General features: G+C 42.7%; 1 protein-coding gene and 1 long non-coding RNA gene across 3 annotated transcripts; one reads left to right on the forward strand and one right to left on the reverse strand.

Annotated features, from left to right (window-relative positions):
* The first annotated feature begins 26,190 nt into the window (after window positions 1-26,190).
* Window positions 26,191-41,132, forward strand: LOC139035650 (uncharacterized). The gene is made up of 3 exons (XR_011488313.1): window positions 26,191-26,423; window positions 39,823-40,011; window positions 40,944-41,132. It is a non-coding gene; the product is annotated as an uncharacterized lncRNA (long non-coding RNA).
* Window positions 37,632-44,686, reverse strand: BMP4 (bone morphogenetic protein 4). Of its 2 annotated transcripts, none has more exons than XM_020888160.2 (4): window positions 44,594-44,686; window positions 41,160-41,284; window positions 39,721-40,047; window positions 37,632-38,761 (listed from the first exon to the last, which is right to left on the reverse strand). In XM_020888160.2, the coding sequence occupies exons 1-4, from the start codon at window positions 44,653-44,655 to the stop codon at window positions 37,905-37,907; spliced, it is 1,371 nt and encodes a 456-aa protein (XP_020743819.1). In that variant the 5' UTR covers window positions 44,656-44,686; the 3' UTR covers window positions 37,632-37,904. The 2 variants fall into 2 exon arrangements, with proteins under 2 accessions (XP_020743819.1, XP_020743815.1); XM_020888156.2 differs by lacking the exon at window positions 44,594-44,686 and adding an exon at window positions 44,384-44,581 and having other exon boundaries at window positions 39,721-40,100.
* Window positions 44,687-72,089: the final 27,403 nt, after the last annotated feature.

The raw sequence follows: 72,089 nt of genomic DNA on the forward strand, positions 1-72,089 counted from the left end.
CCTCGGCATATCAGTTAGTATTTTAACTTTTTTCTCCAAAGAAGCCTAAATCATTAAAGTAAACAATTGCACTTAAGTCATCAACACCTAATGTGGGCTTCTCTGATGGCTTAATAGTCAAAGAATCGGCCTGCCAATGCAGGAGACACAGGAGACAAAAGTTCGATCCCTGGCCTGGGAAGATTCCCGGGAAGAAAAGTGGCAACGTACTCCAGTATTCTTCCCTGAAGAATCCCATGGACAGAGGAGACTGGCGGGCTACAGTCCACAGGGTCACAAAGAATCAGACATCACAGAGCAGGCACGAAAGCTTTACCATCCCATGTATATAAAATACTTCCTCTTCAAGATCATTTTGCCTATTCAACAACCTTTGTTTTCTTTATATAAATGTTAGAGTGTTCTTGCCTGGAGAGTCCCAGGGATGGGGTCGCACAGAGTCGGACACGACTGAAGTGACTTAGCAGACTTACCTTGTCTATTTTTAACCCCCCAAAATCCAGTTGGAATTTTTATTGTTCCTTGAGTTTCATTGACTTTGTAGACCAGTTTGGGGAGAATTGACAGCTGAACATTGGACTTCTGACCCATGAACATATATATTTTCTCCGGTCATCTTTAATTTCTTTCAGCAGTGGTTTGTAGTTTTCAGGTAGGAGACTTCCATGCCTTTTGAGAAATTCATCCCTACTTTATGCTTTTTAAGGTTATTGTCAATTGAACTTTTTAAACATCACTTTTCAAAATTTTGCCTAAAAATAATCAACACTCTGAACCCTCTTGCAACCAAGGAGCTAGAATCCCTTTCCACAGTGACCTTCATGCCCTAAGTAGGTCCAGGGCCACTCTCTGTCTAGCCCCTCTGGCCTTATTTCTCTTTTATCTGTAGCTAAATCCCCCCGGGCACAATATTTTGCTGATTCAACCTCATTCCTCCAGTTTGCTGCCAGCTGTTTGAGTTTTTGTTTTGTTTTTTGTTTGGAGGGCATGCACAGGAATCCTCAGGTCAGAGGGAAAATATTCAAAAGGCACTGCTGTAGGAAAATGGTGCTCATGTAAACATACTCCACTGTCTTTAATGGGTTCATGCTGGAAATGCATAATCAAATTAGAAAATGTTCTCTACCACACAGTTGTGCGTTTATGGAAAGAGCTCATTCCCCGTGATGTGTGTACACTTGAATTTCCCTTTGTTGCCCCTGTTCTCTGCGGAAATGATGTGATAATGCATTTGTGTGCGAGTCACTGGCCAGGTAGGACAGAGCAAAACTGGAAAGGTAAACAGGATTCTCAGGATCTAGAGTTTACATTGCAAAAAACCAAAATGAGGTTTGTTAACTTTTTCCCAGCAGATGAGTTTTCCCCAGGTCAAGGTCAGAATCAGACAGTAACTAAGGCAGGCCCCCTAGTTAGCAGAAGCATCATTGTAAATGACAGTGATTGATAGAACCTCTGCTTAGCTCATGGAGCATTGGCGAAGGAAGACCCTCTGCCCCCATCCCCTCTGTGCACACCACAAATGCGTAACACATCCTCATACTCACACGTGAAACTGTACAGGACAAGCAGTTTCCTGGCCTCTGATCCTTCCTGTGCTCACAGAGGTCAAAGCTGTCCAAGAAACAGCTCTGTCTGGGGCAGCTGCCTGAAGCGTCTCATCTTTTGAGAAAATTACCAGTACCCTCTCAGGATGCTGGGTCCCCTGCTCGGACTGCTAGTCTCTATTCAGATCACAGAGAATGCTCTTTTTCTGAAAGCTGTCATTCCCCAACTGTTTGCCCAGATGTTTGACATTTATAGTCAATGCTTATTTCTGTCACCATCTTCATGGCCTCCAGAAGTGAAATTATCCCACAACGATAAGAGCACTTAGCATTTATGTAGCACTCATGGTGTGCCAGGCAGTCCCCCAAATGATGCTTTTTTATTGGAGTATAATCACTTTACAGTGTAGTGTTAGTTCCTGCATACAACAAAGTGAGTCAGCTATATAAATGACTTTATACAACCAATTTAAGCCTCATGGCAACACCATGAGAAAGATACCATCAAAATCCCTATTTTGTAGACATGAAAACCAAAGCATAGAGAAGGTAAATAACTCATACAAGGTCCTATAGCTGAAAAGTGACCCAGCAGGGATTCAAATCCAAGTTATCCGGCCCCAGAGTGTTCACTTCCAACCACTGTACTACATGGCCTCTTCCTATGTATAAAAATGATATGGCAAAGTCATTCCAAATAGCATTTTCTTTTATAATCCTCACACTTGACTGTTTATATTCATAAGCAATGTTTGCATAGATATTTGGTTCCAGGTATAGAATCACTACAAATATTTTGGCCTCAAGGGGTTTGAGGGAGAATTGACCCCCAGACCTCTCTGTATGACACCTAGAGTCCAAATGGGAGGGCAAAAAAAACTCAATGAGGGGAGCAGGGGGCCAGAGAGAGACTGAAAGACGGGCAGAGGGAGACGCAGGAATCTCCAGTAATGGCCTAGAGACACAGAACTGTGAGAATTAAATCAGCCTGAGGCCAGAGAGATCAGCAGCTAGAATAATTAAGGAGATGCCCAGGATACAAACCTCGGAAAGAGTCTAGTGTACATGCAAGCATAGTCAAGCAGGGAGAAGTAAATGTGTGCACTACTTGGGCTCAAGGTAAAAGAAGGAACCACAAAGAAACTCGAAACATGAGAGGGATCCAAGAAGGAAACTAGATTGGAGGACAAATATAAACACCCTAGTTATTAGAGGGCTGCCTGTGTGACATTCCTCCTGTTTGGAAATAAAGCTTCTGAAGATGCATCTGCCCATGTGCATCCATTTACCTGAATGCCCTGGAACATGCCCCCCATGTGGCAGCAAGCTATGTCCCTGAAGCATCAGCCAGGCGGCAGCTCACATGCTTCCTAAAGAAAAGAAGCTCCCCAGGACCGACCAAGGGCTGAAGGCCTTGGGTGTGGCAAAAATAGTGCATGTGCCCTAAGCCGATTCAGTCCAGTCGTGTCCGACTCCTTGTGACCCTACGGACTGTAGCTCACCAGGCTTCTCTGTCCATGGCATTCTCCATGGAACAAACCAATCGTTTTTATTAGCAACAGCAATATATTTCTTAGGATAACTATGTATACATTGAATCTATAGATCAACTTGGAAACAGTTGACATCTTCAGAGTACTATTTTTCAATTCACAAACATGGTAGATCTGTCTCCATTTGTTTCGGTCATCTTTCTTTCATGGTGTTTTTGGAGCTTCCAACATACATTCAGATCCTGCACATATTTTGTTGGATTTATACGTAAGTATTTCATGTTTCCAGTGCTATTTTAAATGACACTCATTTTTAAAAATTTTATTTCCAATTGCATTTCTATATAGTCAGTCAGTCAGTCAGTCAGTTCAGTTGCTCAGTCATGTCTGACTCTTTGCGACCCCATGGATTGCAGCACTCCAGGCCTCCCTATCCATCACCAACTCCCAGAGTTTACCCAGACTCATGTCCATTGAGTTGGTGATACCATTCAACCATCTCATCCTCTGTTGTCCCTTCTCCTCCTGCCTTTAATCTTTCCCAGCATCAGGGTCTTTTCAAATGAGTCAGCTCTTCACATCAGGTGGCCAAAGTATTGGCCAACATCAGTCCTGTATAGTAGCAAGGAACAATTAACTTTTGTATATTAACCTTAGTCTATCTTGCCATACTCACTTTAAGAGTTCTAGTAGAATTTGTTTTTGTGGATTCCTTTGGATTGTCAGCAGAGACAATCAGGTCGTCTGCCAAACAAAGAGTTGTTTCCAATTTTGCCTGTTATAAAAGTTGAATAATAATTGAATCCAATGAATGCACGTATACATTTTTTTTTTTTTTTTTTTTTTTGCTTACTGAACTGATTATATACTCAAGAGATATGTGCATTTTAAATCTTGACGCAATTACCTCCAATGCCAATATAGCCCCCGAAGTTCTGTCTGTTCTCAGGGCCAGAATCTGGGCAGGTAGCTCTTTATTTTACAAGGAGCTTCTCTCCTCAACTGCAAGGTGGAATTTGGATATCTGCCTATTTGAAGATATAACTTTTAAAATCTAGATAGAATCAACTTGAATCTTTCATCCTGGTTTTTTAGAACATTCCTTGTTCCTCCTTCCTACCCTTATCCAAAGATTCTTATAACTCCCAGACTGTTGTACAAAATGGAGTGATGAGAGACGACTGGTCAGAGAGGCTTAGCAGTTCCATTTTCAAGGTAGTCTTTGACTTCTAGCTCCTGCTGGTAAAGAATCTGCCTGCAATCCCTGGGTTGGGAACATCCCCTGGAGAAGGGACCAGCTACTCACTCCAGTATTCTGGCCTGGAAAATTTCATGGACTGTATAGTCCATGGGGTCGCAAAGAATCGGACACAACTGAGGGACTTTCACTTCCAATTATTAATTCAGTCTTTGAACCATTTACATAGATATGTATGCTCTCTCCTCTATAACCCATCAACACAGTCAAATCAGACCCTTTCTTTACTTTCCAACAGAAGAATAACTTAGATATTCACACAACACTGTGTATGTATAGGCAGATTTAAGTTTTGATGAAATGAAGATGATTTGAATTGCAAATATGTAATAATTAAAAATTAGCTATCCTTTCTCCTGAAAGTCTTCTTGGCTGGCACCATTTGTATGGCTGAATCATTCCCACATAGCATTCCAGATTTTGCCCATCTCACTGGCCCTCTGTCCTTTTCCATTGTCCTACATCTATCTTTGTCATCTGGAGCCTTTTCTTTTTTTTTTTTAAGTACTAAATATTCTCATTCATCCACTCCAGTGTTCTTGCCTGGAGAATCCCAGGGAGGGGCGAGCCTGGTGGGCTGCTGTATATGGGTCGCACAGAGTCGGACACGACTGAAGTGACTTAGCAGCAACAAATATTCTCATTCTGATTAGGAAGGTGAACTTTAACTCTTTCTTCAAAACAGAATTTGAGATACTAGAGTACTGTGAAATCTGAGTTAAAAGAAATACACTACCTGTGATTCCTTGGCAACAATGTCTTTTCCTTCCAGAAAACATAAACTCTATCCGTGTTGGTATTTCCCTGGTGGTTCAGATGGTAAAGAATCCACCGGCAATGTAGGAGATCCAGGTTTCATCCCTAGGTCAGGAAGATCCCCTGGAGAATGGAATGGCAACACACTCCAGTATTCTTTCCTGAAAAATCCCATGAACAGAGGAGCCTGGCGGGCTACAGTCCATGGGGTCACAAAGAGTTAGGCATGATGACTAACAACACTATCACAGAGTTTTCCAAATAGTAGTTCATGTTTGAGACACTACCATGCAGTTTCTCTGTCCATGGGATTCTCCAGGCAAGAACACTGGAGTGGGTACCATTTCCTCCTCCAGGGGATCTTCAAGACCCAAGGACTGAACCTGCATCTCCTGTATCTCCTGCATTGGCAGGCAGGTTCTTTACCAATATGCCACTTGGGAAGCCTGCAGTCCTAAGGAGTTAACGGGGGGAAAAAAAGTTAAAAGTTTAAAACCTTACAGTTGTTTTTGTCCTCCTGTAGGTTAAAAAGTGGTTGCTTTTCTGTTCTGGTCTTTTTTCTCTCTCTTCTCATTTTTTATTAGGATAAGATAAGGTAAGACCTCAAAATTGCTTCTTACAAAGGTAAGGAAAAAGCAGAATCCTGATGGGGAGAGAGAGGGGGAGAGGGGATGGGAGAGGAAAGAGGAGACAGAGGGAGAGAATTACAGTGAAAGCCTTAAAGATAGGCTTACTATCAGGCTTAATATTGGCATGGAGATGATTCTTTTTTTAATAGTAGCACATTTAAATGGTCATCTTCTTCAAAATGTTGCTGTTGCTATTGTTGTTGTTCGTTCACTAGATCATCCTGGACTCTTTGTGACCCTATGGACTGCAGCACACCAGATTCCTCTGTCCTCCACTATCTCCTGGAGTTTGCTCAAATTCATGTCCATTGAGTTGGTGATGCTATCTAACCATCTCATCCTCTGCCACTCCCTTCTCCTTTTGCCTTCAATCTTTCCCAGCATCAGGGTCTTTTCCAATAAGCTGGCTCTTTGCATCAGACGGCCAAAGTATTGGAGCTCCAGCTTCAGCATCAGTCCTTCATGAATTACAGTGAATAAGCCTATAACTACTACCAAGTATAACAATCAAATTGTTGTAGCAGCGATTCCCCAGCTGAAAGTCAGCGCTCAGGGCTATAAAGTTATTTTCCCTAATCATTCCTCCCCTAAAATCTTAGTCTCATTTTCCTTGAAATTAAGTTTTCTTAAGCTTTGTTTAAAAGCGTTTCCATCAATTCCAGTTCCCAGAACCAAAAATGCACGATTAATATCAAGACACTTAATAAAGTTGGAGATAATACAGGAATGGCTTACACTTGTTCACTTTTTTCTCCAATATGTTGGATAAGTCCGATTACCCTGCAAGTTAGTGTCTCCATTATAATAAGGAATATCAAGGAAGTTCTTAGTCCCAGAGTTGGATTAAGTTGCATGTCTTCTTATGAATAAATTCCTTTCCAATCATCCAGAAACAAAATTGTTGGCCTAACACACATGTAAAATCTGCTTATTCAGCTCACTTACAATTTAAAAAAAGAAAAAAAAAACACTGAGATACTTTTTCCATCCGACAAACTAGATAAATAAGACTATATGGCAACATCCAGTAGAGGCGATGGTGTCAAGGTATGAACACTTTGACACAGCAGTCACTCAAATACAAAGTGCTGCAACTTTCTAGAGAACAATTTCAGGATCCACAAGATTTAAAATACAAACCCCTAGTCATCCCCCTTTCAGAATCTGACCTACATACATAAGGCTGTTGTTCAGTTGTTCAGTCACATCCAACTCTTTGAGACCCCGTGGGATGCAGCATGCCAGGCTTCTCTGTCCTTGACCATCTCCCGGATTTTACTCAAATCCATGTCCATTGATTCAGTGAGGCCATCCAACCATCTTGTCCTCTGTCGTCTCCTTCCCCTCCTGCCTTCAGTCTTTCCCAGCATCAAGGTCTTTTCTAATGAGTTGGCTCTTCGCATCAAGTGGTCAAAGTGATAAAAATACATAAACACATATTGTGAAGATTTTTTGTTACTTTTGTAATGTATCTGATACTAGAAGAATGATTATATAAACTATGGTAAACCTCTACAGTGGAATATCATGCAAATATTAAAAGAATGAAAGAGATGTATATAATAAACTGCCTCAGAACTGTCCATGCTTCTTGGTTAAATTAAAATTCTCAATATAAAGTGATTTTAGTCTATGTAAAACTAACCTTGCTTGTGGTCACTCAGTATTAATTGACAGTATTTATATCGCAATTCAGAGACAACTGCCTCAAAAGGTCATGTCCTTCCACGGGCCCTGGAAGGGCCTGCTACCTTCCACTTGTAGCAGTATCACTGCTGCATTTTGTGACAAGTTCACAAAAAGGCTCTGCTTTTAAAAATTCACTCATTTGAAAAGCCAAATCTGCACAATAGATTAATTCAGCAGCAATCGTCTCTAGCACAATAGTTTAGTTCACTTTCAAATGGACTCAAAACAAGGATCCTTTAAAAGGCAAGATTTCCTGGCGCTATAAAAATAGGACTCCATTTACACAAACTTCAGGGGAATATATCTGTTATGTAAATTGAGGAATGCAGGCAACCTAAGACCTCTGACAGTCCCTTTTCAAAGAGCACTTGGAACAACCTGTCTAGCCTGTCACGCTCAGTTTGCAGGTACAAGGGCATGATACCATCATCTACTGTCCTCTAGAAGCTGACGATTCACCAGCTTACACTAGGACAAGTGCACTCACAATTAAGATGTAACACTGAACGCTTAGACGTCCTCACTGGAGGCCACAGCGGCCAGCAGTTACAGCTCACTCACCCGCTGGAGCAGAAGCACTTCCTGGTATATCACGTTTTTGCTTATTCTGTCAGGCCTCCTTTGTTCTCTCTCAAAATCATCTTTCAAAAACTAAGCTTCCAGGAACTGAGTTTTGGGTTGGGGCGGGGGGCTAGTGCGGGGAACCCATGACGTCTACATGAATCACAAAACACATTAGTTTCAACTTTAAAGCCATTGAAGGTCAAATGTCAAAGATCCGTTCAATCAACCCTCAAGGCCATGGTGGAGACAAGCGGGGAACTACTCAGAGGCGAGTGTGGTGCTGCTGAATTTGCAGAAGTGATTGCCCAGGTTCCAGCCTGGGCACAAAACATCCCCCTCTTCTGTGGCCTTGAGCAAGGCTTTTAACAACTAACTTCAGCTTCTCTCCACCTGGAAAACAGATAAGCGTCACCGTCACCTTCCTTTAAGATGTACTTAAATTAGTTGAGGTTTGGAAAGAGCTGTGAAAGCAAAATGATACTCATAGATGCTAACGCTTAGCTGATTTTCTGAATTTCATGGTCTTATTTAGGCATCGCATGTCACATGACATACACTGAGAAGCAGGAAATATCACCACCTTGTATCTGATTATTCTTGCTTAAGTTACAGAAAGACTGACCTCAGGTATTAAAAACAACTCCAAAAGACTCATAAGTCTTCATGCATTATTAAGGAAGAAGATTATTATTTGCCAGGCATCTTAATATCCTATAACATAGCCTGTCATTTTTATTAGTTATGCTTTACAAACACCCATGAACGTGATGTGGTAGTTTTGTCACCATCTTACAGCTTCAGAAATAGTCAAAGATCGCACACATGCCTTGCTCAGGCAACTTCCTAACATTAGAACTCATGGTTTTTAAATTACCAATCTCTCCTATGAATCGAACCTTCTGTACAAAAGAAATTGTCCAAAACCTGCATCATAAGCATCTGAAAGAAAAAGGTACACGGTTTTCAGAAATTCTGTACATATCAGAAACAATCTTCTTTATAGGGGTTGCCTATAAAGAAAATACTAAGTTCTATAACTTAGTTATAGAACTAAGTTATAAGCTTATAAGCTTATAAGTTCTATAAGCTCCAACCTTTGAAAGAAAGGCCATGTGTATACTGGAAATTGTCTATTTAAAAAACGTTTTAACATAGGAGACTTCATGTCATTATTTAACTTGCTGAGGAATGATTTATCTCCTTTCAGAGCTAAGCAAAAAATAGAGCCCTGAATGCCATGCTGAAGAGTATGAACCTTTCATTAATGACAAAAGGGGTTATGTGAAATACTCAGGTTTCCATTTTGAAAAACTCACTCAGGCTTCACGGAAGGATGGTCTGGAAAAGGCAATACTGTGTGCAGAGAGGGAAGCTGAGAGATTATACAATTGTAGTAGCTGAAGCTGAAGCTCCAATACTTTGGCCACCTGATGCGAAAAGCTGACTCATTGGAAAAGAGTCTGATGCTGGGAAAGATTGAAGGCAAAAAGAGAAGGGTGCAGCAGAGGATGAGATGGTTGGATGGCATCACCAACTCAATGGACATGAGTTTGCACAAACTCCAGGGGATGGCGAAGGACAGGGAAGCCTGGCGTGCTGCAGTCCATGGGGTCACAAAGAGTCAGACTCGACTGAGTGACTGAACAACAAGTAGCTTAAATTCCAACAGAGGCAGTGAAGTTGGAGATACAAAAAAAAAAAAAAAAAAAAAATCCAAGAGGTGTTAAGTAGATAAAATCAGAGGGTCAAAAGAGGCCAGAGGTAGGGAACTGTGAGTTCATCATAAGTAGAGACTGACCTTGGGTGGAAAGGGGAACATCTTCATCATGATAAGGGAGAAGAACAAACGTGTGTTGGAAAAATGAAGAAGGATCATGCCCCAAGCCATCAGGGAATGTCAGTGGAAAGTGAGGGGAAAGTGGTCAGGAGATAGAAGGTGAGTGGAAAGTGGTCAGGAGATGGAAGTTGGTAGGAGACAGATTTTGATCCAGATGGCTACAGAGGACCAGGCTTTCCATGAGTGTGGAAGAAGTAGGGCTTGAGGTGGGACCTGGACAAGCAGCCAGGGCCAGAAACCCCCAGCAGGAGGAGTACTGGGGACCAAGTGGGGATGGGTTAAAGCAGGAGATAGGAGGATGCTCTGTGAACCAGGGAAGGTGTTTGTCATAGAACAAAGCTCTGCTCTGCTAATTCCTCAGTTCCTATCAAACTTATTCTGAAGTCTAATTCCTATCTCAAATGTGCACTTTGAGTTGTTCCTTCCAAGAAAGTGTCATCTATAAATTAGAAGGGTGATGTTTTCTAGACCTACTCACCAAAGGAAATATTAAAATACCTGGCCATGGGGAGTGCTCAGGCTGCTATTAAACCAAGGCTGGCAACCTCCACTTCAAGACCCATGTGCTCTGGGACACACGGTCCCTGTGCGCTGATCATGAGGCGTGACGAATAGCCTCCAAAGTCTGCTAAAGTCAAACAAAAGAAGACAAATTTAAGAGGTCAAAGTACATGCATGTGTGTACACACACACACACAGACACACACACAGAATGGTTTTATTTAGGGCAAAAATGAATCAAAAACACATTTAAAAAGACTAAATAAATGTCCCTGCAACTACATCAACTGCTTTCTATTTCAAGTTTAACTCAAGAGAAAAAATAATATATCAGTTTCCTAGGAAAGTTTTGTAATGTGGCATATAGAAAATTTAAAGTCCTGAAGTTGTTCCTAAAAACCATGCCTGTCCAAGGATCTCCCTAAGTTCACTAATAAAGGCTGTGAGACAACAGAATTCGAAAGACTTTTTAGAGGAATGTATAGCACTCCATTCAGAAAAAAAAAAAAATTAATTATATGTTTTTTTCCATGCCACAAAAGCCACAAAAGGTCATCAATTTAACCAAAATATTCAAGTAGACATTCTGCCAGGCCGCTGGGTCCATTATGCCAAGCTGGGCAGGTGTCTTCTGCAAATCCCTTCCATCTGAAGATTCTCCCTTCATGTTTATCTCGTTTCACTTAATTTCACTAATCCCATTTTCTCTAAGCCCAAACCTGCACAGCCAAAAGATGCCGTATATGGAAAATTTTTTAAGTTCAATTTTAAAGTATAATATCCAAGCTGAAATAGTAATAGTATAAATGTTTTTACAATTAAAAAAAAATTACCTCTCTTTCCTACTTTTCATGTCCACGTTTGTCTATTTCTGGAAGACTTTCTATCCCAGGACGCATAGTTTATACACCTAGGCCAGATACAGAAACTCAGCCATTGTGCGGGAGAAGCCATGTAGCGCCTGCTGCCTTGTTTGTTTTTTCTGGCAGGTTTCCCCTGGAGTACCGGTCTAGAGGGAAAATGCATACCTCTACGTACAAAGCAAAATAACAACCCCTAGAATTTCACTTTCTCCTTCAGTCATTTTTTAACCTTGAAAAGGAAACTCCAGATAAAGATGAAAATGGTGTCCCTCCTCAAAATCAGCTCATTGGCATGATTAAGCTTTTTCTGAGATCTGAAAGAAAAATCTAGAGCTTCTTCATTTAAAAATGAAGAATTCCATGTGGCCATGTAACTGTAAAAAGGAGGTTTTACTCATGTCTTTCTCTATGTAGATTTACGAGGGTTTCTGGTGACATGAAGTATGTTCTTTACTGAATTCCTCAAGTGAAGCAAAACCACACATATCTGGTTCTAAAGCAACATTACAGAGTCACTAGTTTACATAGTAGATGTGAAATAGTTATCTGCAAGCTTCCCGCATACCTGTGAAGTAGGACTGAAACATAACAACTGTCTGGGAAGAGGAAAAAAAAAATTTAATGCAAAAAAATACACATTTCTAAATTTCCAGTCTAAAAATAGGCTTACAAACCACCTCAACAACTACTCACATGAAGAAACATTCTGGCAGAGTGGACACTGGATAGAAAGCAGGGAATCTTGTAACTGAATGTGTCTAAAGAATGAGCTCATAGCTTTTGCAGAATAGACACTTCATGCAGTCATGAGTTCCCCCCTCATAATCAACCTAATGGCTACTCTGAAATTGCTGACCAATTTTTAACTTTACTAACCATTCTTCCAGCATTCTGATCAGAGGCTTATTTTGGTCTGGTCTCTTTCTGCTGCCATTGGGTGGAACCAGTCATCACACTCCTAGCGAGGCTACTTGTCATCTTAGCCTCAAGTCAATCTTTCCTTTCCTTCCTACTGTGAAGCCTGAATTTTGGCTCTCATTATTGCTCTCCAGTTCACTGTGATTTTCTGAACCGGCGTTGGGTGACCAAAGTTCCCACTGGGTATAAAACTAAATCTGCTTCTCAGAACACTGCTGGGACCAAGGCTAAAAGTTAAAAGTGTAAACTCCTTGGTCCTTCCACTTGCCCCCTCACATATCAACTTCTCAACTTTCACACCTACTGCCTGCTGGCACATACCTTACCCTCAAGTCATTTGCATCATTTGTTATTCTTCAAGTTTACTCTCTCTTTTCCCACACTTAAGCCTTTGTTTCTGTTTTTCCCTCTGACCATAATTCCATTCCTTTTTCCTGAAAAACCTTACCACCTATATGATATTTTCCATAAAAATCCAAGATAATCTCTCTCTCCCCTCCACCCCAACACCCACTGTGCTTTGTTCATGCCTCTACTGTGACACTTCTAAAATACTTTCTGGTATCCATTTTTTACATGTGTATCCTAACTCCCATTTTATTCATGCATTTGATGCATATACATTGTTGTTTTTGTTGTTTTTATTCAGTCACTCAGTCGTGTCCAACTCTTTGTGACCCCATGGACTAGAGCATGCCAGGCTTCCCTGTCCTTTGCTGTCTCCTGGAGTTGCTCAAACTCATGTCCATTGAGTTGGTGATGCTATCTAACCATCTCATCCTCTGTTGCCCTCCCCTTCTCCTCCCGCCCTCAATCTTGCCCAGCATCAGGGTCTTTTCCAATGAGTTGGCTGTTCGCATCAGGTGACCAAAGTACTGGAGCTTCAACTTCAGCATCAGTCTTTCCAGTGAATATTCAGGGCTAATTTCCTTCAGGACTGACTGCTTTGATCTCCTTACAGTCCAAGGGACTCTCAAGAGCCTTCTCCAACACCACAGTTCAAAAGCATCAATTCTTTGGCACTCAGCCTTCTTTATGGTCCAACTCTCACATCTGTATATGACTACTGGAAAAACCATAGCTTTGATTATGTGGACCTTTATTGGCAAAGCGATGCCTCTGCTTTTGAATACACTTTCTAAGTTTGTAATAACTTTTCTTCCAAGGAGCAAGTGTCTTAATTTCATGGCTGCAGTCACCATCTGCAGTGATTTTGGAGCCCAAGAAAGTAAAATCTGCCACAGTACATTGAGATGTAACCAAATTTCAGGCACCATATTCAAAGTTGAGGGTAACTACAGAAACAGATAAACATAGTCCCTGCTTTCTCAGAGCTTTAGCAGATAGACAGTTTTGGACAAATAGTGGCACAGCAAGTTCCAGAATGAATAGCAATGGTGATCAGTACTGTAATTGAGAGTTTCAGGCTACATAACACGGCTCTTAACCTGGTGGGGCACACCAGGCACAGCTTCTCATCAAAAGCGACGTTTAGGCTGAGATAGGTGGAGTTTGCAGGAGCTACCCAAACACATAACAGGCCAAGGAAATTACTTGCTCAAGGTCCCTAAACCAGAAGGTACCTGATGAAGTCCACTGAGATTTGACCATAGGGAAAAAAGCAGAAGGAAAAAGTTGCTTAGAATGAGGTGTGGAAGAAAAAAAGGAAGCTAAGCCATTTCACAATTTTAACCATTTACTCCAAGTGCACTCAGAACTTACTGAGGACAGCAAGTGAAGGTATGATGTAATTAGGCCTGGTTTTTGTTTTTGTTTTTGTTTTTTTTTTCAAAAAACACTTTGAAGACAGTGTGAATCACAGAAAAGAGGGCATGTGAACAGATACAGAGAGAACAGTAAGAAAGGTATTTGAGCCACTGAAAGACCAGCATTTGGACCAATACACTATCACTGAAAGAGGAAAAAGTGAACACTAAGTATTGGGTTAAATCATTTGAAACTGCCTCTCTGGTCATAAATATTTGCTCATTAGCGAGTGCATGAGAGGCAGGCTTGACAAGTCTGGTGCTTCCTTGGGTTTTGGGGAGGGGGGCTTAAAGGGAAGGGGCCAAGGAGAATGTCCAGTTTTCCGGATTGTACAGATGACAGTGCCACTTGCTGAAATGGAATAGACAGGAGGAAGAGCAGAATAGACAGGAGGCGGAGCAAATCATGATTTCCATGAAGGACAAGTTTTATGAGAAGTCTCTGAGCAACGCAAGAAAGTATGGACTTGTCCATACAGTGATCTGGACTCTAAGGCAAGCTCCAGGATGGAGATTGTGATCTGAAAGCCATCAGCATATGGAAGCCACAGGAGAAGATGAAATCACCTAGAGAGAGGGCAAAAGAGAAATACACAGAGAAACAGAGCTGTGGTTCTTAACAAGGAGTGCTATTAGGAACCCCTGTGGAATTTTCTTTTCTCAAAATACACATACCAGAGACCTAATAATTTGGAATATCTGAGGTTTGGTTAGGTATAGCTGGGGAAAAAAAGAAAAAAAACCTCCCCAAATGTTTCTGCAATGTACATCCAGGATTAAAATAGCCAGAAAAGTGATATAAGAAAAGAGATTCAAAGATATAGAGGTCTAAGAAAAGCCCAACATTTAGATCTGAGAGGAGATGGGAGAACTGGCAAAGAGATTGAGAAAAGAACTGTCAGAAAGTAAAAGAGGGATTTCCCTGGTGGGCCAGTGGTTAAGACTTTACCTTCCAAAGCAGGGGTGAAGGTTTGATCCCAGGTCGAGGAGCTAAGATCTCTCCGGCCTCAGGGCCTAAAAATCTAAACGTGAAGCAGTATTGTAACAAATTCAATGAAGACTTTAAAAATTTCCCACATAAAAACAAAATTTATGTGGACAAAAAAAAAAAATCTTGTATGTCTTTTCTAATTAAAAAAGAAGAAGAAGAAGGGAAAAGAAAAAGTGGAAATGAGGAAGTGGTCACATGGGTGGAAAAGCTTTTAGAGGTGAGATTAAGGCCGGGAGGACTGAAAAGTGACTACTGAGTTCAAGACACAGTAACCTCAGCATAAGGGCTGCCGGGATCTCACAGAGTGATTCATGATGGAGTCGGAGGTGAGGAAAGGGAGGTGAGGAAAGGGTGCTAAGAAGCTGGAGAGATAGGAGAAATCTAGAGCAAGGGTTGGAGGTGGATATGGGCTCATCTGGGCCATGTGGTTTCCTCTTGATTACAGGCTCTTTGTTGGGAATGGAAATTTCTCTGAGATGCCTCTGCTCCCCATGGTGCCCCACAAACTGCAGCAAGAAGCATCTGAACTTAGAAAGTCTCCTCAGGAACATATATACCTTACATCAACCTGACTCAGTTACTTTCTCTTATTCCAGAGGCTGAGTGTGCCCGGCACCCTGCTCATCACTGAGAGCCCAGAGGAGATGGGATCCATGTTAACACAGGTGTTTTAAGTGGACCTCTGCCAGTAGGAAGGGGATTCTTCAGGGTCTCCACTGTAGACGCAGTTGGGAGGTCGTTTGATTTTCCTTAGGCAAGTGCCCGAGTCTTGTGAGTGTAACTATACAGACTATATTTTTGTGCTACCTAAACGTTCCTGTGAGAACATCTAGGGGAAATCTGGACTCCATTGCACCCTTCTGAAGTTATGCAGGCAGGATAAGACATCTAAAGCCAGGAAGCTACCTTAGGGAACCCCAGCTCACAGCTCTCAGCTATTTAATGAGTTTTTCAGTCTGCACTGACAGTAGCAATATCCCTTACCACTTTAAAGAGCTGGTTAAAGGCCCTCTTCGCAGCTGGAGAACTTGCTGGCCTCTCCTTTCTCTGAGAAGCCTGCAGGGGTAAAGGCCAGGGCTCCCTAAGAAGCTCTGAATGGGGGGACTGGGCTGTGATGGGGACCCAGCTGTCTTTTCTCAAAATTCAGAGAGATCTGGAAAGAGGAGGAGCTAGGATCACAGGATCCTCTCCCTAGAAGAGGGGGCACACAGCACCTGGTTGGGGTTACCTGGCCACTAGGGGGCTTTAGTTACACACTGGAAGACAGACAGAGGCAGATGAACGACACTTTACCTGTTCCTGAGAGTACATTCCAGTTTTCTCCACCTAATCAGATCCCCACCCCCTTTCAACTCTTAAAGGTCTCATCATGTCACTAAAAATGCCAGTCAAACCCCAGTGTCAAAATGAGCACAGAGCTCTAAAACAGTACTGTGATTGATGATTTATGATTAGCAAATTCTCCAAGGAACTATGAAAGTAAACTCACAGACGATCCATGAATAAAGTTAGAAGATGTGAAGGAACAGCCAGGAGCTGCATCCATTCACTGCATTTCAAGAAAGAAAACACACGGGTACAACAGACTTAGGAAGTCTGAATGATGCTAAAGAGCAGTTGAATGGAAGATGCTTTGGTCATCTCTGGGGAATTCACTACTCCAGGGCATAGTTTGATTTTAGAGACATTTGGAGCTAAGACCCTTACTTTATAAATGAGATCCAGGCAAAACTAAGTGCTTACTTTAAAAACATCCTTTCCTAGTTGTTCAAAAGAGAACAAACTTAGGCCCTGTCATAAAATGTGCCTGGAAACTATTAATGTATCAATGGTCTTAAATGGAAACATTTCCTGTAAATACACAAGATCCAACACGTGTTAACTAAAAGTAACTTTTTTCCAAGGGATTTTCATACTTTTTGAGCAAGTAGCTACCATACCTTTGGTAAAATTAAACCCTTCCTTTAAAAATATCCCTTTACATTCCAAACATCTAAAAATTTTATCTAGAATCTTTAGATACTGCTAAATAAAAGTTACTCTATGGACTTCATTTGTCACTGCAAGTCTTAGAAACCCACTAATTTAACAATATTTTAAGTGAAATCAGTCACCTACTTCTCATCTTTTAAAACTCTCTGGATTGCAAGTTTTTCTTCTTCCCCTTGTGAAAAGTCTATGAAAAGCCATATACACAAAAACAATTAATGGGACAAAAGAGCGGAATCTTCAATTTGATAAGATTATAGCCCTGATTGAAATCATATTTCTAGTCCAAATACTTTTTATCTAATTGAAATCGCAGAACAACTCCACATCTGTTTATATAAATGTCTTTGCCAGATCCAGCCTAATCTGAGTTGGTATAATTTCTTTGGTGTTTAGGTTTCTACCTGTAGATGATTTTTTTCAGGTGTAAGATTTTTGAAGTTGGTCTCTACTTTGTATGTCTTCTTTACTAATTTTGGGTAACCTAATAAAATATATTTAAGACCATTCATGTATAATGTTTAAATGACTTGAAAATACTACAGAACAAAGATATGACTTTAAAGAGGGATTTACACATGAGGTAGGTTTATTTATTGTATGGTAGCTTGAACATTTTTTGACATTGCCTTTCTCTGGGATTGGAATGAAAACTGATCTTTTCCAGTCCTGTGCCACTGTTGAGCTTTCCAAATTTTCAGGAAAATTGAGTGTAGCACTTTCACAGCATCATCTTTTAAGATTTGAAATAGCTCAGCTGTAATTCCACCACCTCTACTAGCTTTGTTCATAGTAATGCTTCTTAAGGCCCACTTAACTTCACACTCCGGATGTCTGGCTCTAGGTAAGTGATCACAACTTCGTGGTTATCCAGGTCATTAAGACATTTGTTGTTAGTTGCTCTGTGTATTCTGCCCACAGAAGATCTTAATCTCTTCTGCTTCCCAGAGGCTTCCTTATACCTGTATGTCCGAACATTGTCATAGCATCTCTCCATGTACACACACACACACACACACACAAAGATACACACAATTTAATATTAATGGAATTGTCTTACATAGTTTTCAAAACTGCTTTTTTTAAACTATTAAACAGTATTGTTTGTAATGTCTTTCCATGACAGTGACTATAGCAATGACTCATCCTTTTTAGTCCAACTCTTTGCGACCCCATGGACTATAACCTATCAGGCTTCTCTAACCATAGGATTTTTCCAGGCAAGAATACTGGAGTGGGTTGCCATTTCCTTCTCCAGGGGACCTTCCCAGCCCAGGGATCGAACTCAGGTCTCCTGCATTGCAAGCAGATGCTTTACCATCTGAGCCCCCAGGGAAGCCCTTTAAACTGTAAAACACTATTGTTTGTAATGTCTTTCCATGACAGTGACTATAGCAATGAGTTCTCCTTTTTAGTAGCAATACAGATTGCCATTATATGTATGCCCAGTAATGATTTTGATCCATCCTTTACTGATAGATATTTAGGTCTCCCACTATTCTCCAATTATTGGCTTATGATGGTTTATATGACTATATCTGTACCTGAGAAATTCCTAGAAGTGAAATTTTAAATTTTGGTAATCCAAGATCAAGCTGTGTCTAGAAATTGTACCATTATGCACCTCATTTATAATGTATAATTAAATGCCCATCTTTCCACATTCTTGCAAATACAGGAAATCACAACCTGTACATCATTACCAAACTGAGAAGTCCATTTGTGATAACTCAGTTACTTTATTTGCATTTATTTGATTACTACTGAAACTCTTCACCTCTTTTTATTTTTTTCATTTTACATAGAATGTTTTTATTTTCATTGCTTTGGCTTGAAAAAAATGTTACTTCTAAATCATCCTAGAAATATTAATAGGCAAAATCAAGATAATAAAGGTATATAAGATATTATTTTCTCCTACTTACCCTTCCTTTATACAAAAACTCACCAACTTCTTCCATACCATAAACCTGCCAACTGATACTAGAAATGAATTAGCCAATCACATTCTATCTCCCTGCTACTGTAACCAGGATATCAAGAAAGGTTGCCTGTTGGCAGTGGACCTGAATGCTAAAAGATCACGTAAAGTAGGTCTTGGTTAGAGTCAATTCGCAACCATGTGTAATTTTAAATTAACTGAGAATAGGGATTATGCAGTTTTGTGATAATAGGAAAGTCTTTTAAAGAAATAAGTTCTAGGGGAAGAATTAAGTGAAGAGGGGGAGAAAAGGAGGAGTAAATAAAATAAATAATTGTTTGGATTATAATAATACAGTTTACTGACTCTATGTGGGCTGAAGGTCCTGGAAATTATGAGATAGTAAGGAAATTATGGAGCTAAGAAAATATTTCTCTTCTTCCTTATGAATTTAGCCAGGGATTGCAAACTTGAATACCTCGAGGGACAAAGCAGGTACAGGACTGTAAATGTGGAGGAAAGGCAATGTTGGTCCCACCTTAAAGACATTCAGATTTAGAACTTTTTAAACATGATGCTTATCAAATGATCATGACCAGAGACCTAATTTCACCTATGAATTGTCACAGTGACACCCGCTTTATACTCTAGTAATATTGAGAACTGATGTTTGTCCTGATCCCAAGACATCATGTGAGCTCACGTAAATATTTTCTTACCTCTATTAACGCTTTTCTTACCAGTGGGTCATTGTTATGGGCTGAAGGTGTTTCCCCAAATCCATATGATGAAGCCCCACCCCCCAATACCACAGAGTGACTGTATTTGCAGATAGGGCCTTTAAAGAGGTGATTGAATTTAAATGTGGCCATTATGGTAGACACTAATCCAGTCTGAGGGGCTTCCCAGGTGGCTCAGTGGTGAAGAATCTGCCTGCAATGCAAGAGATAGGAGTTTGATCCCTGGTTTGGGAAGATCTCCTGGAGAAAGAAATGGCAACCCACTCCTGTATTCTTGCCTGGAAAATCCCATGGACAGAGGAACCTGGTGGGCTGTAGTCCACAGGGTTGCAAAAGAGTCAGACATGACTTAGCAACTAAGCAACAACAGATCTGATGGGTGTCCCTATAAAAAGAGGAAATTCAGACACAGAAACATGCACACAGAGGAAAGACCATGTACAGACACAGGGAGAAGGTGTCCCCTGAAAACAAAGGAGAGAGGCCTCAGAGACCAGATCTACCAATACCTGCATCTTGGGCTTCTACATTCCAGAACCATGAGAAACTAACTTTGTGTCATTTAAACCACTGCAATAGTTTGTTATGGCAGCTCTAGGAAACTAATACAATAATTACATATATACATGTCACCAAAGAGGCTGGAAGTTCCTCCACAGCAAAGGCTGAAACTTATCCTGTAGGCCTAGCACCTAGTACAGGGGTAACACTCAGTGGGAGTTACTCAACAATTAGGTGTTGAGTGAATGAGGGAGTGAATCTTCTACAAATTGTATAGACTTTCTAACCTGGAAGTCATGTAAGTTTTTGGTGTATTCCCCTTTGTCATCAAGAGAGACAGATGGAAGCAACTTATTAGTGAATAGAAACAAAAATCCCAGGTCATCTCAGGAAGATTTCCACTCAAGTTGCAGCCAAATGAATGGCGCACGGGGGCAAGTGGGGTCTTCTTTTTTCTGTTCTGAGAGATCAGCTGCTAGAAGAAATGCAATAGTAAACTCAGGCTCCTCATGTCAGCTCTGACCTCCACCCAACACACTTGGAGTAATGTTTCCTCCCTAATGGGGCAGGGGCCACATGCCCTCCCTCCCGCCATTGTAGGGAACACAAGGTCACAATCCTCCTGATGCCCTGAGGAGGGACCGGCCTGGTATTTAAGCACCCACCAGTCCATACCAGTGATAAAAATGTTTGAGGACACAGGCTTAAAACTGATCTGCAGGTCCTGGCCACTGATCCACAGTTGGGCACTTACCTAGACTCGAGGCCATATTTTCCCAATTTGTTGAGAACTATATCATGTGGGAAAGAATTAAAAGGTTTACTAAGGTCAATACAAACATAATTTATTGCTTCCCTTCAGTCAACCAAGCTCATCTACTTAGGTCTGTGACTGGTTAGCCAAGTTGGTTACAACATTGTCCGCTCTGGGGCAAGGTCAAAGTATCAGGTTACAAAATCAGTGATTTTTCCCTCTGTGGCACAGGCACAGATGACTGCCCTAATAATTCAGTAGTATTTTGGTACCCTAGGGAACCTGGAAACAAAATTCATACAGAAAAGCAACGTGAGTTGAGGACTCTGAGGGAAAAGTGCCTCAAAGTCCTCGTGGGATACAGCAGGTCAGGAACTACTGAAAGGATTCAACTATCAAACTTCAAGGTCTAGTTTAAATTTCACTTACTCTATGAAAGCTTATATTTAAGGAAATATGTGATAACCTTGAGGGTTTCCTCATTTTAAATTGGCAGAGTGATTAATTCTCTTTTTTAAAAATGCATTAATTATTTTATATAAGCATCCTAACGAGAGCTTTCCTGATAGCTCAGATGGTAAAGAATCTGCCCATAATGTAAAAGACCTGGGTTTGATTTCTGGGTTGGGAAGACCCTCTGGAGAAGGGAATGGCTCTACACTCTAGTATTCTTGCCTGGAGAATTCCATGGACAGAGGAGCCCGGTGGGGTACAGTCCATCAGGTCACAAAGAGTTGGACACGACTGAGCAACTAACACTTCTCACTTTTAGGCATCTTGTCAGTCACCTCTGAATTCCTCAGGATGCTTGTTCCATACTTTGTCATTATTTCACCGAGTTCTTCACTGGTGGGTGTTAATTATCAGAATCTGTAGATTTGCTCACTGCTGGATCAGTGACCCAATCCTTTCTTCTTCATGCCAGCTGGGTTTTCTTACTCTCATCATATATATTTTCTGTCCTGCTTCCAGTTCACACTTGATTAATATAAAAATCTAAAATGAAAAACAAGTAACTTTGATTTCTAACTACAAATTAGCTTTCCTCATCAAATCAAATCCCATTTTAGCTTTTCTTCTTGGTTGATCTTTTCCTTCCTCAAGCTGTTCTGATTTCACCCTTAACACACCCACACTGTCTTCATAGGACTTCTTGGTAACCTGGCCTAACTGCATTTAGAGGCATTCCAATGATACTGCTCAAAATGATAGCTTCCATTTTGAAAACTATAAATATTGTAGATTAATGTTCTATTCCATATGAAACAATGTAATACAGTAAATTTGTAAGTAAAGTATTCTTTGCCTCTTTCCAGATTAATCACTTTACAAAGAATCTGTGATCCACTTATAATGACTTTGTAGTTCCTGAGGTTAACAAACTAGGTAGATTTTTCTATTGAAAATGCAAAAAGATGAGACAGGTTGACAACCAGAGAAAGAAGAATAATGAGCCATCAAGTAATTCAAATCAAATGTAATCAAAATTAAAATTCACCACTAAAATGTTTATTCGCAGTCTCTGGTACATGAGTAAGTTTCCTTACTTTGTAGGTCTGCTACTATATGTGTTTAGCCTAGTGAAACACTTATGAATGAACTGCTGAGTTAAGCATTTGTTAAAAGATAATTATAGTGTCATATTAAGGATATTCTAAGCATCTCTTTTAATTATACAGAAGGATTATTCTCAAATATTAAATAAAACAATTATTCTATTTAGGTTGGTGCAAAAGTAGTTGTGGTTTTGATTGTTGAACTTTGCCATTTGATATTGGAATACATTATTAAATAAATGTAGCTATGTTATATACCACACATGTATAACATCATATTTAATGCACATTTCTTGTTTTATGGTTTTGTTTTGTTTTGGTAATGACTTATTACTTGCTATTTGTCTTACAGGTATTTTAGATTGTGGAAATGATGTTAGACAAAAAGCAAATTTGAGTGATTCTCTTATTCGAGTTCCAAACGGGTCGTAAACCAGCAGAGACAACTCTCAAGGTCAACAGCTCATTTGGCTCAGAATGAACTAAATGAACGTACTAATGAATGTACTACGTAATGATGTTTCAAGAGTTTTGCGAAGGAGACAAGAGCCTTGAAGATGAGGAGTGCAGTGGTCGGGGATCAGAAGTTGACGACAAATTGAGAGCCATCATTGAAACTGATCCTCTTACAACTACACTAGAAGTTGCCAAGAGCTCAGTGATGACCATTCCATTGTCATTTGGCATTTGAAGAAAACTGGAAAGATGAAAAAGCTCTGTAAGTGGGTGCCTCATGAGCTGACCGAAAATCAAGTCATTTTGAAGTGTCATCTTCTTTTCTTCTACGCAACAACAAAGAACCATCTCTCCATCAGATTGTGACATATGACAAAAAGTGGATTATATACAACTGGAAATAACCAGCTCAGTGACTGGACCAAGAAGAAGCTCCAAAACACTTCCTAAAGCCAAACTTGCACCAAAGAAAGGTCATGGTCACTGTTTGGTGGTCTGCTGCCAGTCTGATCCACTACAGCTTTCTGAATCCCGGCAAAACCATCACATCTGAGAAGTATGCTCAGAAGATGCACCAGAAACCACAATGCCTGCAGCTGCCGTTGGTCAACAGAAAGGGCCCAATTCTCAATGACAATGCCTGAACCTCCTGTGTCACACAACCAATGCTTTATAAGTTGAAGGAGTCGGGCTAGAAAGTTTTGCCTCCTTTGCCATATTCAGCTGACCTTTTGCCACTTCTTATGAACTACCACTTCTTCAAGAACCTCAACAACTTTTTGCAGGGAAAATGCTTCCACAACCAGCAGGAGGCAGAAAATACTTTCCAAGAGTTCATCAAATCCCAAAGCATGGATTTTTACACTACAGGAATAAACAAACTTATTTCTCATTGACAAAAATGTGTTGATTGTAATGGTTTCTATTTTGATTAATAAAGATGTGTTTGAGCCTAGTTATAATGATTTAAAATTCACAGTCTGAAACCACCATTACATTTGCACCAACCTAATAAATTAAATAGCATGATGCCACCTCAAAGCCTAATGCTGCCTCTGCCTGCTGCTTAGTTGTGTCCAACTCTCTGAAACACCATGGACTACAATCCACCAGGCAACTCTGTCCATGGAATGCTCTAGGCAAGAAGACTGGAGTGGGTTGCCATTTCCTACTCCAGGGTATCTGCCTGGCCCAGGGATCAAACCCACATCTCCTGTGTCTCCTGCATTGGCAGGCAGATTCTTTACCACTAACATACCTGGGAAGCCCAATAAAAGTACATATCAGTTAGTAATTTGTTCTCATGTTATATTTACAGTTATAGGTAATATACTAAATGGAAAATGTTTTTGTACACTATGCCTTGTGGGTGAGGCAGTGACATTACAAACATTGTATGTAATTTTATTTTAACTTTGTAATTTTAACCATAGTTTCTGTCTTTCATGTTCAAATAACTTTCTTAAAAGAAAGCACAAAGGATTAGCTACATTAAAATGATAAATAATTTTCAATTGATAACATTTAAAATATATTTTTATATCATGCTTTAATTTTTTAAGCCTCTTATTTGAATAATTCAAGTATGCCAAACCACTATGTTTCTCTATACTTTGGTAAAGAAAAATATTCCTGGATCATAAGTCAATATATTTTACAGAGACTATATTTGAATATTCTGCATACCAAAAAGAAGTTGTAAAATGACATATAGGAATTGGACAATTTTATTTATTGATGAGAAGGATGGCAATGTTTTACATAAGCCCTGTCAAATCCTAATTCTTCAAATTTGTATGCTGACAAAATAGTCACTATATCCCAAACAGACATGACATAAAATGAGAAAAGGATTTGCCCAAAACTTACAAAAGAATTAAAATGAATGTTATTTTGAAATCATATTTCTGCCCAATCAGTTCTAACCTTATTTCAAAAAAATTTTTTTTCCAGAACACATTAATGTACCAGCTTTTATACAGTGCTTTTCTTCCATGGATCTGGACAAGTCTTCATAAACATTAATTAATTCTCACTGTCCTATGACTCCCACTTCCAAGTGCAAACTATCAGGCTAGGCTAGGTCATGCGCCTGACACTCCCAATGCTATAATTACATAACAGTTCGCCAACCAGTGCTCATCCATGGAGCTCACGTACACACCAATGGATCTTCTTACTGTGGATCAGTCAGTCTAGGCTATAAAACACTCAGTTGGGTGCTTTGGTATTCATTCCAGACTGCACTGGGACCAGAGAGCACCCGCTAAATAGGGGGCAGGGCTCTTGGCCTCTTGGCCATTAGCTAATCTCGGCATGGCCAAGCCTTTCGCTTTTGAAAGTTTTGACTAGCAAGTGTTTGTTAACCATTTAAAACAACAGAACAAAGCTAATAAACTCAAGATGTTAGAACTAGTGTCTTCCATGTAATTTACACCAAAGCATTCTATCTAATGCAAATACTTCATACTATATAGTAACCTTCTGCTTCTCAAAGGACTCAGAGGATAGCCAAGTGAGTTAGGTGAGAATTGCCTTTGGGACCACAAGCTCAGACTCACCTGGTAAGTCCAAACAGGACAAATTTTGCCACCTTTAATTCAGGATATTTAAGTTTTCTCTCTTAAGCCTCAGACAAATTAAAGCAGGTACAGAACTGGTTTCCTCTCCTTGGTGCAGACAAACTCCAATCTCTTCTTTTTTGTCAACGTTTTAACCTTACAGAGAAGAGACTGCAACAAACACGAAATTTAACTTGCTTAATTGTAATTTCTTGTCTAACTACATTCAGTAGGTATGTGCACGTTTTACATTTGTGTAATTCAAGGACATATATTTTCTGTTCTGCTATTTTCCTTTGATATTGCTCAATAAGGAAGTTCAAGTGCTGATGTAATTTATATTATTGTCATTTTTAACAACCATAGAAACACTATTTCCAATCTTTTACTATTATAACCAACGTTGATATCAATTTATTTTTTAAAAAGTTTTCCTCTTTATATTATTTCTATGAGGTGTATTCCCCAAAATATTAGAATACAAACAATTTTATAGTTTTTATTGAAATTTACCTGTATGCCCAGGAAAGTTAAATGGACCCCTTTACAGAAACATAAGCAGTTGATGGGTGTAATTACATGCGTTGTTTAGAATAAACTTTGAGCAGCAATGTAAACCTTAAGTTGTATTAATTTCCATTGCAACTGCAAGTGAGACTGTGGATCTTTTCAAGTGATAGTTTATCATTTGCATTTTCTTCTGCACAAAACAGTATTTCCCAAAATGTGAAATGTGATCCGTGAAATATTTTATCCCACTCCCTCTCCCTCTGTATCTTTTTCCGTCTCTCTGAATGAAATTATATTGCATTTTATTTGCAGATAGATACTACTTCTTGGGACAGGATGATGTAACAAAGATAGGAGGGGCAAGTTTCCTGCTCTCATGGAGCTCTCCTTGCTGCAAGGAGATGGTACACAAACAAAGACAGAGGACTTCATATATAACACCCAGTGAAGAACACAGACTGAATCCCATGATCAGGGATGCTAGAAGCATCCTTTTCAGAATTTCATCAGAGGAGGCTTTACTGAAAAAGAGACATAGAGCTGAGAACTGAACAAGAAGGACAGCCTTCGGGGGCTCCGTCTGGCAGCAGAACTTCTTGGGCAGAGGGGACAGCAGAACACCCAAGGTAGGAATGAACCCCTGTGGTGGTTAAACATTAAAAGGAGGTCTGTGTGGCTGGAATATCTAGTTCACAAGGAAAAAAGAGGCCAAAAGTGCCCTCTGAGAGACAGCAAGGGCCAAATCATGCAAAAGGCCACATAAGGTTGAAGGTCTGAAACAAAAGGGTATACTGTGGTCGAATGAGTTGAGGCAACCCTGAGTTGACTGAAGTTGAGCAGGTTTCTCCCTGTGAGACTTGTCAAAGCCTTTGAAACATGAATGTTCATTGTACATTTCCCAGAAGGTAATACAGTTCCCAGGGCTTCCTAAATACACTTGGAGGAATGCTTCCTAAAAAGCATTCTATTCTCACAGAGGAGCTCTTGAGGCTATTGTTTCAAGAAAATGCTTTGGCAATTAAGGGGCTGATAATCTACTTTTAGGCCAAATCCAGGAGGCAGCAGGCTGCCAGCTTCTTCACAGTCCGTAAACTAAGAATTTTTGTTGTACAGTCATTCAGTCCTATCCAACTCTTTGCAACCCCATGGACTGCAGCACACCAGGCTTCTCTGTACTTCACCATCTCCCGAAGCTTGCTCAAAACTCATGTTCCCTGAGTCAGTGATAACATCCTACCATCTCATCCTCTGTCATCCCCTTCTCCTGCCCTCAATCTTTCCCAGGGTCAGGGTCTTTTCTAATGAGTCAGCTCTTCGCATCAGGTGGCCAAAGTATTGGAGCTTGAGCTTCAGCATCAGTCCTTCCAGTGAATATTCAGGACTGATTTCCTTTAGGATGAACTGGTTGGATCTCCTTAAAGTCCAAGGGACTCTCAAGAGTCTTCTCCAACTCCACCGTTCAAAAAGTATCAGTTCTTCAGTGCTCAACCTTCTTTATGGTCCAACACTCACATCCATACATGACTACTGGAAAAACCATAGCTTTGACTACACGGACCTTTGTTGGTAAATTAATGTCTCTGCTTTTTAATAAGCTGTTTAGGTTTGTCATAGCATTTCTTCCAAGGAGCCAGCGTCTTTTAATTTAGTGGCTACAGTCACCAACTGCAGTGATTTTGCAGCCCAAGAAAATAGTCTCTCACTGTTTCCATTGTTTCCCCATCTATTTGCCATGAAGTGATGGGACCGGATGCCATGATCTTTGATTTTTAAATATTGAGTTTTAAGCCAGCTTTTTCACTCTCCTCTTTCACTTTCACCAAGAAGCTCTTTAGTTCCTCTTCACTTTCTGCCATAAGGGATGATATTATCTGCATATCTGAGGTTATTGATGTTTCTCCCTGCAATCTTGATTCCAGCTTGTGCTTCATCCAGCCTGGCATTTCACATGATGTACTCTGCATATAAGTTAAATAAGCAGGGTGACAATATACAGCCTTGGTGTACTCCTTTCCCAATTTGGAACCAGTCCATTGTTCCATGTCCAGTTCTAACTGTTGTTTCTTGACCTGCATACAGATTTCTCAGGAGGCAGGTAAGGTGGTCTGGTATTCCCATCTCTTGAAGAATTTTTTCACAGTTTGTTGTGATCCACACAGTCAAAGTCTTTGGTGTAGCCAATGAAGCAGAAGTAGATGTTTTTCTGGACTTCTCTTGCTTTTCCTATGATCCAACAGACGGCAATTTGATCTCTGGTTCCTCTGCCTTTTCTAAATCCAGCTCGAACATCTGGAAATTCTCACTTCACATACTATTGAAGCCTTACTTGGAGAACTTTGAGCATTACTTTGCTACCTATGAAATGAGTGCAATTATGCAGTAGTTTGAACATTCTTTGTCACTGCTCTTCTTTGGGATTGGAATGAAAACTGACCATTTCCAGTCCTGTGGCCACTGCTGAATTTTCCAAATTTTGCTGGCATATTGAGTGCAGCACTTTAACAGCATCATCTTTTAGGATTTGAAATAGCTCAGCTGGAATTCCATCCCTTCCACTAGCTTTGTTTATGGTGATGCTTCCGAAGGCCCACTTGACTTCACACTCCAAGATGTCTGGCTCTAGGTGAGTAGTTACACCATCATGGTTATGTAGGTCATTAAGATCTTCTCTGCATAGTTCTGTGTAATCTTGCCACCTCTTCTTGATATCTTTTGCTTTTGTTAGGTCACATACCATTTCTGTCCTTTATTGTGCCCATCTTCGCATGAAATGTTCCCTTGGTATCCCTAATTTTCTTGAAGAGATCTCTAGTCTTTCCCATTCTATTCTTTTTCTCCATTTCTTTGCATCATTCAGTCAGGAAGGCTTTCTTATCTCTCCTTGCTGTTCTTTGGAATTCTGCATTCAGATGGGTATATCTGCCTTTAGCGTCTCTTTTTTTTCTCAGCTATCTGTAAGGCCTAGTCAATCATTTTGCCTTTTTGCATTTCTTTTTCTAAGAAGAACTAAGAATAGTTGATGCATTTTAAAATAGTCTTTAAAAATCCAAAGAGTAATATTTCACAATATGTGAAAATCATGAAATTCAAATTGTTATTCTCATAAGTAAAGTTTTATTGGGACACACCCCACTTGCTTTTGTTCACTGTCCTCTATGGCTGTGTTCAAGTAACCCTGGCAGAGTCTAGCAGCTGTGCCAGTGACTCTGGTTCCACAAAGACTAAAATACTCTCTGGCTGTTTATGGGGAAATCTTGCCATTTCTTGTTTAAAGCATCTGCTCAGTTACTTTGACTATAAATCTTTATGTGAACCTTGGATTATAACCATAATTTACATATTTTATAGTAAATACTTATCAAACATTTGTTTTATTCCATACTCTACATTTTGCCTTTTATATTTATTTTATTACATCTTGCTCTAAATTGCTACATAACAAACCAGTTTCTTTACCTTCAATGTCCTCGATTTCTCTGAGTGTTTTTTCAATAGGTTGGATAATAAGCACTTCAATTTTCCTATACTTATATTAAAGAGTTCTTGTTTGTGTGTTAGTCGTTCAGTTATATCTGACTCTTTGCAACCCCATGGACTGTAGCCCACCAGGCTCCTTTGTCCATGGGGTTCTCCAGACAACAACTCTGGAGTGGGTTGCAATTCCTTCCCCAGGGGATCTTCCTGACCCAGGGATTGAACACGGGTCTCCTGCACCACAGGCAGATTCTTTTCCTTCTGAGCCACCAGAGCCTAACTGAAGAGTCAGCATAATTCATTTTTGTTTAGACATTTCTGAAGTTGGTATGAATTTTAGTGTCTGCATCGATATCAAATCACTTTCACATTATATATTTAACCATGTAGCATTTCTTACTAATTCTTCTACCTACTCCTATATTGCTTCTAGTTTCTCAGATGTTAAGCTCTAACAATATTTTAAATATTTCTGTGCTATCTGCTTATACCACCTATCTCTTTTTTCCTACTGATAACCTAATAACAAAGACTTCTGATAACTGTCATAATATTTTTATATCTTCTCAGGCCAGTGGACTATATTATCCTAAAATCAGGGGAACTATTTTTCCCCACTTATAACCCACCTGAATATCTTTGAAAGTGCTACTTAATACTTTTAAGGAGACTTTAGTTAGTGTCTCATTAAAACATAAGGATACGATCATTTCTTCATAAATTCATCCTTATCTTAAACACTTTTCTGTTTAAAATTCTGGGTGCTTATTTTTAATTAGGTGCATACAACCTAAATACACTTTCATTGTGAACTATTCTGGGGAAAATAGAAGTGTCTTTCTGATTCTCCCCTACCCCGTCACGTTCCTCTCCCCAGAGCCGTGCTTCTCTTGCAGACACCTAGAAACATTGTCCATGAATGGCATACTGCATAAGAGACCACAGATCATTTTGCCCTGTTTGTCATTTTCTTCCTCCAACATTTCCCTGATTTTTCTTTTCTTAGTCACCATGACTTATCATACGACATCACTGATCTTAGGGAGATATGGCTAGATTTAGTCTCTCTCACAAATGCTAAAAATTTAAGTTTCAACTCAACATCACAGTCTGGTTTCTAGCAGCAAATCTTTCAGATTTTTGTAATTGCTCCTTTTATTGACTGAGTTTATTAAAGGTCTGGTTTTCCCCCTTAGATCTCTCTGATTAATCTCCCAATCTGTAAGCAATAGACACATAAAAGAACTACAATAGATCTCATGCTTATTAGAACCTCAGAGTGTTCAGTCTTCTAGAATGCTAAAAAGTCCTTAATGGTGAGGAGTCTTTAAGGTGGGGGCATATTTAGTGAAAACAAATTTTGAGCTAGTTCTGTGGAATTGCTAAGTGACAATTAAGTAAACCATAACCTATGCACAGTGCAGGCCCTCAGAGATGATTTAAATGCGTAGTTTAGTTTGGGTAGAACAAGCAGAATTGCCTAGTGATGAACATATCAAGACAAATTTGTATAATTTCCATGGAGAGTACCTTCAATATATTAAAAATTTCCTCCCTGATTATTTGGGGATTATGTTAAAAATAAAACGCAATGTCTATAAAGAAGAGGAGGAGGGATGTTTGGGTTTTGTCTTCCTGGAGTTTTCACAAAACTCTAATCAACACTAAACTGGCCCAAACAACACTAGCAAATCTGTTCTCTCAGCAGCTATATGTTAAATCCTGTATGTCTTCCATCTGGAAAAGCTGGTCAATCTCTAACTAGATAAGCAGCAAAACAGTCTGAAGTTTGGAATTTAGGGGAAGGGAAAGGTTGATCAAATCCACTTATCACACTCCTGAGTTTTGAAGGACAGTGGGAAAAGTGACTCTCCTTGTTAGGGGTGCCCACCCCCTTCTTTCCAGCTAAAGGGAATGCTTTGCTATGCAAATAATGAGCCTGATCTCAGAGGAAGTGAAGGAAGATAGTAAAGAAACTCACCTTTTGGAGGTAAATTAACTCTTTTAAGGTACCATTGAACAAATTACTTCTCCATGCTCTGAAAGTTCTTAGTGCCCTAAAACCCCCAAATCACCTGAGATTAGTTTGCTCTGTGGAGGGTCAGGCCTCGTAAAGAGTGAGTTCCACTGGGAAAACATCCTTTGTCTGTCCTGGTTAATGTACATAAAAGAGGCATGTAGAAATCACTGAGCAAATGGACATTTGTGTTTGACCCCAACCAACTGGAATCTGAAGGTTGCCAGTGTCAAGGTCGGTTCCAAGCCTAGTAATCTGAATAAGTTTCAGTTTCAGACTTACTCTGTTTAAATAATTCTGCCTCCCTTTTTCATTACCCTCAATCCCCAGGAAACCTGGTGTGAGAAGTTAGGGCAAGAAAATGGGGGACACACATTGAATCCAGTAGGGAACTGCTCAACCTAAAGGTTTCAGAGACCTTTAACATGTCTCTCCTTCTCTAGGTCTCAAAAGAATATATGCTCACAATGAGTAAATCAGGTGGATATGAGTCCTGCAGTATAAAAGTTTATGATAGTCAGGTAACCCACTTTTTAGGATACTTAGAACAAACAAGGAGCATTCTGTTTAATACTGGGACCACAACATTTATGCTGAGCCTTAAGAAGTCGGTAAGAATCCTAATGAAATTTCGCAGTGATGCCCACAGCTCTGCTATTATAATTAGTCTGTGTAAAATTACCAGAGGATGACTGTTTACAGCCAGCATATTTTCACAAAGGTGATCCACATTAACATAGATATAAACCATTCATTTGAGACATAAAATACATTAAGGTTACAATGTTTATCTGAAATTAAGAAAAATGGAACACAAAATAAAAGCTTTATGAAAACTTGTAAATATATTAGCAAAGAATGAAAAGAACATAGAAAGACTGGAATAGTTTTAAGATGAGGAAGTTATAAGTAAATTTGCTCTCATAAAAATGTTTCCAACTTCATTTTAATAAAAACTAGAAACAATAGAGGAGGAAAGAGATAGTTGCATCTAAGCAACTGGAATGTGGTATTATAATTGCACATTAACTCTTTGAGTCCAAACTTTCTGGATGTGAAGTTAAGTCTGCTTTATATAGCACTTACGGACTAATTAAAGAAGGTTTATAAGTTCTTAGAAGATACATCTTTTTCTACTTTGGAATCCTAGGTGAATTCAAAGGAAAATGGGTATAGCTTTAACCATACCTGTTGTTACCATAGAAAAAGAGCACTCCTTTGTTTTTCATAATCATCTTTTGAAGGCTAAAGTAAATTGAATTCAATTAGAAATTCCTTCTCTCCCTCCCTCTCTTATAATGTGCACGTCTTTGACTCTTCCCCTGGGTCCTACCTCAATAACAAATTGCTTTGAAAACCAAATGACAAGGATTAAAAAATTAGCATGAGCTTTGAGATGAACATAGTTATACCTTTTCTCAAAGGAATCAAGGGCAACTATGTACATGGTAGTCAGTTGCTGATACCAGAGGGACAGAGAAACAATTTTGGGGGTAAATGATAGAGCCCAATGTTTTAAACTCTCAAGCAGTGTGCTTTGGATCCTTTAGAAAATTATCTGCTGGCCAGGCCTTCAGTTAATAAAACTGAAGATATTGCTAAAGTAATGACAATGAAACTATGCAAAACTAGAATCTACTTGCACCTTGGCTAGAGGGCTCAAAGATTTATGATAGGGGCCTTGTTTTTAAATATTTTGTTAGAAATCAAGTTATAAAAAGTCAAGAGAGATCAATGAGATCTTTTCTTCAAGAATTTGATGAAACCTACTTACCGAAAGCTGGCCTTAAGAAATTAAGAAATGTAACTCAGCAAATTATTGTCCCATTCTGTCTTTTTCTGAAATATCACATTTTTGAAACAAGCATTTTGATAGTAGTGAGCACTACAGTATTATATTTTCTGAGTTGTTTGTTTTGAACTATATAACAGCATTTACATTCAGCATTTTTAGAGAATATTTTGAAAAGAGAAAAAGCAGAGACAACTGGAACTTGCTTCACTCAGTTAATTCCTCAAGTAAGGTGACTTCTGGTGATTTCAAGTGGCTTCCTCAGTGAGAAATATTTTCTTCTAGGACTAAGTGTTGCACACCTTGAATTTTTAATTCATCTTTCAAAATTTCCTGTGATTTTAAAAAAAATTAGAGCAATCAAATATTTTTCTTAAAACAAGCCACTTTTCTTCATGAGTGACCACTGCAGTTCTGACCCCTTTGTTTATTCTGCCACTAAGTGCTAAAAGCATAGAAAAATGGGACCCTTGCAATACCACCCAGGCCCCATTGCTGACACTTAACCTACTTCCAGTTAAGTTTTCAAAATTGTACTAGTCTATCTCAAATGGTTCACCTGAGTAATTCTGTATCATTTCTTACTTGACAGTCCACCAATTATCTTAAGCTCTTCAATATTAGTCACTCAGTTGTGTCTGACTCTTTGGGACCTGATGGAATGTAGCCTTCCAGGCCCCTCTAGCCAAGGAATTCTCCAGGCAAGAATTCTGGAGTGGGAAGCCATTCCCTTCTCCAGGGGATCTTCTCCATTCAGGGATGGAACCCAGGTCTCCTGCATTGCAGGCAGATTCTTTACCTTATGGGCCACCAGGGAAGCCCTAAACTGCTCTAGGGAATACTAACAGTCTTCTGATTCTCAGGTAATGTAAGGTCACCAACGTTGTTTTTGCACAATTCTTTTCACTTTAAAGGGCTTCCCAGGTGGCGCTAGTGGTAAAGAACCCACATGCCAATGCAGGAGACAAAAGAGTGGCAGGTTCAATCCATGAGTCAGAAGATCCCCTGGAGGAGGGCATGGCAGCCCACTGCAGTGTTCTTGCCTGGAGAATCCCATGGACAAAGGAGCCTGGTGGGCTACCGTCCATGAGTCGCAGAGAGTTGGACACGACTGAAGCGACTTAGCATGCATTTCACTTTAAAAAGAGTGTGTATATCTTACACAGTTTGCTCTTTGCTGAAACCAAAGCATCATTAAGGACAGTTTGGAGACTTGGGTCAGAAGCTGTATTCTCCTAGGTTCCCCTTATGTAATATTAACCCCATCCTGAGCTCTGGCCTTTGAGCGGCGAGTGACAGGCGGCATTGTGACTCCCTGGTCCAGAGGAGGTCAGCTGAGGTGCCGTCACGTATTACCGGCTTAGGCATCTCGTTTCTGGAAGAAATCAGCCAACTCCACTGGTGCACACCCGAGCCTCCTCTAGTCCCCTCCCTTCCCCAACAGATGGGAAAGGCTTGGTGGCGCTTCAGCCAAACCCCCTCCTCCGCCCGCACCCCCACCCTGGGCTCTGTGTCCTGAGGCAGCTGAGAGGGCAGCGAGCCAGCCCTGTCTGAAAGCCTGCCCTCGGTTCTGCTCCCCACCCGCCCGTGCCCCGTTCAGTCTCTCCAAGATGTGAGCCCACGGTGAGCTCCCTAACTCCTGCTCTCCACCCCCACTGAAAACCCAAGATCTCGACCCCTCTTACAGGAGTCTACCCAGGCGAGCTTTCTCCCCAGACTCCACACGCTGCATGGCTGTTTGACCCTATTTAGCGAGAAACCTGCGGACCCGCGTTTACAACTCCCGTGAGATAATCAGATCCGGCTTCACCTGCGCACGGGGACCCCTGCGATCTGGCTGCACCCGGGGAGCCCTCGAGGCTGCGACAAGAAGCCCCCAGGAGTACCATTTGATCCCCAGCGGGGAGGACGCCCCCTGGCGCCCCCACTGCAGTGGGGCTGGAGCTCCGGAAGGGGGCGTTGTTGGGGGGGGGGTGGGGAGGAGGCGGAGCCCGCCACCATCCTTGACAACCCGCCAAGGCCGGGTGATGCTTGGGGGCTGCCAGCTCCTCGGCTGCCCCGAGCCCTCTCAGTGTGGCGCTGCCCGGCGGCAAGGGGGTGGTGGAATGAAGCACAGTCAAGACAGAAAACAAAGTCAGCAGGTCACCTGGCAGGTTCAGGGCGAATTATGCAACGAAAGTCGGGGAATGTGGGCCACCCCCTCCCCCAGCTTTTTTTTTTTCTTAAGCTCCTAGGAAGCCAGTTCCAGTTTAAGGGTTGGACAGGGATCTACCGAGCAGCTCCTCTGATGTGGTTAAAACTTTGTTGAACTCGAGTGATGCTCCCGCCCCATCTTTCTTTAAGTAATGGGAACATTTCTCTGGGGGGGGGGGGGGGACACACTCGGTGGGGTGGGTGGATGGGGTTTGATCCAAAAACAATGACAAGAATCACCCTACAGCTTCCGTAAGTAAGTTACTTGGTCGAGCATTATTAGTCAAAAGTGTAAAACAAACAAAAACCCTGAAACCTAAATTAAATCATCACACACATTCAATTCCTGGACTATGCCTTCCAACAGAATTCAAAGAGTTAAAGCTGGCCATAGCTCATGGTTTTCCATGCTAACATTTTGTGACATTAGGACTATTTTGTTAACTAGGTATATGCAATTCACAGAATTTCACGGTAAATTCCCCAGACCAAATATTTGGCTGAACAAATAAACAACATTATCCATTCCTGAAAATAAGCCAGTAGAGGAGGGTGGATGTCTGGGGGAGGGTGGTTGCTAGAAAGTGACTGGAGCCTGGCAGTCACTGGGCTCAGGATTTGCCCTTGGATAATTTGCCCAAGTGCTAGAGATCTGCAGGTTCCTCTTCAATGACAGACGTTTCAGAAAGTTGCTGGAAAACGGGCAAAACAAGACGAGGCTGCCTGAGGGGAACCCGTAATGGGCTTCCCCTAAATGATTTATTCGACCTCCTTACCATTAATCAAAGGGGCAGCGACCTGGGGGGCTGGGGGAGGGGGGAAGTAACCCTCTTCGCAGGGAGTTTTGGAGGAACTGTGGAGTCTTGCTGCCTTTGCCTGGGGCTCTGATCTCCTCTCTCCACCTGCGCTCTCCAGGGAGCTGGGGCTTTGGCAACGGCTCCACTTCTATTTTTATTGGTTTCCACTAAGCTGCTCCTTTCGGAGGATTGTAGGACTTCAGTAATTAAAAACAAAAATGAGTCCTGCTTCACCCACCCCACCCCCAAGAGCACATGGAAGAGTGTGCGTACAGGAATGGGGTGGGGGGGTGCACACAGCACCACCACTGCCACTCACACCTACATCCTAGGACAAAGAGTGCACTCCTAACAGCCCACACCACACACTACACAGAGGCACACTGCTTTTGCCCCAAAATCATCCAAGCCCGTGCACACACACACAAAATGAGCCCAAACAAACTAAAATCCCAAGGCATAATGTAGTTGCTGGTGGAGAATAAGAAAATGCAAATGTCCTCTGGTTCTCTGAGCCCCTATATCCCTGTCCTTCCAGAAAGCCACTTCTCTGCCTCACTGGCAGCCTTGAACTCAGGGACAGACTGCTCAAGCACATCAGCATTTTCCTTCTTTAGTCTGGCCCCAAACTGAGCTTTCTGCTTGAATAAACCCTGGCTCAGAACATCACATCCACCAGGTCTATCACTTACTGCCCAGCTTCAGGGAAGTGGGGAGGAGAGCACAGATCAAGGGAGTTGGTATTTGAGTCTATTCAGTGGGACACTCTTAATGCCCACTTGGAAATTCTGACCTTTCAGTATCTGACCCCATTGCCAGTCCTCACCTGGCTCCATCTCTTGGAATTTTGAACTCAATGGAAGCCTTCATCTGGGGAATAGGAGACACGGGGGGAAAAGTCCAGAGACACTGGAGAATTTTCCACCATGTGGTATATTAAAATAGCAGATCACCAAATCTTTTGAAAGTAAGGCAGATTATTTGCCTTTTTGGATAAAATCCACTTCTCAAAACACACAGACAAAACCAACCAAAAAATTCTTGTTTAACACACACACACCAACACATGAAAATGTGAGTGTGCAAATTCATTTTGGTGTGAAAATACAACACTGGTGCCTGCAGCAATTGGAGACACCCTGAGGTATCATAAAAGCAGAAGTGGGAACCATTTCCCTAGAGCTGAGACACTTATCCATCACACTTTGCTGGGACACACCTCTAACAGGTGAACAAAAGCAGAGGATATACAAGGAGCCCAAAACTGAGTCTTTAATCTGGCATACTCCTTTCATCCCACTGTTTCTCCAAGGCATGTGCCATCCAGATGGGAGAGGGCGCTGCCTGCTTGTCCTTGTTAACATTAAACAGAAGTGGAGAACAATTCACCCTGGCAATTCCCATCCTCCACCATCTATTTCCTGTCTTCCAACTTAACCACCCCCAGGTACCACCCTCTGACTTCTGCTGTACCCCAACCCCACCTTAACAGAAAAAAAATCTCCTCCAAAAGAGACGGAGTATAGGAAAAGAGAAAGAATTGAAGATAAAAAGAACTTAGTTTACCTTTAAAATAATGACTCATTTTATTTTTTCTTTTAATATGTAGTTATAAATATATTTTGTCAAAATATATGATCAATATGGTCAAAACATTTGCACGTAAAGTCATAAATAAGGTCAAGGTGAATGTTTAGTTTTTTTCCTTTTTTTTTTTTAAGATAAAAGTCCAGCTATAAGGAAGCAGTCTGTGTAGTGTGTGGGTGAGTAGTGGATGGGGTGTGTGTGTGTGTGTGTGTGTGTGTGTGTGTGTGTCCCCAAGGAAGGCCTGATCTCAGCGGCACCCACATCCCTCCACTACCATCTCCTGATAATTTTTCAGAACCACCTTGTCATACTCATCCAAGTACAGCATGGAGATGGCGCTCAGTTCGGTGGGAACACAACAGGCTTTGGGGATGCTGGAGTTGACAGAGTTGACGAGGGTCTGCACAATGGCGTGGTTGGTGGAGTTGAGGTGGTCGGCCAGCGGAAAGGGGCAGTCCCCGTGGCAGTAGAAGGCCTGGTAGCCTGGTGGGGCCACAATCCAGTCGTTCCAGCCCACATCACTGAAGTCCACATAGAGCGAGTGGCGCCGGCAGTTCTTATTCTTCTTCCGGGCCCTCTGTGGGTGATGCTTGGGGCTACGCTTGGCCCTCCGGCGTCGGGTCAAGGCATGTCCCCGGCCATCGTGGCCAAAGGTGACCAGGAGGGGCCGGAGCTGGGCCCAATCCCCACTCCCTTGAGGTAACGATCGGCTAATCCTGACATGCTGGCCCTGGTGGGTCCGTGTCTGATGGAGGTGGGTCACCTCAATGGCCAGCCCATAGTTGGGCTGCTTCTCCCGGGTCCAGCGAAGGACTGCAGGGCTCACATCAAAAGTTTCCCACCGCGTCACATTGTGGTGGACCAGTCTTGTGTCCAGTAGTCGTGTGATGAGGTGCCCAGGCACCGCTTCTGCCGGGGGCTTCATAACCTCATAAATGTTTATACGATGAAAGCCCTGCTCCCAGTCAGGGCCCTGGTCCACCTGCTCCCGGAAGAGTCGAAGCTCGGCAGATGAGATCACCTCGTTCTCTGGGATGCTGCTGAGGTTAAAGAGGAAACGAAAAGCAGAGTTTTCGCTGGTCCCTGGGATGTTCTCCAGATGTTCTAGGCACCGTTGGGGAGGGAAAAAATAAGAGAACAGGGAAAAAAGGCACATGAGCTTCTTCAGAGACTGAAAAGTCAAGAAATAGCTAAGAGTTGGGTGATGCGTAGTGCACTCTGTTTATATAGTGGAAGCCTATTTGGGAGAAATAAGCGCACCTTTAATTTGACAGAGCAGATAAATGAGGCAGTGAGCAAACCAGCCAAGCCTAGCTAGCATTCAGCAAGCACCACAGACAGGATCTCCCAACCTCCTTTACATGTCTAATAATTTCCATGTGTCAGCTCCTCACTCCACCACCATCAGACTCCCCTTTGAAAGCCCTCCTGGCTTTGTGTACACAGTTTTCTTTACAAGTGGTTGTAAAGAAGAAGGGGGCCAGCAGACCAGAGGCAGGAGGGAACACGCACACAGCCACCCTCTCCCTCTTCTTCCACTTTCGAGTATGTTACCAAACATTTCCCCAGCGATCTTGGAAACACAGAGCATGCCTTGTTGATCATGTTACAGAGAGGAAAATAAATTCCAACACAGTAATGATGCTGGTGGATTAATAACTCAGATTTACTTTGGAAAAGAAACATCCGCTAGGAAACATTCAGATCGGATTACAAGGCCCCTATTGAATAAACCTGACAAACACACAGCTGTAATATTAAATTCAGTAGGTGCTTTGGAAAAAAAGAAAAAGGCAGAAAACCTGGCATAAAAAGCTTTGATATAGCTAAAACACACCGCAGGGGCTAACCCATGTCTGAGTGGTGTCATTCCCCTTCTTGCCGACCCCTCCCTTCCCTCTGTCTCCAAAAAATAAATTCAGCCACAGCTCTGGAGACTCTTGAAGGTAAGCAGCTCTCTTTTCCCAGTCTCCCGGATTTGGGGCTCTGATGTAACCTGAACTCCTCGTCTTCCCGGAGCTTCCACTGCCCCACCCCAGTCCAGATTCCAGGTAGGGACTGACCTTCGTGGTGGAAGCTCCTCACGGTGTTGGCCCGACTGGCGGGGCGCTCAGGATACTCCAGACCGATGCCCTGGATCTGCTCTTCCTCTTCCTCCTCCCCAGACTGAAGCCGGTAAAGATCCCGCATGTAATCCGGGATGACTGCGCTCTTGCTAGGCTGCGGGCGGCGGCGCAGCCCGAACATCTGCAGAAGTGTGGCCTCGAAGTCCCGAAGGAGCTCATGGCTCTGCCCTGAGCGGCGTCCTCCCGCGTGGCCCTGAATCTCGGCGACTTTTTTCTTCCCCGTCTCAGGTATCAAACTAGCATGGCTCGCGCCTCCTAGCAGGACTTGGCATAATAAAACGACCATCAGCATTCGGTTACCAGGAATCATGGTGTCTCTGGGGAGGGGAGGAGGTGGAAGGGTAAAGAATAAATAAACACCAATAACTAGAGAGAAATAGAGATGTCTCTGCATAGGCGTGGAGAGCTACAGCTAGAGGGGCCAGAAGTAACACAGGTCAGAAAGATCAAGTTTGTGTCCTCCCCCGACACACACCCCCCACCACCACCACCAGCTGCAGCCGTGCACGGCCTGAAAGTAGGAATTGCCCTGTAATTACTTGGTCTAACTTGTTTACAGTCAAATAACCCCAAATCAGATAGCCTCCATCCTGTTAATCTTTTTTTGTCCCAACTGCTATCTGAGCCATGATCTCAGCCTGGCTTCTTTAGGGATAAACAGTTAACAGTGAGAAGGTAAAGAAGGGTGGGGGAGGGAGAGTTCAAATGCCAGCGCTCTCCTCTCCACTTCAGACCTTCAGCCTCTCTCTCCCTTCTCCTCCACCCCCCTTCTTCCTCCGCCCTTCCTAGCCCGACTTCCACAACTTCCAGCTGGTTCGGAGGAGGGAGGGAAAGCAGAGAAGCAGGAGCAGGGTGAAGACACGGGGCGGCAGGATCTGGGAGCGTACCGAGTGGCCAGAGGGTTTATTTTACTGTGGCTGAGGAGTTTGAAATGCCCAGCAAAAAGCATCTGATCGCGCCCTCTCGCTCACTCCCAGGGAAGGGGGTGTGGGAGGGGATGATTCCAAGGGCGACCTCTGTGAGTTTTGACAAGCAGCTAGGAGCGCGCCACTGGGGCACTGGGTGCTCTCCAGTCCTGTGGGGAGGGGGGCGGTCAGCTCCCCGGACTGAGGACCTTCCATCTGTTCAGCCCCTTCTCGCTCCCCTTTCTTGCAACTCAGGGATCAGAGAGAGAGCCAGTGGGAGCAAGCGGCACTTTAACCAGAACCGGTAGGCTCCGAGCGCAGCGGCTGCCCGGCCTAGAAGAAAGCGACAGCGCTGCCAGAAAGAAGAGTGTGGACTCTGGAAGGAAGGTCCGACGGGAGGGACCCAAGGCGGGCGCGGGTGGGGAGGGCAGTGAATTCCCGGGAGGAGGGAAGGAAGAGGTGTCTACTCACTGACAGAAAACAAGGCATATAATAACAGTCCATGATTCTTGACAGCCAATCTTGAACAAACTTGCTGGAAAGGCTCAGAGGAGCTGCGGCAGTGCGTTGCTCTGGATGGCACTACGGAATGGCTCCTAAAATGAATATTTGAATATAATGAGACTGGCGCAGACGGACTCTGTTTTTCTTCCAGCCCCTATGAGTCACGTGAGAGCAGAGGCCCCGCCCCACGCACGGAGGAGCCCGCCCTCCCCGAGGCGGGCGGTGAAAGGGCCCGCGCGCCCGCCCCCGCCCGCGGCCCCACCTCCTCCCGGAGAGGCCCGCCTCCCCGCCCGCAGCCCCAAGCCTCCAGCGGGTCGGGAGGAGCTCGCCGTGGCGCTCTGCGGAGCCCTCGGCGGGTCTCCGGGTGCAGCGCGTGGAGGACGTGGTCCTGTAGCCTTCGGGGCGTCGAACTGGGCCCTCGCGCCAGCGGCCTGAAGCCAAGGGTCTGGGGAGTACCGTAGGGGCTGCGCCTTTCAGCGCGAGCCCGGCTCCAGTGGGGCCGGGATAGGGGGCCGCGGAGTCTCAGCCGCCGAAAGCCTCACCACCGAGGGTCATTTAAAAAGGAAAGCGCTGAGGGACACACAAACACACACGCCGCGCGCACCCCACTTCCTCCCCAGGGTCTCGGAGAGGCTAAATACTGCTCCCAGTGACAGCTAGTCACCCCCTGGCGAACGCCTGAGAATGTCCAGAAGAACTGGACAGCCGCTTTAGCTTTCAGCCCAAAGCTGCGGACCCTGTCGCGCGGGGCGGGAGGGGGAGATATTTAGGCGGTTATCGGTGTGGGAAGGTGATGAGGAAGCCGCCGCTAGGCTCCTTCCTCCGGTTCCTTTACGGAGAAAAACTCCGCACTACGGCCATCCCCCGCCAAGCAAAGCAAATCCCCAAAGAAAGTGGTCGGCGGGCCATTCAAGGCACGGCGGCGGGCGCAGGAACGCAAGGCTCGCGACAGACTCGAAAAGAGGCGTCTCCTGAGAAAAGGCGCATCACATGTTTCAGGTCTCAAGGTCGCGGAGGTTTTACAACTCCCGACCCGCCGCAGAAAGGAAATCCCACCGCATTCCCAGGAGTCGTGAAAACGTGAACAGCTTTCGGCCTGCACTCGACCTCTGCGTCTGCGTCTCTTTCTCGCTCTCTCCCCAGCTTGTCTTTTTTAAACCACTACTCCTCCCCCGCCACTTCCTCCCCCACCCCCTTCCTCCTTTGCACCGGCTGCAGAGTCGCAGCAAATATTTCTTCAAGAATTTTACCAACCCACAGCTCAAGGAATTGCTAGGGTTCTGATTCTAACCAAAGATGCTGCATGCGTGGGTCGCTCAGCCCGGGGGCCTTAAAAGAAGAAGAAGAAAAAACCTGACCTACCAACTGCGGCAGCCCGGGACCTTTTCAAAATCCTGACCCACGCAATTCTGCGGCAACCCGGCCCGCCCCGGGGTCCCGAGTCCCACGATTCCCGCTGGAAAGCGCAGAGCACCGGCTGCCCTTTCCTGGGGCTGTACCCAAGTTGCTGCTTCGGGTCGCTTCAGAGCTCAAGGGCTCAAGTTGCCCACCTCACTCTCCCCCGCAAACTTGGGGGCACTTGGAGAAGAGGAGGAAAGGATCAAGCGCTTAGCCCTCTCTCCGGCCGCGGCTGCCCAGCGCCGCCACACACCGCACTGGCCGAGTTGCGGAGGCCGCGGGCGCCCCTGCGCGACGGTCCACACCCGGCGACAGTCGCGCTGCTTTTTGACCGGCTTTAGGTTTTACCGCTCCCGAGCCACGGCTGGGGCTGACTGCGAAAGGGTTTGGAAGAGCAAAGAGTTTTGAGACGCCTAGAACCCTCAAAATGCCCCGTGGGAGGAGCTCCAGAAATGGGGAAAGCAGACGAAGAAGGGCCGGTCCCCGCGGGCGAAGGGACAGTGGAAAGGGCGGGAGCCCCGCAGTCCCCAGACCATCCTCCGACCCTAAGAATCTTACAGGGCGCGGCGCGAGAGCGCGCGGCGCTAAAACCGAGAAACCTGGGGAAGAGGGAGTTGTGTTTCAATTTCAGATTCAGAAGGATTCTTCTTTAATCACATTTTTCTCCCCCAATTTTCTTAATTAAGAGATAAAAGTCGAAAATCACTTTCGTCTCCAGAACTTTTTCTTGGGGGTCAGGGATGGATCTTGTCGCAATTGTCTTTTGCTTTCTTGCTCGAGTTTTCTCCCAACTCCAAAGTTTGTTCAGAGTTGGCCTCAGTTTACCAACTCAATGTCTTTCGGGGTTTTAATGTCTCACAAAAACTTAAGCTCATAAAACGCAATCCTAACCATCCACCAATTGGTGCCCAGAAAGCGTCTAAGGCCGCTGGCGCAGCTCCCGCGGGCAGGGGTCTGCAGGGACCTGAGAACCCCAGGACCCTCTCCCATCGGCTCTGGGCCGGAAGGGCCAGTAAGAACAGTGCGTCCGATGTGCATCTCGCCAGCGGCTCTCCAAAGGACACGACACCCCAGGGACCTGCGTCCCCAGAGCGGCTAGATCCCGGCCACCGTCCCGACAGACCCTATACCATGAAATGATCGAAGAGCGACTCCCTGGATGCTCCAAGTCCACGAGAATAGCTCGTGGAGTAGGCGTGTTGGGCAGCTGCGGTTCGCCAGCGCTCAGGGGCTTTAGCCGACTGGGGGCTGGGTTGGGTGACACTCCCCTAGACGCAGCCCTCCGGCGGCGCGCACGCTCCAGAAACCGCAGAACTGCGCTTCCCACCACCGAACCCGCCCAGGTTAGGTGTTCTCTCTCCATCTCGACGCCCCTCAAACCCCTCACTTTCTCCGGAGCTCAGAACCACCTCTCGCTTTACTCTCCGACTCTTCCCGCCGGGCGGTCACAAATGCTAGTCCAAGAGCGTCATGTTCCGCTTAAGACCCTACAGTCTTTCCCAATGACCTCCAACGAAAGGCTTCTCCTCTCCCCCTTTCTCCTGCCCTGAACCTACTAAACGCTGAAATCGCCCGGGGCTACCGAACGGAGAAAGTGGTCTGGGCAGAGGCAATAGTGTATATGGAAGTGTCTTTCAGCACCAGCATCCCTACCTCTTGTAACCTCTAGTACCATCGTTGGGTAGTGGGGGGGACACAATTTGCCTCGACCACAACCAGAATCCCCTACTTCTCCCCTCAAGGATGCGCCTCAGCAACCCCCTCCGCCCTTCGCCAGGTTTAGTCTTGCTCACCATAGGTCCCTGCAGTAGCGGGCTCGCCAGCAGCAGCTCCCGGGGACCTCTGAACAGCTGCAGTGAACCTGGACGAGGGCCGAGGATTGGGGCGCAGCAGGCTCGAGACGGCGCGGACGGGAATCCCATCAGGGAGAGAGGCGAGATACTCAGCACTGATCAGCAGCGACGTCGCAGGCTCGGGTCCCTCCGCTCAGATGCCAAACTCACCTAGCTTCCGGGCCGAGCTCCGCTCCCGTTCCCTCCCTCCTTCCTCCTCTGCCCTCTCGCATCTTCTTCCTCCTCTTTCCCTCTCTCTCTTTCTTTCTTTCCTTCCTCCTCCTCTTCCCCGGCAGCCCCTCCCTTCTTCCCTCCTCCCTCGCTCGCCTCCCTTTCTGGGATGGGAGCCCCGCCCACATCCTCCCATCCAGCCGCCGGGCCTCGCCTCGCAGGCCCTGGTCCCGGAAACCCAGGCAGCGCCCGAGTCAGCCGCTGCCGCCGCCCGAGCTGGGACGCCGCTGTGTCCAGCTCTGGGAAGCGATCGGGGCTCACCTGGGGACCACGTGCAGAGGTACTAGAAAGCATGCACCGACTAGTCGCAGTACCTTCCAAAAATACCCATGGGAGTCTGTGGGCTTCCCTGACTTTAGGAGTAACTGCTGCCCAAACTGATGATTAAAACACTGAGTAATCACCATTTACCCCGAATAATTAGAGATAATGAAACACCTCTAAAATCAGGTTATGGAGAAAGGAGCTGTTGGATTGGTTTAAAGGGAGGCCTTCCATAAACTGTTAAAGGATTTCCAAACGTTGAGAAACAGGCTGTGCTCAGAGCTGTGTGCCTAAAAGAGGTACCTCTTTGGCTATTAAAAGATGACTTTCCTTCCAAAACTTTTTTTTTTTTAAAGCTTGTGGAAAGCCTTGGTGATGACCCTCAGAAAGTCACCCCTAATAGACACTCTGCCCCTCCAGACCAAACCCTTCTGAGGACAGAGGTGGCTTGGAGACAGGATGGGGCCACGTTTTTACACAAACAGAAAAGTCTGTTTGTAACTCAGAAGTTCAAAGAACTGACAAGGCAGTTAGTTATTCTTGTTGTTGTTATTGTTGATTTTTGATGTTGTGGTTTACTTGTGGTGCACCTAAGAATCCTTAACCTCAGCTATCTGATGTTCTAAAGAGGTAACAACTATAGAAGCAACAACCTTTACGGCCACAGGGACACAAGAAGATACCCGTTGGTCTGTTTTTAAAGGAAGAAGGAAGATGAGTTGGCCCTTTCCATTAAGAAAGTGCTATTAATCATATTAGCAGGGAGGTGGAATGTATAGCTTTAAAACCTTCCCAAACAGGAGCTAAATTCACACAGTGCCTCTGATGGAGCATCATCTCTCTGTTTTACAAACGCTGAAGGGGAAGTACAGCCAGGTTAAAGAGACTCGCCCAGAGCCCTGAATTAAATCACAGCCTCTGCTCTGGAGCTAGTCTGGCTTCAGGGCAAGGCTGAGGGTCACGGCCCAGAGCTCCAGGTAGGCAGGAGCATACTAAAGGATGGAGCATGGGTATACTAAAGTGCGGGATTTCTTTCCCTGGGATTGTCATTACCCTTCACTGTCTCAAGCAGAGCATTTAGGTCTTAACTTAAAAAGATACTGGCCCAAGGTAGCTCTTCTATAAAAACTACCGTCACACACTTCCAATATTTAGAAAACAGGAACTACTTCCTGTGTGGAACACAGGTTACAGAAGGGTGGGAAGTGCATGAGATCAGAGGAACAACTGTGAAAGCAGAGCCAAGGTCTCCTGCCATCTTTTCCAAGTCAGGCCTGTGAAGTCTTTTAACCCAACAGAACATCAAACAAGGAAGACAAGCTGAATAGCTTTGGGCAAGCCCTTTAATTCTCATGGGTCTCAGTTTTCTCATCTGCATAATGAAAGAATTAGGCCAGATAATTTCCATGACCCTTTTTAATTTGAAAATGATTTAAATTTTTAATTGAAGTTTTATTAAATATCAACCTTCTTTCATTTAAATCACTGCTGAGCCCACTTCCTCTAAGAATCTCTGATTAAACAGGTCAGGGCAATATCATTGCCCTGAAAGGATGCTGACAATATATATCCAGCTTCCAAAATAATCAAAATTACATTAATTATTAATAACAACACAAAATTAAAACTCCATTAAATAGTTACCTAATGCCCATCCTGGGGCACTAGGCAGTGTGCTCCTTCAGTAAGGAATAAGGACAGATTAAATGTTTACCAAGTCCCCTAAATCAATCACTACTGTTTTAATCATTAACAAAATATGCTTCTTAATATTTAAACTTGAATTCAACAGTGACATGCTGTTCTTAAAAGAATGTCCTTTCATTTTATTTTATTTTAAAGCACCGATAGTAGTTGTTTTTTTTTTTTTAACCTAAATGTTTTTGGATGATAGCTGTTATCTCATTTTGCTGAAGCCCAGATAATAAAGTGGCCATTGGGCCACCACCGAGTTTGTGAAACTCATAGTCCAGGAGTTTCTAATTAAGCCCCCTGTCGTACCTTGTTGAGACCCTGATATGAATCTTTCAATGTGTGTAGAGAGAACTCAGCTTCAGCTCTATTGAGACAGCTTTATTTCTAGCCCACATTTTAGATGGGTGCAAACCATCTATTATCAACTCTATCCACTCACTCTTTTTCTCTCTCATGCCAAAGAAAAAATCACTTGTTAGAGAGCTAACTTGATTACAGCCTAGTGATCAGAACTGGTGAGGGCAATCAGTGCAGTCTTTTCCCCATCTCAAGTTTACTTGGGAATCTTGGTGTTTTTATAGAACATAATATGGATGGATCAAATGAAACTGTATCTTTAAAGCATATAGATTAGGAAAAGAAATCCATCATTATTCAAGAGCTCCTCTGCAGCTAACTGCTGAATGGAGGGCATTTGTTCATTGGGCTGGACAGTGAGCCCTAAGAACAGCCTTTCTCAATGTATGTTCTGAGGGCCATAAGCTTCAGAACAAGACTGGAGGTGCAGGCCAGATTTCCTGGCCTGGATGTCTAAGATCTAGATCCAGAAATCTACATATTTCACAAGGTTCTCCAATTCCCAGTGTACTTAAGCTTAAAAACTACTGTTTTGAAAGTCTTATAATTTCCGTGCTGATACCCCAAAAAGGCTGATACCTAGACATTATTAATCAGGTAAGGAATATGCCTAGCTTGTGCTTTATAAACTGTTAAATATGATAATCATAGTATTACTACATCCAAAACACACAAAATAGGTTTTTGCAAATGAAAGGATATCTAATCCTATAGGTGTGATAGTTCTTCATTCTAAGTCCTTGATTAAAAACCACATCAAGTCTTCAAATCTTTGCCTATTGAGTGTCTGCTGAAGCTATGGAATTGGGATTATAAAGGATCTCAGGAGACATGTGGCATTTGTTTTTCTCTTATTAATATTTGCCATTTGTCTCATATTTGCTGTCTAGCCCTCACAGCAACCCTCATAAAACTTCGGCTCTACAGATGAGAACCTGAAATTTAGAGAGCTTGTATAATTTGCAAGGTCACAAAGTTAGTAGGTGGTGGCTCCAAAATTCAGACTAACTGAATCTGACTTCACCTCTACATGCTGAGAGCTGGGCCTGCAAAAGGGTGGATACCTATGGCCATAGTTTCTGACCAACATGGCTTGTCCTGGAGGCTTTCTCAAGACCAGGGCACCAGCAGCTCCATCCTCGTAGCTTACTGTCACAGAGAATTTCAGGATATCTTCTTGGTCCTTAGAACAGTGAACAAAATCATGACCCAGAAATTTATCTTCTCCTGCTCTTATACATAACCCACCTTAGGGCAAGACTTATGTTACCTTCCTCAGGAAAAGGCTGTGATCTTGAGAGGCTACTTACCTCTGCTGGGTCTGTTTCCTCATTGTAAAATATGAGGATGGACCAGAGTCCACATAGGTCTTTCTTGGGCCCAAGATCAAGAAACATATATCATTCGTTAAAATCATGGTCAAATGGCTTAACCTCCAGAGTCTTGGTTTCCTCCTTTGTAATCTGAGAATAACAATTTCTATTTTATAATGTTCTTATAAGCATTAAATGAGTTAATGTAATAAAATGGCAGGTACATAGTGTTCAGTAAATATTGGCTATTATTATTTTGCAAAGGTAATGATTACATGAGTAAAGTAGGTGAGAAGCCATCCTGGTATTGAGTTTTATTTAGTGAAACTGTTTAAAGGAAAGGGCTATATCTCACATTGATTTTATAATCATTGGTACTGCACACATCTCAGGCATTGACTGAATGAGGGCTGTTTACTTGAATCTGTATTCATTGCATTAACATTCATTATGATTTATCGGTATAGATCTGACCCAGGAACATAATTTCTGCCAAGATAACTAATACCTGTCAAAGTAGACAGTCATAACTAGTGAGAGCAATAATAATAGGAAATAATAGATTAGATGACATATCCAAAGCATTTTCCATCTCTGATTTTTCTGATCCCTTAACACCTCTCACTTTTAGCAATTTTTCTCTATACTTCTTGCTAAAATGTGACCCCATTTCCTCTTCTCTGGTCTGCAGAAGAAATAGAAACCTCATTATAAAGCTTTCCTTCTCCAGACATTTGACTGTTGTCAACCCTTGATACACCTCACTCAAAGATAAAACTATTGGATTCTAATATTTTCTTATTAATAAAATACAATGTAATATTATTTCAGTTCCTTACACTTTACATTGTTCTCTTGCTACTTTCTGGAATATATTTTTAATCCTTCAAAACAGACCAAAAATAGACAGAGAACTCTAATGAAGACTCCAGAGAGATCATACAAATGAAAAGACTGCCTTTATGTCTTAACTTGTTTAACGTGTGGATGGCAGACAGGGCATGGGTGTTGAAATTTCTCCCTTTCCAAGGAAGGGTTATGACAAAGAACACGGGATTGGTACACAGTGCAGGATATTTGGTTTCTCACTGTTTTAGGCTCCCTTTCTTAAAAAAAAAAAAAAGTCAGTTGCACCCACTTGATTCTACAGCAGGGATGCTGTTTGGAAATAAATTATTATGGAATGTAGCAAGAAAGTTAAAACCTTGGAATGTCTTCATTCTCAGCATATACGCTCTTCTCTTTCTCTCCCTGTTGTGCATGAACAATGTGACCTGGATAAAATGCAGTGTCACTGTGGGATCAGTTTTGGAGGCAGAAGCATAGTCCTACATGGACATCAGACTGTATCAAATGAGTTGTTGTGGTTTCCCAACCAGATGTCAACTGGGCAATACTATCTAACTGTCACCCCTTACTTCATGCTAAGAGTCTCTTGCAAGGAAAGCTTCGTCTAAAGGGGTTTGTGACCCAAGAAATTGTTATTGTATAAACGAAACTTGGATATTTTCACAAATAGCCTAAATATATCAAGGTCATTGGGAAAGCGAGATCCTCTTCACCAATGTCCTTCAAGTATAATATATTATAGATGTAACAAATGCTTGTTGGTGTTCACTTCGTGAAAACTCGTCAGGTTGTATACATGAAATTTGTGCACTTTTCTACTTGTGCTGTATTTCAATAAGAGTTTACAGAAAATATCCTTTCAAAATGATTTTTTTAAGTTATTTGACTCAGCCTACCAGCTAGAGACAATGTTTCCAGTCACCTCAGGTAGCCAAGGGGCTGCATGGGACAAAGCTAGAAGCATAATCTGTAGTTCCCATGTCTACAGCAGGGATGAAAGGGACCTGTGGCTTCAGGAAATCCACTCTGGGGTCCCCAAAGTAAAGCAGTGGCAACCACCAGGGCCTGGTCTCTGGGGACCAGTGCAACCCAAGGTAGGGGGCAAGGTGCTGCCCCCCAGCATTTTTCTCAAACTGAGGAGGGCAGCAACAAATGGGCCAGAAGAGAAGCTCCGGGAGGCATCCGCACTGTGTACAGCCCTTCCCTTCCTTCGCCTCTTTCAGAGGCTCAGACTGGGCATTATAGAGCATCAGTCTGGGGGTGGGGGAGTCAGGGACACCATATGCTTATTTCATAGGATAAAAATGCACTAAGCCCAAAGGAGCGGAACCAGCGTCAGAGAAAGTAACAGGGTCCATCTCCAGATTCCAGGGGCCCTTGGCTTGGGGGATTGCACCGGGGACGGGCTGGGGGCAGGAAAGTAATACAGAAAATAGGGCTCTGAAGGAGCGCCTCTCTCACCAATGCCAAGTCCCAGCTCAGACACCAAGAGGTTGGTCCGAAGTGCATGTGGCCCACGTTACCTCTTTTCCGGCCCTTGGCGTCCCCAGCGCCAGACTCAGAGATGACACAAACTCAAATTCAAGGAGTCGGAGAAATCGGAGAGAGGCGTTGAGAGACTGAACAGTAAGGAGGGGGCCGATCCGCCGGTGCGAACAAACGGACGCCCGGCTCCCCCAACCTGGATACCCGCGCAGAGCCAGCCCAGGCGCCTCCGGCTCCTCTCAGGCGGCTGTGGCCACATCGCTCCTGCACCCACCCGGGTCAGAGGCCGGGTTGGGCTGCCACCCCGAGGACCTCGGCGCGCGTCGCGGGCTCAGTGCGCGGCCTTCGGGAACGTCTGGCAGGCACCCGGGGGGGTCAGCGCAGCGTGGCTGGACGCCACCCGGCTCCCGCACCGCCAGCCCCGCGTCATTTTGAGCTCGGCGGCTACACTTTCCTACCTGCGAGAGCTCGCCTCGCTCTAAGACTCTTTTCGCAGGATTTGTGCCCCAGGTGGCTAATCTGACCCACACTTGAATAAACAAGCCAGTCCCGGCAGCGGGGTGAGCCGCCCGCACACAATCTCCGTCCTGCCGCGAGTGAGACCCGGAGAGGCTGCCGACAGTTCTTGGTCTTCCAGATCTGGAGCCTCTGGGCCATTCCTGCAGTGGGTGGGGGTGGGGGTGGTGAAAGAAAGGAAGGAGGGTGGGAGGGAGGAAGGTAGGTAGGTAAGTAGCTAGGCAGGTCCTAACTTAGGGTTCCTGAGACAGTTTTGCTCTTCCTCCCTGAAATTCCCTGAGCGCTGTCCCGGCCCTTAGATTCGTTGGGGAACAGGGTACCTGAGTCCCTATTATACTCGCAAAAACTTAAATCTGTATAGCATATGTAATAGGTTTCCCTGGTGGCTCAGACCGTAAAGAATCCACCTGCAATGCGGGAGACCTGAGTTCCATCCCTGGGTTGGGATGATTCCCTGGAGAAGGGAATGGTTACCCACTCCAGTATTCTTGTCAGGACAATCCCCATGGACAGAGGAGCCTGGTAGGCTCGCTAAGAGTCAGCCACGACTGAGAGACTATGCACAGCACAGCTCACAAGATGTGTTATATAGCCCCTCTCCACTACCGGTTCCATCTTACAACAGGCTGTCCACGCAATGAGTCTGGATTTTCCCATCAGGTAAGGAAAAGGGTGTGTTTCCCCCGGTGCCTGGGCTCAAAGGATCTGCTATTTCTGCTCGCCATGTCCAGCAGCGATACCTGCAAGTTTATGCAACACTGGCCAGGTGATATTTATAAGGTTAGGAAAAGGAGGAGCAAGGAGCTGGCATGGAGAAGGCCAGCAAAAGGTGTAAGGTTGCTGGAAGGGGCTTCAGATACTCTTTGGTGGAGTCATGGCCAAACAACCTAGGGGACCCCAGCCTTTTCTAAAGGAGTTAAAAGTGAAACTGGGTAACAGAACCCAGTACAAAGGGGTGGCATGCTAGATTTTGAACCTTTTGCTTTAGAAGTCTTTCATTCTGAATATCTTTTCGTTCCTTCTTTGCTGCTTAACCTGTTAGGGTGTCAACTACAGGTAATGGGTAAATATGTCTTCAGTTCAGTTGCTCAGTTGTGTCTGACTCTGCGACCCCATGGACTGCAGCATGCCAGGTTTCCCTGTCCATCACCAACTCCCAGAATGTCTTCAGTTTGCAACAAAATGCTCTGTGCCACTCCTGCATCTGATTAGGTCTTTAGCTAGAACCAGAAGAGTTTGTTCAGTTTCGTCTTATGTCCCCTACTTTGATTCCAGGGAAAAAATGGGGATAGAAAGCGGAGGACTGAAAAACTAAAGGTCTTAAGGAAAATATAAAAGTGAGTGCTAGCTTTGTTGTATTTAAATTAAATGCTAATCTTCTTAAACTAAAGATTCTTAAACCTGCTATGTGGCTTCATTAAGGATCCTAGAAGGATTTAGGGGATCTGTGAAAGCCACAAATTTATGCATACAATTTTGAGGGTAAGTGTAAAAGTGCATGTAAGGAAGGATAATTTTATCAAATTTTCAAAGGGATTTGGGATCCAGAAAAGGTTGAAAAACCTCTAGATTATGGTGTCTGCAGTAAATCTTTCTTACTGGGATAATGTCTCCAAGTTGCATACACATAATCCTTGACTCAGTGATACAGAGCTTTCACACCCAAAAGCAAAATGTTCTTAAGTCTTAACTGAGACAATAGAAATGTCTCTCCATTTAGAACCAACACACACAGGGAAAGGACCTGGCAGAAGAGCAGAAGTGTGACCTGGAACTCAGCTCTACCCCAGGTTAGCTGGCCCCCACTTGCCCACCTAAGACTCCTGAGACTCTTAATGTGTAGCTCAAATGCTGGAGCGTATGTGAAACTATTTCACAGATCACAAAACATATGGCTAGTGGCATTTATGAAAATAAATGCTGATGGGTTTCCACATGCTAGTTATAATTAGATGAACAATTATGTAAATAATTATAATTATGTGAACATTTGCATATTTTCTTCAACCGTATACTTATAAGAAAAATCAACATACTTTGGATTCTTGAACATTGTTGGGGACAGACATTCAAGTTTCATTATCTCATTTAATTCTCGAAACAATTTACAGTTTATATACTATAGTTATTCCCTTCTCACCCACTCCATTTTTTTCTTTTTTTAAAACATTTGAAGAGAGGCACAGAGATGTTAAGTAAATCACTGAAGACTGCCCAGCTAACTAACAAACACCAGATTTCAGCTTAAGATGAGGTTCCTGCTTTAGAGAGGGGATTCTGGAAAATGAGCAAAATTTGTTCAGATTTAGGTAAATGTAATTCCTATGGTACTTGTGCATTCTGAACTTGGGAAGTTCAGTCCTCCCATATACTCTTTGCTGGAAAACTGTCTTTAACACATTTACTTCCTTTTCATTTCCTCCACAGTTGAGGTTCACGAGCATCTTAACAGAAATTGATACACAGTGCTCTTTATTAGTGGTATCTATGCTTCAACATGCTTCAACTGTGCTTCAACAGGTGGCTCAGTGGGTAAAGAGCCTGTCTGCAATACAAGAGATGCCAGAGATATGGGAGATACAGGTTTGATTTCTGGGCTAGGAATATCCCCTGGAGGCATGAGAGCCCACTCTAGTATTCTTGTGTGGGGAACCCCATGGACAGAGGGGCCTGGGTGGCTACAGTCCACAGGTCGCAAAGAGCTTGACACGACGGAGGCGACTGAGCACAGCCCAGCACATGCTTCAACCAATGAGGCAGCCGTAGAAGCGAAGAAAACACCTCTGCCCTCCACTCTTGTACCCCTTCCAGTAACCCTTTGCAGCAAGAACTATCATTTTTGGCAGCTAAAAGATGGCAAAACTGAGACCCCTCAGATGTTTAAACACCTCACCCAAGGTGAAGTAGCAAGAATATGAGGCTTTTTTTTTGGGGGGGGGGGGGGATGTCTATGCCATCAAGTCACAGAGCTGATGAAGACAAAATAGATTCATCTTGCAATTTCCTGAGTTAGCAGTACATTAAAAGAACTACCATTAAAAAAAAAAAAGAACTACCATGATGAAGACAAAATAGATTCATCTTGCAATTTCCTGAGTTAGCAGTACATTAAAAGAACTACCATGAAAAAACAAAAAAGAACTACCATGATGAAGACAAAATAGATTCATCTTGCAATTTCCTGAGTTAGCAGTACATTAAAAGAACTACCATGGGAAAAAAAAAAAGAACTACCATGAGCTTTGTCTTTAGTACTAGTATGTGGGTTTGTTTCAATAGTTAATTCTTCTACTTTGTTTCTCGTTAGCATAAAATGCATAATACCAAACTCTATACTACACAGCTTGTAGAAGCTCTGGAGAGCAGGCAGACACTGTTCCTGATCTTTATGTTTGAATTGTAGCTTCAGAACCAGTGTCACAGAAAATGAGTTGCTGGCGTGCAAGCCCCAAAAGCAAAAATGAAAAAATATGGATCATAGCAGTGCTTTGCTCCAAAAGATTATGGGTTACGATATGTTTCTGTAAACAACTCAGGTTTCTAGGCTGGGATAATGGATGAAAACATCGTCTTAGTAACATTTTGTACTTAAACAAGGGGAAACTGATGAAATTATTTTTTTAAAGTTTGGTAGCCACGGTAGTGTAATTTTTTTAAAAACAGACTTAAAATCAGATAGCCTGGTTTTAGGTATAGATAAATGGGTTCATATATCATGTGTGATCTTGGATACATGATTTTATTTTTAAAGGCCACCATTTCTTCATGAGTTATATGGGCTATATGATCTCTAAACTTTAGGTGTCAACAAGCTTTTTGTGTAAAGGACCAGACAGCAAATATTTTAGGCTTTGTGGGCCACATACTGCCTCCCATTGTTTCTTCTTCCTCTCCTTCCCCTCTCCTGGACCACCTCCTTCTCCTCCCTTTCTTCTCTTCCTCCTCCTCCTTCTACAATTGTTTACAGACGTACAAACCATGTGTATTAGTTTATCAGGGCTGCTGTACCAAAGTGTCACAAACTGTGTGGCTTAAACAGAAGAAATTCATTGTCTCACAATTCTGGAGGTGAGAAGTCAGAGATAACGGTGTCAACAGGGTTGGGTCCTCCAGAGGGCTATGACGGAGAGACTGTTCTCTACCTCTCTCCTGGCTGCTGCTGGTCCATTGGAAATCCAGCATTCCTTAACTTGCAGAGGCTTCACCCTGATCTCTGCCTTTCTGTTCATTCAATGTTCTTCCTGTGTGTCTGTGTCCCAATTTCTCCTTTCTGTTGGGACACCGATCACATTGGGTTCGGAGTCTACTCTATTCCAGTATGATCTCAACTAATTATATCTGCAATGACCCTATTTCCAAATAATGTCACATTCTGAAGCATCGAGGGTTAGGACCTCAATATACGAAAGCGAGGGCACAATTCCAGTTTGTAAGACCACTCTGAGCTCATAGACCATATAAAAATAAGTCATGCTCTTCTGATCCCTTTAGTAAACCACCGTTTATTCTTGGGCTTCCCAGGTGGCGCTAGTGGTTAAATAAGCTGCCTGCCAATGCAGGAGATATAAGAGACACAGGTTCAATCTCTGAGTGAAGAAGATACCCTGGAGGAGGAAATGGTAACCCCCTCCAGTATTCTTGCCTGGAAAAATTCATGGACAGAGGAGCCTGGTGGGCTACAGTATACAGGGTTACAAAGAGTTGGACACGACTGAGCATGCTTGCACCTGTTTATTCTAAAATCCTGTAATTTTCTATTTTCTAGTAGGAAAGGCAGAGCACTAACAAAATAAACACAAACTATAGCATGCTAGATGGCAACAGGTACTAAAAATAAGAATAATGTGGGAAAGAGAGGTTGAATTTTAATAGGGCAATCGTGGAATGGTTTATGAAAAAGGTGACACTTGAGCAGAGACCTGAAGGAGATGAGGGAGGCAGCCAAACGGATATCTGGGGAAATCACATTTTGTCAAAAGGAAGAGCAGAATAAACGCTGAGATGGAAGTGGGTCTGGTGTGTGTTGGGAAAACACCATGAGGCAAGTGAGCCAGTGGGGGAAGATGAAGATCAAAGAGGTGGAGGGGTGAGAGGTTAGATGGTGATGGTCTTGCACTCAGAGTCAGAGCCAGTGTCTGGGGGATGGGGGTGGGCCGAGGGTCCACAAATTAAGGAGGCGCTCTCTCTCCGGGATCTGGGAGGGCAGGTGGGCCCTCAGTGCCTCAGTCACCTCACCCTAGTTCCAGCCCTGGAAAGGGCTTTGGCTTTAATTACAAGTGAGTCAGGAAGCTTCTGGAGGGTTCGAAACAGAAAAGTGGCATGATGAACCTTACAGTTTATCAGGAGCACTCTAGCTAGTGTGTTGAGGGCAAGGATAGAATAAAGGAGACCAACTGTTAGACTACTGAATTAATTTCCAGGGTAAAATGGTGAAAGGGTTCTTGCCTGGTAACCTGCTGAAAGTTGAGCCATCCCACAGCTATCAGGCAAAGCCATGGACCCTGAGTCTTTTTCTTTTGGTTCTCATTCAACATTTTTGGAGGTCACCTACCTGCTAGACTAGATGTATGTGAAGTGCTGGGATTCCTATGATGAACAGGAAATGGTCACTGCTTCAATCAATTTTTTTTTCTCCTTCCTTTCTTCCTTCCCTCTTTCCTAAAAATATTTTGAAATTTAAAACGAAAAGCCTGCCTCAAAGCTTATCTTCTGGGGAATCTACCACACCTACTTTATTGAGATTTTCTGGCTCAGGCTCTCCATTTCAATTCCATTCAGAGTAGTATGTGAATGGCCATGAGCATCAAGGAAAGACTTAGGAAATCAGTCACGATTTATGATGACTTTCTCATGGAAACGCTACATCTTCCTTTCAGTCACAGGATCAGGAACTTCTAGGTCCAGAAGCTTCAAGATTTTCACACTCAGCCCCCTCCTTTTACAGATGAGAAGACTGAGACCCCAGTGAGATCAACCTACAGTTATATACCTACTTAGTGATAGAGTGGGGCAGGTCATATTTTTCAAAGCTGGCTGAAACAATGTCTTACAGTCCACATGCTCTTGAAAGTGACTCTGGCACACTTCCCATTGAGAGATGTGGTCTTTGGTTCCTCTCCTCGAATCCGGGCATATTAGTTTTCTATTGCTGCTTGCTGTATCAAAATAGCAAACTTAATGGCCTGAAACAATACAAATATATTATCTTATAGTTCTGGAGATCAGAGTTCCAAAATGAGTCTTCGCAGGCTAAAGTGAAGGTGTTAAGGGGCTGCATTTCTTCTGGAGGCTCCAGGGGGAGTTTGTTTTAGTGCCTTTTCCAGCTTCTAGAGGCTTCCGGCCTCTTCCTTGGCTCCTGGCCAGCATCACTCTGTCCTCTGCTTCTGCATCACATTTCCTTCTCTGGCTCTGACCCTTCTGCCTCCTTGTTTATAAGGACACTTGTGATTACACTGGGCCCACCCAGATAATCCAGGATAATCTCCTCATCTCAAGGTCCTTAACTTAATCACATCTGCAAAATCCCTTTTGCCAGGTAAGGTAACACAGTCACAGGTTTGGGGATGAGGACATGGACATCTTTAGGGGGTTATTATTCTGCCTGTCACACTGGGTAAGCGCATGACTACAGCAGAACTGAGCTATGTGCCTTTCAAGACTAGGCCATGAAAGTAACACTGCTTCCAGCTGGTTGTCCTGGATCACTTGCTTTGAGAAGCCAGTTGCCACTGCCATTCTGAGGTGACCCAAGCAAAGAAGCAACATAGAGAGGCCAGGTCGTGCAGATGTTCTGGCTGGTAACCAGCAGTGGCCTCAGCTGACCATCACCCATGTAAATAAAGAGACCTCCAGATGATTTCAGTCCCCAGCTGTTCATTACCCCCAACTTTCAAGTCTCCCCAACTAAGGCTGCAGATACTAGACAGGAAAAATAAGTACCCACACTATTGCCTATTCAAATTCTTCATCCACAGGAAATGTGAGAAATAATCAATGACTGTTGTTACCTTAAGTCATTAGGCTCTGTGAGGCAGTCATAGGTAATTCATACAGAGGGCCATAACACAGGTCTTCAGTTTCTGAGGCCCGATGATTTTCCATGCCAAGCAAGCAAACCAGGGAGCAAGAATCATTTACTGAGCACCTATTAGGAGCAGTGATCTTTGGGAAGTTTAAAGGCCTATAGAACTTGTTCTCAATCTTTAAAGAGCACTCCCTAATCTGGTGGGGAAAATGTACAGAAAGTATCTGTTAGGAGTGGAATTAGGAAGCTGGTGCATTAGTCTTGGTAAGAGATGATGAGATCCTGAACCCTGGTTCAAACTAGAGATAGGAATACCAGACCACCTGACCTGCCTCTTGAGAAATCTGTATGTAGGTCAGGAAGAAACAGTTAGAACTGGACATGGAACAACAGACTGGTTCCAAATAGGGAAAGGATTACATCTAGGGTGTATATTGTCACCCTGCTTATTTCACTTATATGCCGAGTACAGCATGAGAAACTCTGGGCTGGATGAAACACAAGCTAGAATCAAGATATGCAAATGACACCACCCTTATGACAGAAAGCAAAGAAGAACTTAAGAGCCTCTTGATGAAAGTGAAAAAGGAGAGTGAAAAAGTTGGTTTAAAACTCAACATTCAGAAAACTAAGATCATGGCATCTGATCCCATCACTTCATGGCAGATAGATGGAGAAACAATGGAAACAGTGAGAGATTTTATTTTGGGGGGCTCCAAAATCAGTGCAGATGGTGACTGCAACCATGAAATTAAAAGATGTTTGCTCCTCAGAAGAAAAGTTATGACCAACCTAGACAGCATATTAAAAAGTAGAGACATTACTTGTGAACAAGTCAAAGCTATGGTTTTTCCAGTAGTCATGTATGTATGTGAGAGTTGGAATATAAAGAAAGCTGAGCACTGAAGAATTGATGCTTTTGAACTGTGGTGTTGGAGAACTCTTGAAAGTCCCTTGGACAGCAAGGAGATCCAACCAGTCCATCCTAAAGGCAATCAATCCTAATATTCATTGGAAGAACTGATGCTGAAGCTGAAACTCCAATACTTTGGTCACCCGATGCAAACAACTGACTCATTTGAAAAGACCTCGATGCTGGGAAAGATTGAAGGTGGGAGGAGAAGTGGACAACAGAGGATGAGATGGTTGGATGGCATCACCGATTCAATGGACAAGAGTTTGAGTAAACTCTGGGAGTTGGTAATGGACAGGGAGGCCTGGCTTGCTGCAATCCATGGGGTCACAGAGTCGGACACGACTGAGTGACTGAACTGAACTGAACCCTAGTCAGAACAGTGAAACAAGAGAGAAACGAGACTGAGGACTTGTCTGAGGGTTAGCTGACATGAACTTCTAGGTGAGGGAGACAGAGAATGAGGAGGTAAGGAAGATTCTATTGTTTGTAGCCATCAATGCAGATAGAAAATCTAGGAGGAAAGTCAGGTTTGAGGAGCCTTTGTGATATATAGACTCAATGTCTGGTCATCAATGAGGCTAATCACAACATTTTCACCATTAAACAATGCTTACTGTGCAAAGATGGACCATTTAAAGAACCAGGCCTGCCATGCTAAGTCGCTTCAGTCATGTTGGACTCTTTGAGACTCTATGGACTGTAGCCAACCAGGCTCCTCGGTCCATGAGATTCTCCAGGCAAGAGCAGTGGAGTGAGTTCCTGTGCCCTCCTCCAGGGGATCTTCCCGACCCAGGGATCGAACCCACATCTCTTTCGCCTCTGTCTCCTGCATTGGCAGATGGATTCTTTATCACTAATGCCAAAGAACCAGCAGGAATCACCTTAGGACATACTACTGCTGGGAAGGAGCTGCAATTCCTACCATTCATTGCCATGAGAATCACTAGTCTCTGTAACCATTTGTCATGCAGAAAAAGACAGTTTTGCATAAACTGCATGTGTTCTTCATGGTAAATCATAGAAGGGAAGGTGCAACAGCTAAAGAAATTCAGAATGGGGTTGTAGCCAGGGCACTGCTCCTTCTCCATGTGTACCACATCTGCAATGGAGTTTCTCCATCTTAGAGGCAAGCACTTCCCCCTTCATTCTCTAATGAGTTTCGAAGTTTATAAGCAAACAGGAATTTGCTGCCATTCTCTACTTTCACAAAGGGTTAGAAAGTTTGCCTCTACATAATTATAACTGTAGTATTTGCTGCTCTATTTGGGAAACTCGGATTATAGCCAAGGAATGCTCCATCTTATCAGTGTTCATGATTCTGCAAGCAATCCCTCAGTGATCTGAACAGCAGAAACTCTTCTAGGAATTCACTTCAGCTATAAACAGATTATTTCTACTTTTGTTGTAGCTGTTATTCATGTGGGCAGAAGTGCTGTATTATGACTGTACTGGAGGTTAGATGGAACAAATATACATGAAACACATATAACTGTTTGAGAAGGAATTGAAAGACTTTGATTTTATGGTTTCAGACAGGAAATACAGAAAAATACAAGAGAAAGAGGTATATCAATGCTCCAATTTAGCTGTATTAAATAACATTTTTTCCTGATTACAAAACTATACAATTTTATTTTAAACATTTTAGAATGCATGTGAAAGGTGCTAAGAAAAAAACACAATTCCCTTCTGAACTTTTTACCCACAGATAATGTTGTCATTAGTTTGACAAAAATGCTTTTGTACTCTTTCTGCAAGTATACAGAAAGAATTGCAAAAAAAGTTTTTTAAAAATGGAATTATGCTTGTTCTTATTGCTTTGAAAGCTGATTTTAAAAACCTAGCCTTTTTACTTAACATATCATAAATATCTTCATATGTCACATTTTATTCTTGAAGCCAATGTGAGATGTTTTCTGTAGGCTGAATATATTTATAACATGAACATTTTATAACATATTAGCTTCATCTGTGATACATTCATCTTCTCTCTCCTCAAGTGTTTATTAATTCAACAAATACTTATTGTAGACCTAGTATAAATCAAGTACTGTCACCAGGGCTGAGGATACAAAGGATAATAAAACATATGAAATCATTGCCATCTTGGAACATATATTAAAAAGGAGAAGGCAAGTGACAGTCAAATAGACAAACATGTAATAGATGGTGTTAAAATAGTATTTCTCCTATTAAGGAAAAATGGAAAGAATTACAAAAGTTTTGCATATAGACTTTAGTCCAGATTTGTATATTTACCACAAAATCTAATTTAATATAAAGAAGCTGCTTACAATCCTCATCTGTGGATTGGATTTGAGTGTGTCTTAACTGTACCAGCAGCTTTGGGGAATCATGAGTGTTTCAGTTATCTAGTGCTTCCTAGTGATCCCAAAACAGCAGTGGCTTAAAATAACATTGTATTGTCATCTCTTGTATTCTGTAGGTTGACTGGGCTCTTGCTTGGGTTTTGTGCAGCTGTGATCAGATGGTGGATCGGGCTACACATATCTGGGGGCTCAGCTGGGCAGGATGTCCAAGATGGCTTCTTTCCTACATATCTGACACCTCACCTGAAGGCTAGAATTGCTGGGGGGCTCTGTCTCCATGCAGCCTCTCAACATGGATAGCATGGCTTTATTAGAGCAGGCTGGTCTTATAGTAGCTGAACTTCTTACACAGCAGCTGGCTTCTTCCAGAGCATGCTTTCAAAGAACCCAAGGCAGAGGCTACTAGACTTATTATGACCTAGTCTCAGAAATTACAAATGTCACTACTACCATATTCTATCATATTATGTTCTACCATATTATATCATATCTATCTACCATACATAAAGACTGCCTAGATTGAGCGAGGGAGGGGCCTACACAAAAGTGTGAATACCAAGAGGCATGGCTCATTGCAGGACCATATTTGGAGGCTAGTTACCAAGATAAGGAAAGCCCCTTAAACAAAACAAAATTGCATTTACTAAGGAAATATTAAAAGTAACTCCACAGAGCTCAGCACATACCAAATGAAGGTCCATCCCCCAAGCAATTCAGAGCCAGAAGCCTACTAATTCTGTGGTCAATTAAAGCTGGCGGTGGACAGAAATTCAGACAGGGCCATTATTCTGTTCAAAAGATGTGACTTTCTGAAGCATGGGGTCAGTAAACCTAGGAGTCCCTTTTGGAGGAGAAGCAGGACTCCTACCACTGAGAGCCAGGAAGCAGTATTCATTTCTTTTCTCCAGAAGGACCAAAAGATATCTGAATGTCCAATATTCCTCCACTCACACACCAGGCAAGCTGTCCCCAGGCCACTCTATCACATAGGCTAGTGTCAGCCCTGCCCTGGCTAAGCTACCAAATACTTAGTTTGGATCAGGTGATAGGCCAGTCTTGATAAGTATACTTACTCATTTTGTTTTCATAAGAACCTATGAAGCAACTGGAACCCGTTTTACAGATGAGGAAACTGAGGCATAGAAACTTTCAACAATTTGCCCTAGGTCACATGAGGATTCCCACCCAGGAAGTCTAACTCTAGAGCCCATCCTCTTAACCACTGCACCTCACAGCCTTGGGCAGGTCACTTGACTTCTCTGGGTTGCAGCTTTTCCCCTCACAGGCTTGTACTAAGAAATGAGTGTCTTTCCAGCTTTGCCACCTAGAAGCTTTGTAACCCTGGGCAAATTGCCTAATCTTTCTGCAACTTGGTTTCCTTATTTAATAAATGAATATGTTCTATTGAGGAGTCCAAGGGACAATGCATACAAAGTTCTGTGCTTGGCATTAGGAATTTAATAAATGGTATTATTTGGTATTAATACTATTATTGCTTACATTGTAGCACAAAGTTCTTCATTTATGCCTAATACATTCACAAGACTCCTGTTAAAAGTGCTGCTATTTTGTCTGATTTTTACTGTTCCCTTACTTTCCCACCCAGGAAACAGCTGCACATTTGGGCAAAGGGACATAAAAGGCATGGGTACATAGTCCTGTTGCCGCCACAGATGCCCTTGCTTTGGCTGAGGACAGAGGACAGCAGCCAGTACTCACAGAGGACTGCAGATGTTCTCCTTTAACTTGGATGACAGGGGCCATTACAGACGCAGTGTGGGTATCACACACTTGTCTGTTCAAAATGGAATATGGCAGAAGATGCGTGCCTTCATCTGATACTTATTGAATACCTACTCTGTGCTGAGTTGCCTTAGAAATACAAAGATGAATGGGGCATGCTCCCTGTTCTCTTGGACTTCAAAATATAGACAGGGAGATGAAACACATATAATTAACCAGAGTACAGCGTGAGTATTCCAGGTACAATTTAAATACAAACAGTGGTTGATCTCAGAAGGAGAAACTTTATCAGTGATGTTTGAGGGAGATCAGGAAGACATCTTGGGGAAAGCAATATTTCATCTGGACTTGAAAGAAAAAAATGAAAGACCTTCAACAGAGAGGGTGCAGGGAAAATACTGAAGGCAGAGGAAATGATGTGAAGGCAGATGTGGAGTAAGGTGAGTGAGCCACCTAATTAGAGTAGGTGTGTATGTGGCAGGTACTACTGACTGGCTGGCCCACCTCCATCCACAATCCTGCTTCCTCCAGTCACCTTCCACCATGTGACACTCTTCTGATCATTGAGTCATAAGCAGAAGATTGCTAGGTTAGTATTCTAGAAAAGTATTCACTTTATCCATAAAAACAGGACAGGTTCAATTAGCATGCACCTTCCTTCAACTTTTGCCCTTTGCTGTCTCTTCTTTCTCCTACTTGGAATGTAGGTGGGATGCCTGGAACTACATCTTGAGGTTATGAAAGTGAAAGTCACTCAGTCGTGTCCGCCTCTCTGGGACCGCATGGACTAAGCCCGCCAGGTTCCTCCGTCCATGGGATTTTCCAGCAAGAATACTGGAGTGGGTTGCCATTTCCTTCTCCAGGGGATCTTTCTGACCCAGGGATCAAACGTGGGTCTCCTGCATTGCAGGCAGACTCTTTACTGCTGAGCCACCAAGGAAGCCTAGGGTCAAAGCCATATGCTTGCATGATGGAGCAGAGGAACAGGAGGAGCTTGCATCCATTGTTGAGTACTTGCACCAGCCTTGGACTGCAGACCTATTAATTTCCTAAATGAGAAAAATAGCTATTTGTTTAAGCCAGCATACACTGGATATACTTGATATTTGCATCCAAATGCATTCTTGGTTGGCGCAAGAGGCAATGATGATTCATAAGATACATAGTCAGAAAAAATGAGTGGAATCCATATTTTGAAGGGCCACAGAGTCCATTTACAGAATGTTGCTTATTTAATAGGCAGTGGGGAGCCAGTGAAGGTTTTTGAGTAGTAATAGTATCGAAGCTGTGCTTTAGGAAGATTTATCCCGCAACAAAAGAGAAAGTGCTTGGAGTGAAAGAAACTGTTTAAGAAACAATTCTGATAGTTGCTATAGAAAATAGGGTCTCCCCATCATAATCTCCACCACAAAATTTTAGTATATATAATGAACACTTTCTCAATTATTGTAAAGCATACCTTGTATAAAACTTTGCAGGATTATTGTGTAACATACAACCTAAAGAAAATTTCATTTTGTCCTGTGAAGGCAGCTTCAAAACTAGTCTTCCAAATCTCCTTTGCCACCAGAGTGTGACCCGCCTCACCCAATTCTTCCCATTTAAAAAACTGAGTAGTCATCATTCTATAGTAGGAGAGCAGCAACAGTGAAGGAAGATGAGGCATGTGGCAAGCATTGTACAAGAAGAACTGAAAGGTCTTGGCAACTTTAAATGTTTGTACCGAGGACCAGAATGAATGAAGGATGACTCCAAAATAAGGCCTGTGTGGCTGGAAATTTCAGGAGAGAAGTACAAAGAAGGAACAGGTTTGAGGGCTCAGTGGTGAGAAGTAATAGTTTCCTCAGGCTGTTGACTCTTGGGAAGGGACACTTTAAGAACTATACACATAAAAGAGAGACTCTGATGGGAACCTGTGCCCACAAGGTCTTCCTGGGTGAACTCTACTCCAACCTGTTTCCCACCAGGTTGATTTTATGTGTCACAAGCTGCCCAGACATTTGGTCAGATATCCTTAGTTTGTCTGGGAGGGTGTTTCTGCGTAACATATGAATTGGTAGAATGAATAAAGCAGATTGCCCTCCTCAAGGCAGGTGGGCCCCATCCAGTCATTTCAAGGCCTGAGTAGAACAAAAAGGCTGACTTTCCTGAGAGTAAGAGGACATTCCTCCTGCCTGAGTGTCTTTGAGTCCAAAGGCAGGGAAAAAACCAGGATCCCTCCTCAAACTGAAACGTTGGCTCTGCCTGCGTCTTAAGCATGCTGCCACTCAGACTGAACTACATCATGGGCTCTCCTAGGTCTCCAGTGTTCTGAATAGATCTTGGGACTTATAGCTTCCATAACAGTGTGAGCCAGAATTCCTTTTAATAAATTCCTTTTTGTATTTGGTTCTGTTTCTCGAGAGAACCCTAATACACTCCACCATCTCTACTTGCTCCATAGCCATCCCCCTCTTTGTCCAGCTGGCCCCTGGCTGGGTTTCTCTGTCTCCAGTTTTGGCATCTCTGTCTACTCTCTGCCCTTGGCTTATGACACTCCACTTCTGTAGCCCACCAGACTGCCACTCAGTCAATCTGTCCCATCCAGGTTGACCTCCTGCTTTTGCAGCTTGGTTTGAGGGGATATAAAGATCAGTAACACACTCTTGAGAATCTCAGCATTTAGTTTACAAACACTTACTGAGTTTCTACTACTTCCCAGGCTGTGTGTAGATGAATACAAACACAGTATGATTAACTCCCAGTCCTCATGACATTTGATGAAAGAGAGACAGATAAACTAAGGATGGCAAGGCAGCATGCTGGGAGGTGTGCCTCTGGGACTAAGTTGGGAGGTGGAGGGATATCTGGTAAGGCCTCGCAGTGCTGAGACCCCATTTGAATGCCAAGGGTGAGGGCATCCCAGACAGTGAAGACAGCATGTGACTAAGGTGTCACCACACTGACTGCATTCTGCTGTCATGTTGCCACGGCTGTAGTCAGGGAGGAGTGTATGTAATTAAGTGGATGAATGAAATCCAAGATGTAATCTACAATTTACTCGCACAATTTACTTAACCTCTCTGAGCCTCCCTTTGCTTTTTTACAAAATGGAGATTATCTCCTGGGATTGTTTCAAGGATTAAATGTGATAACGAATGTAAAGTGCTGAACACAATGCTAGGCACAGTAAATGCTCAATAGCTCTTGTTATCTAGTAGGTCACAGGCTCAAAGTAGATTGACGTTTTACAAAGACTGCAGTGGTATGCAAGAGCAGACTGTGAGAGACAGGAAAGCCAGACAGGAGCCAACTGCAATGGCCCAGGCAGGCAGAGTAGACAGTGGTGGTGGGCTGGAGGGAGATGAGTGTATAAATCTTCAGTTAGTCTAAACAGCATTTCTTTTAAAAAAAGAAAAAGAAAAAAGAAAAACTCATTAAGCTGGCATAGTAAGTTTTAATTTAAATGCTGTTCAAAAAAAATAGCAGCAAACAGGCTAGGGAAATGCTTAAGGAGTTTATGAAATTAGCTCTGAAGCTGTTGGCATCTCCCTTAATTCTGGAGTGTGGGAGAAACTTCACAATATGCACTTTTCCATTAGATTCTATAGTGTGGCCATTGTTCAAGGAGCTTGGGTGGACATCTAATAATATATAGTATTTACTGGGTTTGTGCAAAGCATTATTAAAAGTGTCATAATCTTTAATACAATTTTCAAGATGGTTCAAAAAAAGATGGCTCTTGTTCTATAGAACTCTGGAAAAAAACCAAAATGATTGTAACTTTTAAATTTGAAGATGTAAGAGCAACTAAATTTACTAAAATTACAAATGACTCTCTAAATTCAACCATAGATTCTTTACCTCACACAAGAGAAAAACAAATTTTGTCACAGAATTTGTATAGGTCCCAAACCCCCCAGTGTGGCTTTGCGGTGCTCTGCTGAGATATTTTGGCAGAAGAAACAAAGACAAACTTTAGAACTATCTATTTACATCAAGATGGTTTGTTCTTATGAACACACGTGAATTCAGATGTTTAGCAGGGCTTTCCAAAATTAATCTGATGTTGAGTAGTACATTAAACAAAATCACTGTCCCACCATGATTACATTTATTCAGAACTTACCGTGTGTCACATAACTTATCATTAATCTTTATAGTTACTCTGAAACATTGGTATGATCATCCCCATAGAACAGAAGAAAAGATTGAGTGCCCAGAAATTAAGGTTAAATGGAAAAATGGGAATTAAACCTCAGATTTGTTGACTCCTGAGCTGAAGCTCTATCCATTTTCACTGGTAGCTTCTTAATCTATCTGTTAGTTGATTTGACTCTCTCTTTTTTTAAATAGGATGATAGAAGTATGTGTTTAATGTTTCAATATTTAGGAACATATACATTAAAGAAGTTAAAGAAGTCAATTTTGACTACTGTATCAAAACTATAATATAGTGTGCAACAAAATATATTATTGTAGTTAAAATAATTCTGTTTCCCAAAATTACTTACTAGATTAACTTCTTTAAGGGGGAAGCAAAGTAGCATCATAAAGCAATATTTCATTATATAGCAATAGTTTGGTTATATTTTGAAAAAAGAATGATACATTTTCTCTTATTCTTTCAAGAAAAGGACCTGTAAGATTTAAATGATCTCCAGGAAAGTGTTTCCGTTGCTTCAGTTGTGACATGGAGAGAGGTTTCAGGGAGTTAGACGTCTGTTGATGTGGACCAAGCTGACAATTTCTAGACACAGGGAGTTTTTCCAATGAATCACCTGTATGAATTTTTCCTGTATATTCACAGCCGAGCAGGTCATGAGTAATGCAATGTAAACTTTCATGCAATGTGAACAAATTTTTAAGTTCTTCCACTGAAAACTGAATATTATCAGATGTCTTGGATAGGTCTACAACTGCCCAAGAAAAACCTTGCTTACTGATCTGTCTTTGATAGATCTTTTCCTCTATTGTACCTGTGATTAGGAGGAGTCTCTGGAAATATGTACAGGGTGCTTCTGATCGTCTCTCCACATTCTAGACATTGCCTGGATATCAGTAGCTGGATTCCAATCAATGTCATAGAGAATTAAGTGAGATCCTTCAATAAAGTTAAGTCCCATGCCATCAGCTTTTGAACTTAACAAAAAAATAAAAAGTTTACTATTAAAGCCATCAACACTTTGCTGCCTTTGAGAAATTGGGGTCTGTTCATCAGGTCCTATATAAGCATATCCATGACACTTGCATACTTCTTGTAAAATATCCAAGGTTTGTGTATAGTTGGATACCAACACGACTTTTTCAGCAGGGTAAAGTTCGCAGATAACGGCTAAGAGTTTGGACAGCACCTGCAGTTTTCCGGACTCTTCCTCAGTAAACATGATCGGGTTGTATTCACCAGGGAACACATTCATCAAGCTTTCATAGAGATTTCTTTCTTCACTCTCATCCCAAGTTGAGCTGCTTTCTTTTTCCTGAAAAGCCCACTCTAATTGTTATGTAAATCTTTAACAATCACAATTTGGCCATGTTTGTTTACAGAGCAGTTCTAATAATGTCTCCAAATGCCTGCTCCCTGAACCCCAGAAGTGCAGTATCATTGCTGATGTGTGATTGAGGGGGAGGCGGGGAGCAGAGAAATAAACAGGAGGAAAATAAAATAGAGGGCAGACAGTGCTAGGAAGTCTATGCTCTCCGAAACCCTGAGAATCCTCATCATTGCTGCCTTGTTTTCTCTCTTCTGATTTGATTCTTAAAATAGACATATAATTTAATTCGCCCTTTGGCAAAAAAATTTTTTTCCTAAACTATCCCCTTCTGGATTATTAAAAAATATAAGTAATCACTGCAGAAAATTTGGAGAAAATAGTAACATGTAAGGAAGCATTACATCTATAAATTTGATAATCATTCCTAGGTTGCCAAGCTGAAACTTCGCTGCCCTAATTAAAAAAAAAAAAAAACTTTTCTTTTTCAAAAAAGATTATTTTCTTATCTGGCTTCACTGGGTCTTAGTTGTGGCAATTGGAATCTAGTTCCCTGACCAGGGATTTAACCCGGGCCCCCTGCATTGGGAACTTGGAGTTTTAGCCACTGCACCATCAGGGAAGTCTCACCTTTCTTACAGGTTGACTTAAAAAGGAATGCAGTGGTGAGGGTCTTTGCCAATTTTCAGGTGTACAGAATGAACACATAAATGCTGTGATAAGAAGAGGGCTTCTTTTTTCTAAATGGGGATGAGGGGTGGCGGAGACAGAACCAGATTCTTGTACGTGGCAAGGTGGATGCCCTTCTAAAGTCACTGGAGTACAGACTCACACATTTTAGGGACTTGTGTGTTACTCTATAGTTTCCACAAGTAGATCCCAAGTCCCTGCCACAGCTTTCTACCAGTGATTAGGGACAGTTTGTAAATTAGTTTTAAGCCAAGGATCTCCAACCAGTCCATCCTAAAGGAGATCAGTCCTGGGTGGTCATTGGAAGGACTGATGCTGAAGCTGAAGCTCCAATCCTTTGACCACCTCATGCGAAGAGTTGACTCATTGGAGAAGACCCCTGATACTGGGAGGGATTGGGGGCAGGAGCAGAAGGGGACGACAGAGGATCAGATGGCTGGATGGCATCACTGACTTGATGGACATGAGTTTGAGTAAACTCCGGGAGTTGGTGGTGGACAGGGAGGCCTGGCGTGCTGCGATTCATGGGGTCACAGAGTTGGACACGACTGAGCGACTGAACTGAACTGAACTGAAGGATCTAACCATTTACATCTTGTTTCAATGTAAAAGAGGGGAGAGAAAGCCTTGCAGGGTATGAAAAGCACACAAAGAGCAGTGGCCATGCCCAGTGGCCCAGCGCATCTGTAGTGACTGTATGTACTGATGCTATTTAACTCTGAGATCAACTATCAGCAGGGGTAGATAGTCACCCTGCCCTCTTCTTTCAAGCCTCTCATAACATTTACCTTCACTCTAAGATTATGAGGCAACTCTGCCCTGTTCTCACATTCTACATCAAGGGTTGCAAACTTCTGACATATATTGTCTGGTTTAAATAGTGTTATGAAACATTCGCATCAATATTCTTAAACTGAGAAATTTCACATAAAAATCTTAGGTTTTCACTTCCCTCAGTCCAGAAGATCTGGAAATAGCAGGGCTGAACTTTTCCATGGCAATAACCAGCTGAAACTGTGGCCCCCTTGGAGGCCCTATGGCCACAGCACCTCTGCTTCCTGCGACTCTGAGACTGTTTCTCCTTGCTGAAACAGTGTTGTTTTTTCCTACAGTAGAGAAACACTTTTCTGTGCTTATATCTCTGAGATGAGGGAATTTTTAAGAAATCAGATATACGTTCCTAGAAAAATCCAGCCTGCTTCATGCATTAGATGTCTTCATGCTTCCTTATATACTTCTGTGTTTGCTGCTTTCAGCAGCCTCCATCCCACTTATGGGTTTAAACTGCAAGACTAGTTCTAGGTTTTAACTTTCACTCTGCCCAAACTGGTGCTGTGACCTTGAACAAGTCACTCCACACTCAACCTTAATTCCCTCCTCTGGTTAGTGAGGCTGTAGGTCTCGACCTTTCAGTGCTGACATTCTCTGATCTCTAAGCAGTTTCTCTGGTCCAGGTAGGACCTGTCTCATCCCACTGGGCTCTTTTTCATATAAGCTCCCAGGGTTACGCAGACAGCTCAGTTCAACCAGATGACCCTAACTGAAGGAGAAGAAAAGGAAGCAGAAGGCTGGGAAATGAGAATAGGGGGAAAAAGCAACCCACAGAGAAATTCAACCCAGAGATGAGCAAGGGACAGAAAAGAGGTTCAAAAATTTCTCATTTAAAAATCTAAACATCATAAAACATCATAAAATTTGCTAAGTTCTTCAGCAAAAATTACATATCAGTAATGTTATAACCATTAGAGAACCATTCAAATGTGCTCATACTAATAATCATTTATTCTTTCAGTAACCCTTTGCATATTATTATTCATTTTTCTTTTTAAAGTAGAAGAAAGTGATGTTTATAAGGACTAAGTTACTTTCCTCAAGTCACAGAGCTCATCAATTGCAGAGATGACTGAAAAGTTTATACTCTTCAAACAGAATCAAATGTATGTTAAAGAATGGATGAGATGAGTAGCTTTTTGGATTTCCAAATTCTAAACGGTGCTACAATAAGTCCAGCCTTAATTCACAAAGTGTATACTGGTCCTGTGCCCACCAATCTAGAAAGCCAGGGGAAGGAAAGGAAAAAACTCATGTTATTAAGCACAAACCTCTTTCTGTTGAGCATTTTCATGTGTGTGTGTGAGTGTGTGTTTGTGTGTGTGTGTGTGTGTAGTTTCAGTTGCAGACAGTCATGATCTTCAAGTTTCTTTGTTTGCTGGACATAGAAGTATATTTTTTTATGATGTGGAATCTAAAAGGAAATTAGATAAATGAACTTATTTACAAAACAGAAACAGACTCACAAACTTGGAGAATGAATTTATAGTTGCTAAGAAGGAAGAATGGGGGGAAGGAATAGCTGGGGAGTTTGGAATTGACATGTACTTAGTGCTATGAGTAACAAATAAGGACCTAGTGTATGGCACAGGAAACTCTGACAAGTGTTATGTGGCAGCCTAGATAGGAGGGGAGTCGGGGAGAATGGATACACGTGTTTGCATGACTGAGTCCGTTTGCTGTCCACCTGAAACTATCACAATGCTGGTAATTGGCTATACTCCAATATAAAATAAAAGGTTTTTAAAAATTCTCTTTTAAAACACCCAAGAATAAAATGATTGGAATATTTTTGTACTTCAAAATTATATTATTTTAAAGGTAATAAGTATTAATTATAGAAATCTGGAAAATTCTGAAAACTAAAAAGAAAAAAGTTCAACTATAAAAAGAAAGGAAAAAAAAAGATCAACTATAATTGTACAATTTAAGGCCACATGCTACTTAACTCT

This window comes from Odocoileus virginianus, chromosome 6 (assembly GCF_023699985.2).
Source record: "Odocoileus virginianus isolate 20LAN1187 ecotype Illinois chromosome 6, Ovbor_1.2, whole genome shotgun sequence".
In the NCBI taxonomy this organism is placed as follows: Eukaryota; Metazoa; Chordata; class Mammalia; order Artiodactyla; family Cervidae; genus Odocoileus; species Odocoileus virginianus.

Excerpts from the sequence above, each read along its gene's own strand:
- BMP4 (XM_020888160.2), bottom strand. The coding sequence starts at position 44,655 with ATGCGAGAGGGCAGAGGAGGAAGGAGGGAGGGAACGGGAGCGGAGCTC. Across the intron at positions 41,285-44,593 it reads GAGCTCGGCCCGGAAGCTAG|GAGCCATTCCGTAGTGCCAT; the intron begins GTGAGTTTGGCA and ends TATTCATTTTAG. Across the intron at positions 38,762-39,720 it reads GAGGAGCTTCCACCACGAAG|AACATCTGGAGAACATCCCA; the intron begins GTCAGTCCCTAC and ends AACGGTGCCTAG.